Raw genomic sequence first — 55,282 nt, forward strand, 5'->3', positions numbered from 1 at the left:
CCAAGCTATTGCAGCAACAGCAAGCAACAAAAGTATGGAAATGGCCATGTGTCAAAATTTGATGCATTAAATTAATCAAATGGCTTAAAATCACTGAAAGGCAGGGTGACTTTCCCGCCTCAAAGTCACCCAATCCGCTCCCTGAAAACTTGTATTTGTATATATATATTTGAATTTGAATATCGTAAGCACATGCATGCAACTTCCTTGTTGTAATCCACCCATTATTAGTCTACAATCTTGTATGGTGGTGTAAGCATCAAAAGACCATTGCGAGCGCCCCTTGAACCTGATGGCAATCTGTTAAGGATGGACTTTGCAGGGGAGGTGAATGCATTGCTGCAAGAGATTCATTCAGAACAGAGCGGACTACAGAATGATCTAGGGATGAGAATTACTAACAATGAAATTAATATATATTAACACAAATAATTCAAAAATAAATACTCCTTATTTATTCAATAATTAAGACACTCCTTATCACTGAGCATAAGAAATCACTACAATGAAACTATGTACACAGGATTCCAGCAGACACTGCCTGGTATGCGTTCTCACCAATTTACTATTATATCGTAGTAATTAATCTACAAAACCCGTAACAGGCCAATTACTTGCAATGACAAAATTTACAGAGGTTGAGGAAAGTCGTGGACAGGGGAAAGTATTTCTTTTAAATGGTCCTGTTATTTGCCTCAAACAAAGTGCAGCTGTAAGACTTCACTTGATAAGTAAACAAACCTTCTGTCTGCTCAGGGACAACTTCACCACTGGTCGAGAAAAAGCCGGGAAATGGAAGAGCCGTGTCAACTAAACGGTACCATGACATTCCTTCTGGAGGCAAGGGTAAAACTGCAGTTTCTGGATGATCAGTTGCATTGAAAGCAATAAATAGATCCCCGGATATATCAGAAGATACAGAGCTCTCTAAGAACTCCGTTACTTCAGCCTTCAAAATCATTGCCAGGAACTTGCAGGATGGGTCTTCCCATCTTGGTGGATCCCCATCACTTCCATACCATTCAATGTTTTCTTCTTTTAAGAAGCTCCTCCTCTGAAGAAGATAGCTCCTCCTCTTTCTCAATGAACTTAAAAAGAAAATGAATTCTGAGGTTTGTTTACCAAAGCCTGTTTTCAAAGCACTCCAACTGAAAGGCTTTATACCATCATATGCAGTAAAACCACCAGAAGACTGGCCACATTCATCTCCCATGTTCAGAACAGGTACTCCTAATGACACAAACAAGATGAAGAGGAAATTACGGATTTGCTTGAGTCGTCTTTCAAGAACAGCAGTGTTGTTAGTAGGTCCTTCTGCTCCACAATTCCAACTTAATTCATCCACACTGCTGAAGCTAACTAAGTCCACAAGAGAAACTCCAAAGTTCCTGGCAATGTAATTAAAAGAGAATCCAGGGCCTCGTCCACCAGAAAAAATGTCCCCACTCCCACAGAGTCTTGTTGCCAGGTCGCTAAGAAGATTTTGACCCCTTAAAAAGTTCCTCACATCATTACAAAAATGTGTATTCATTTCAGCCCATCTCATCCAATGAGGAAAGCGAATTTCCTTTGCTACCATGCCATGGGGATCCCAACAATCTGCAATGATTTTAGTCTTGGAGAGTACTGGGTCAAAAGCAATTGCTTCAACTAATGGAGGTCTAGACAAGTACTCCCCATGAAATCCCCTCAGCAGGTGTGAAGCATTTATGAAAGAGAAGCCATCAATGTGAAACTCAGTCACCCAATGCCGAAGACTATCCAGAATCAAATTTTGCACTATAGGATAGTTACAGTTCAAAGCACTCTGCACCTTCAAACCACCAACTCCATTTGCATAATAGTAGGACGAGTCATCAATTCCCTGTATAGCACCAATCTCTGCGGTATTGGAGAAAACAACTTCCACAAGAACTTCTATCCCATTGGCATGCATAGTTTTAACCATCTCTTTCATAGCGGCAATAGCAGATACAGGACCACCAGATGGTCCATAAATGTGCATCAGAGAGAAAAAGTGGCAAGGAAAATATGGTCCCTTTTTCTCATCAAACGTGAAAACCGGCTCCAGCAGAACGGCGTTCACTCCTAGATCTTTAAAATGCTGCACCTTCTTAGCCAAACCAGTAAAGGTCCCAGCTAAGCCACTTGGAAGTTGGCTGGACTCGTGTTGCGTAAAGCGCTTCACATTCAACCTATAAACCACTAGTTTCTCCATGGACAAATCCGGATGACGATCACCACCCCAATCAAAAAAAGGTTCCTTCCTCAAACATCCAAGATTCTTCACTAATCCAACACCATCAGGATAAGAGTTCCCAACAATCTTAGCATACGGATCCAAAACAACATGCTCAGCAAAACCATCATCCTTGTTCTTCTTAAGAACACCCCGTCTGCAGCGATAACCATAGCTCACAAAACCCTTAGCACTCTCAAACGAGACATGCCAGATATCACCTGTCCTATTCACATAAGGATCCAAATCAAGCTCCAAAGCAGGCTTCTCCACGCCATTCTCATCATACAAGCACAAAACCACACTCTCAGCATGTCTAGAGAAAATAGAAAAATTCACAGACCCATCAGGAGAATAAGAGACCCCCAAAGGACAAGGGTACCCAGGAAGCGACCCAACCGGCATGCAAAAATTCGTTCTCCTATGGCTTCTGATCTCCAACCCTGAATCCAAAGACGACATCAAGAAAAACGACAAGTACAAAGGAACATGCTTGGCATCAAATTCCAACTCAATTGCAAACTTTCCATCAGAATTTTGCACCAAGGGACTAACATTCATCCCCATTGCCGCATTTTCACTCAAACCTATCGTATCCAGATCCACAAAACACGATGAATCACTTCTATACACACCCCAACACAACAAAAGCGCTTCACCAACACCGCCACTTATATCCAACGAAGAAATCTCAATGTAAACAGAATACCTATCATTTCTCCTTGTGACATGAACTTTCACCAAACCGCCACCAGTTTCAGTCCTAAACAGATACGCCAATGACCCTTTTAGGTCTTCGGGTCGGGTCAAGGTTCCGATTTGCTGCTCCGTTTCCTCAATGGACAACCGTGACGTGGCACACAATTTTGAAGAAGTGGGGTTAAGGGAAAAGGGGGAAACGAGGCTTTGCAATCCAAGTTGGTGCCAAAGCTGCTTCCTTTGGATAAAGGGTTTGTGAGAAAAAGAGCGTTTGAGTTTGTGGTGATTCCGAGGAATCACTGAGAATGAAAAGCGTGGCGCGAGAATTGCCATTGATAAGATGAAGCTGAATCCGAGGAAGGAGATTCGGTGGTTAATGCTAATTAATGCTAATTAGTGCATTACATCTATTGGAGTAAGGTTCGAGTGATGGAAACTTATGATGTTCGATCTGAAGAGTAATTGAAAGAAGAAACAATATGGTAACGGTTGAGGTGAAGGCACACCAGTGATGATGCTTCTCTTGTTACCGTCAGATATGTGAATGTTATAATGAACGGTCGAGATGTTTGACGGGCAACTGATTATTCATGTTGGAATGGATTTGCAAATACTGGATTAAAGATTGCAATTTGATCCCTCAATTATCATCATTTCATACATTTTATCATTCAAGTTTTTATCACATATTTTTCAATTTTTATACATTTTACTAATTCGTGAAATAATTAACGACAGGCTGACGTATCCTTATAAAATAGAAAAAAAAAATATTTTGTTACTAACTTTTATAAAATGACGCATTTTAATCCTAAAAATTAGTGACAATAAATAAATAAAATCTCAAATTATAATTTACCACTTCTTTAGTCCAAAGTGCAAGGAAGAAAATCTCTTTAAGCTTTGGGACATGTCATTGCTTTCCATAACAAATCTTCTTTCTTTTCTTTGGACTATAAGCGATGAGAATGCTTCTATTATAGTGTGACAACAATAAACAAAATATATATCTTATTTATGAACAAAAGTGCAAGGAAGAAAAGTGAGTAGAATACAAGCAAGATCCTATAGCTTATAGTTATACTTGTTGGTAATTACACTCAAAACAAAATAGTTGTGTTGAAGAAGGAAGAGAGAATGATAAAAACTTGTAGAATGTTTGTTGATTCATTTTATTTATTTTACATAAGCACTCTATCTTATATAGAGTTGTACATCACAAAGTTATTTAATAACTAACTAATTGTATGTAACTAACAAAACTAACCTATTTGAATTAACTAACTAAAAATACTTACCAGATTTGAGTCCCAAGCCGTTGAACGTCACAGTAAACTGTTCGAGGACTTTATTTGCTATGTGCTGTGATAAAAATTTCATACCCTTAACAAGTCAACTATTCTCAGAAACAAACATATCTTGATAATTTTATCTGGACTTCACCTAGCCTAACCCAGCCAAAAATAATTGGAGAAGATGAAGGGAAATAAGATAAGAGATGGTGTGCTGTGTGACTTGTGCTAACTCACTTAATCATTCAAGGGACCGCATATGGCGCATTCTGTTTGCGCTTTTGAAGAAAGAAAGGACACGTCTTTGCTGTCTTCACTCAAATCTCACTCCTCACCGTTGGGTTCCCTGTCAAAAATAATTTTTTGCTTGAAACTATTCTCAGAAACAAACATATCTTGGATAATTTTTCAATGCTTGATTCATTCTATCTATTAAAGAGTTTTGTCATGTGGGAAGTGTACAAGAGTAAAAGCACAACCAAATCAGCTAGTCACTCTTGAGCAATAAATTGATATAAAAATTGACAGGAAATGTAGTGTAAGCAACTCTATAAAGATAAATTTATTTCTGAAGCGTATATAATTCTCAAATCTCCCTTTAAAAAAAAAAACACTAAAAAGTTATTTTCATCCAGGAGGGTTGTTTCTGTTCAGTTGGCTCAAACGTATACATATTTTTCACTAACTGCATATATCTAACAGTTTTTTCTACATTAATTACAAGAAAACAAAACGTACATGTTTATATACAACAAATAACATTTTTCGAAGGAAATTGAGAGCAACAGAATGTCCCTTAAGCCTTTCTGAAAGGTAAGAACGTTGCAATTGGCTTTGAGAATTCTGCTTGCTGGCATCTCACAATTTCAACTAAAAATAGCTGACTCATTCAAATGATAATCACTCCAATCCATGGTCTTTCCTTGGAATCTCAAATGGCAACTGTACCTTAGCAACTGCCGGTTTCACTATCAGATTCTGGCCTGCTATCCTGACGAGAGGCTCTCGTTGTCTGAATAAGCGGATTGCCCTCTTCATCATCAATGATTGCTGGTTTTTCAAAATCATCGCCCTTAAAAACTGGGTGCACGTAAGCATCCTGAAGATAAATTCTCAGGTTTAAGTTTGGCTCCACAGCCCGCTCAAGTGTATCCTTCACCATGGCTTCCTGTCAAATCTCATATATGTCAGCTAATACAGGACCACCATTAATATTTGCCTCCCAAAACTCAATCTAGTTAGACCGATATACATAAACACTTGTAAGAAAAGAAAATAAGAAGATTAAATGCATTGAAACTTTCCACAAACTAAAAACAACTTATATACCTTAACTTTCAGAAAAGTTAAATAAGAAGAGTTTCTATAAATGTTAGGTGCATAAGTTGATTTTAGTTTATCAGAAAAGTTCGATTTATTTTACCTTTTCATTTTCTTTTTTTATTTTCTTATAAGTATTTTTGAAGAAGTTTATCCAAACAAATTAATAGTTTAGTTACTCTAACAACAGATATCTCCCGACCCACATATGTATGCATACTTCTAATTGCTTAACCAACCTCTAGTGGAAATTTTACAAATGCAGATTCGAAGCGACCTTTGCAATATCTGTGGAACCAGAATGTCAAGATGGGTTGTGCAATAAGCACTAGAGTCGACTTATCTGTACCTCTTGTAGTTAACAATCCCATAAGAAGAATTTGAGATATAATCAAGCCCATAACTACTCGACCGTGGACATCTGGCCAAAACGCTCCTCCACTCTCGTATTGCTGGGCATACACATTGATTATCTTGGGACAACAAAAAGAATCCGTTATTAAGCATTACAAGAAACATGATATTTACTTCAATCTTTGCATAACTACCTAGGGAGGTGTAATGCAATGTTAGCAGGTGAAGTAACCAAACATCAATTCAATTGTCTTTTTCATCTTATTATTTCTTTGGCTTGTTTAGATACGCAATTATGCATAAATAAAAATATTAGTAATACACTTTTTAACCATACTCTTTCGATCTCGTTTTCTATTATTGACTGGAATTTCATGAAAACCTTGTGAATCTCATTTCTTATTAATGATTTTGTAATTTTTAATAAAAATTAATGTGTTAGAACTTACAAGAAATGTGTCAAAGAATAAGTTACTGGCACTCATGCATAAATTACAAGAGACAAAATATTGCAGCAAACTCTATGCATAGCTCACCTGGTGCCTAAAGATCATGTAGGCAAAAGCAAAGAAGACTACAATGAAGGGGAGAAGAAAAGGTGTGACTGGAGCATACACATGCCCCAACATGAAATATAACTGGATGCGAGGTTCAGATGTGGCAAATTCCAAGCTACCAGGATCCATAGCATTCTGTCTGTCTTGTTCTGTCTTCACCAAGAATGTGTTTTTCATGTGGAACGTAATCAACGGAGATAACCTAAGGATCTCTGCAGCTATTCCAGCCCAACCGTCGATCATTATGTATGTGATGAAGAATGTGGCTTTCATGGGGATTGTACTGCCAACAGTTTTTGTGAACCTGCAAATTAATACTCCATGTCAGTTGCTGCCAATCTGGGTGCCCAAATAAAAGCTATCTAAACTCAACAAGCTCAGAGCCTACTCTGTTGAGGGCTGACTAATAAACTGCTGAAGTTGCTGAAATGCTGTTCCTGTTATAACACTCCCAAGGAACACATTGACGAGAACAAACAAGTAATATTTGGAAGCTGACCTCCGATCCAAACCTGAAAGCGAAGTAAAACCTTCCATTTTGGACATCGTCATAAGAATCTTTGGAAGCATTATAAGAAATATCTTTAATGCTAGCCCTGGCAGAAAGCCTTGAATAACAGACTTGATAGATGACCTGCAACGAGTAACTCAGTGTATGAAACCAAACCCATTACAGAAAGGAATGACGGTTTTGAAGACATACAACATTGCATAGTAAAGAGGAAAAAACTCCGATGCAGTTTTCCAAGTGCTTTTAGTGTTGTTCTTCGGTAAGAATTGGAGTTTTATACTTTTATCGGTAAACATCCGCAAGGATTACCGAGGTGAAAATTCAATTTTGATGGAAAAACAACACCAAAAATACTTATAAAACTGAATCTAAAATTTGACCAAGTAGGAAAAAATCTTAAAATGCAGTTCATGAGTTGCTTTTTGTGTTATCCAATTAGAATTAGAGTTTTACCTCGGACTAATCCATGGAATAAAGGTTTCATTAGCTGTCAACAAGGATTACTGAGGTGAAACTTGGATTCTGGGTAAAGACAACACCAAAAGTACTTATGAATTTGCATCTAAGTTTTGTCTTATTAAAGATTGAAAAAAGAAATTAGTAAATATATTTAGGGTCTTACTAATTAGTGTCACTGATTAAGAGATTAAAAGGATAAAAGTTTTAATACAAATCATATGAAAATGAATGTAAAAATTATAAGAGACACATTTCAATAAAAAAATTCTCTTTTTACTTCATTATATATACCTTAATTATATATCCCAATAAAAAATTAAAATTATTTTACATTGGTGTGTAACTTGTTTTCTCAACATTTAATTATCAGAATTTATATATATAATATATTTATATATTCCCCTTATTAATTAAAAAGGTTATATAAATAATCCGAAAATACAACATTGTTATATTTCTACTAATGAAAGCTCTATAATTAAACAGCCTGCCGTATAAATTGCGATGTCCTTCAATATGAAATTGCTGCATTTCTCTCTCTGCATTCAATTTTACTGATAGTTCAGGCACATTTCTACATCTTGATAGATTAAAAAAGATTGATTTCACGACTTTTTCACGTTAAATTTCAAAGGGAAAGGAAAAACGTTTGATAAAAGAAGAGGAGGGGATCATTGAGGAATTGATGAAAATTAGTTTACTAATTAGCTGGTATGAGATTGAGGCCACTTACTTTTCAATTATTGGCTTCAAGAAAGGAAGGACTTTCTCAATTGCCTCAATGTTGGCCAGAGATTGGACCAATGCTATTGGTATCATAAAGCAGAAGGTTAGGAAAAATAAAGAAACTGTCATGAGCAATCTTCGCATGTTGAGGTCAAAATATGGAATGGCAAGATTTTCCCAAAAGACATCCCGAGGCTCAGGAGCCCATTCTGTGAGCCAAATAGTAGGATTACTAGTTTGTTGAGTTTGAGCACACACAGCTGCCGCCCATCGTGTTTTGAATGAAACAAAAGCTGCAGGAATAACAGCAGTCGGATTGTTTATAATATTTTCTCTTTCTTGGGCTTCCTGTTTGAAATGAACACTAAGAAATTAATCCCCGTATGAACAGATTTTAAGCAGACGGACATAAATAAAAGCAAATAGAATATTTAGCCAAAGTGGTAACAGTTGCCTCTAATCCGTTTTGACAGACTACTGATATCATGACTAACTATCCTTTTATTCTTCTCCTTTTTTCCTCTAGCAGCCTTACATACCCTGCCCTATTGGCATAAGATGAATCTTTGCAATCAATATTGATATCATGGAAACTAGTTCAAGTAGCCGTCATTACTCATTCCTGAGATTATAATAAACTAATCATATGTTCAGTTTGTGAGTAACTGCAAGAAAAAAATGAAACCATGTCATTTACGACTTGTACATGTAGCACTAGGAGTTGGCCAACCTAATTAGCGACATAAACCTAAGGATAATAATCAATAATGAGAACATCTAATTAGCATGTGAAACAAGCGCAGAGAATGAAGAGAAAAGTCCAAAATGTTCTGAAGTCCCCTCACTGAACTATTAAAAGCATAGCCCATTATCTCCTCTGAATATAACAATGATATCCGATTACCATAATTTGATTACTTCAAAATATTATAAAAGTGATAAGAGTTGGCAAAATGACTGGATGACAAAATTTGTAAAAAAATAGTTACTATTACAAAAAAGGATAAGGGTGACATTGACATATCCATTGTATGATTTGATCAGTACTTACTTGTTTGCTCAAATTATCAATTATTGCAGTATAATGATCAATAGCATCAACTTTATTCCCCAAGAAACCCAGGAAACCTGTCTATAGATAATAAATCAAATCGTGAAACATAAAAGGTTATTAGCTGATATCCCCAATTATGGCTATTCTTGTGAAAAAGAAAATGCTAAAAGGGGGCCTCTTCTAAAATTAGAAAAAGTAATTTGATAGTATATCATGAAAAGAAAGCTACCCGAATAGTTGGCCTCTTGGAAGGATTTCTTTCGTATTTGTTTTGGTAGTAAACATGCCAGTTTATTAATTTCTTCTTCTTTGCAGCTATGGATGCAAGCTTGTTCGCATTATAAACAACCTACCAATAATTCATAACAAATTATTCTTGCTACACTAGAGAAAATGACAATAGTAATACAAATTCAAGATTCATAATAGAAGGTACTCAATCAGTTGAAGTGAACCTCAGTAAATCACAAATCCTAAAACAAAGGCCAATGTGTTAAAATGTTGGGTTTGACCAAAATTCTTATCTGAATGATTATTGAAGGTTTCTAACTTTTAGGTTGTAACTTGTAACGGAGTTATAAAGTTGGTCTGGTGGTTGAAGGGAAAAAAGAGAGAGGGAGAGATCTGGGTTCAAATTTCTTCAACTAACAAAAACTAACAAGTTAATAACTAACATTTACCAATAAAAAAAAAAAAGTTGTAACTTGTAACCATATATCAAGATAAGTGACGTATATGTTTTCTTAATAGAAAACTGGTGGTACGATAGTTCTTATCCTTATACGGCAAATGTGGGATTTGCTGCTTATCTATCAAAGTATTGTAGCTGAATGAGAATGAAGGACAACATATTCTGAGTAATGTTGGAGGAGGGTTGGCAACCTCGTCCATAAAAGTTGCATGGACATAAGGTTTGTAGCTTTGTCTATAAAGTTGTAATATCAGTGTGGAAGAGGATTTGTAAATTTATCCAGGTAAGTTATAATAGTAATTTCTCTTATTCAAGGATATCGACATGTTGGATAAAATCAGGTTAAATTTTGAGTATTTATGATGTGTTATTGCATAAACTTATCTTCCTCAGACCCGGGTAGCCCTTTATGAAGAAGGCGAAGTGGTAATTCCCAACACAACTAAAAACAGTATACAATTATACATGCTTGAAAGATTATTCGTAATTGCTATTAAGCAACATACCTGATGCATCAGATAGTGATCAGGATGGTTGACGCAAAAAAAATGTTCGATGTGCTCACTGACTGATTCATCGGGATCTGTGGGAACATTCCTTACCAGGACCTGTGAGAAAATCCAAGTGGTTATTACGAAACAATATTCAGCTTGCTTCAGGACAGGTGGAAATTGGCTGCAACTATTAGCTCAATTCTTCCAATATCTGGAAAAAAAAATGCAAATATACAAAAGATAAACAAAAGCCGCAACTTAAAACTCTCTTGGAAAGTGACCAAAAACTAAGCATAAATAATATACAACATAGAAGACAACTAGACAAGCATCTGAAAAGGATAATTTTGCTAGCAAGTCTCCTAAAAATACTAAAATACAGATACTTTCTGACTATCAATATCCTATCAAACAAATACAAGCTGAAAGACTATGCATCGGATTTAATTGTAGAATGCAATCATGCATGGCAGACTAGAAATCCCAACTAGTTACGCATCCCATGCATGCATATGGGCCGCTGATATATGCAGCCACGCGCACACACCTTGTCATAGTCATAGATATTCCGAATTTTTTCTCATAATTTTACATGGATGCAATCATGCAACATAACCCAAATTTTAACTAAATTCCCTCATTTGAATTACAAGATAAAACATATTCAGTCAAATGTTTGATTCACCGATTCAGGGGTATTTGAGGGAAATCATAACAGGCCAAAAAAATACCATGGTAAGTCAGCCACAAAATAACATATAGAATCACATCTTCAGATAAGGTCAACTTCCATAAATATGAGTGATAACTCTCTTCATATGGGCAACAAAATGTATTTGTAGGAGCTAGAGCACCAAAAATGCAGAAATTTTGGTGCTGAATCTTAAGTTTTTTCCTTTCTTATGAAGAGCACTGAAACAGCAAAAAGAACTCAGTCAAAATGAGACCAACTTACAGTGAACTGGTCCGGACGACGACGTTCAGCTGCCAAAAATCGCAATCTCATTTCTGCTATAATCCCGTATTCCTTATAAAGACTGTAGCATGTCCAAGATGAGAAGACATATGACATTACAATATGCGCCCAAAACCTGGAAGAAAGTGACATGAAATTTCGTAATATAACATGATTCATGACACAAAATAAGAGTCTGAAACCCTATTATAATAAAAGAAAATGAACAAGTTAATTCAATTAATATTGAAACTCTTAGTGGTACTCTGGTTTTCTTAATTAAAAGTCAAAGATCAAAGTTGCAATCGCATTTCCAACACAACCAGTCAAATTGTTAAGAGAGAGAAACTCAGAGCTAGGACAAGACTGTCATAAGGATCATCCCACCTATCTGATCCAAATGGAATGTTTGATATCGAAATCTTGTCAATACTGCTGAATGTCAAATCCTTAGCTCCCGGTGCTTCCAATGTTTTCCCGAACCAGTTAACAGGAACCAAAACCATAAAAGCAAGTAAGGTGATTGGAGCAAATATTTTGACCCTGTACACAAGTATTCCCATCAGAGAAAAGAATATATCAAAAAAGAAAAGGATCAAACATTTAAATTCAAAACAGTAGATCAGATACTGCTGTCTCTTTTAAACTATGCCCATGTGTACATGTAAAATTTCAATGAGATACTTAGTTACAACTCACCCAAGAAGATAAATCCGAATATAAACGGTTGAGTCAAGCCCTGCATGATCAATAAGCTCGGGTTCTTGAATATGCAATGCTGCAGGCATCCAATTCAGAAACCTGATGTAGGTTGCAAAGTCCAAATTAACAAATTTCTTTACTGCATTGGATCCTGTTGGACTGCCTCTTATCCCCTTCAGATACCATTTTGGGAAGTAGACCCTATCGTTAAAGGGCTGAAGTCGCAATATTCCAAATGCCAACAGGAATGCCAACGCAGACAACAGATTGATGGATGCCGAAACACAAATATCTCCAATAGTCGCCATTCTCTTCTTCCTTAGAAGCGCTTAATCTGTATCATACACAAACATCCCAAATTGGCTTTCCATTTTCCAACTAGCAACTAGCATCAATGTCGTAGTTATGCAATCATTATTCAAGCATTCAACTGTTCTATGATGAACCAGAGCTAGATTCAGCTAAAAGAACCATTGTCAACTGCGTTTAATTTATCCCAGAAGCCAAATTCAAATTATTTTATCCTGCACTTTAGAGGAGCTACATTCCAATTAAAAAATATTCTCCAACTAGTTTCCTTTTTCCACACCGCATTGATAAAAAAAGTTACACATATCAATGTCGAGTCGAGTTATGCTTATGTTTCTAGCATTCAACTATCCTCTGATGCACCAGAGCAAAATTCAGATAAAAAAAAAAAGAGCAACAAAGAAAACCTATCAATTTCATCAACTTCTATTATTGTCTTAGCTAGCATGCACGCAAGAGAAACGATTAGTGCCAAAGGAAATTCAAAATGTTCAAAATAAGCAAAGCGTCTAAACCTACAACACGAGATTGAGAATTGGAACGGGGAAATGTACATTTGTAGGACAATTTCACGGTAAAAGAGAGCAGAATTTGTTTTGGTTTACGGCGTTTTGGTGGTGTCCAAACAGCGGAGAGAGAAACGGGAACTGAATTTTGGTTTGCAGAGAATGAATTACCGTTCTTTGAGCGCAGAGAAAGAGAGGGATTGAGTTGGCGCCAAAAGGTTCGGAGGCATGTCAAATAGTTACCACCCTTTTTTTTTTTACTGTTTTTTCTCTACTTGGACTTACCGCTTACTAATGCCACTACTTACCTTCGATATAGGGAAATTGGGAAAAGACCGAAATAAATAATTATTTTTTTATCAGCCCGAAATAAATAAATATATGAAAAAAAAATGTCTGGTGGGCGTTATTTTTCGTAGTGTTTGAAATTTATTTATTTGTTTTCATTTTTACGAATTAGCATTTTAGTCTATAGAGTACATAGGATGAATATTTGTTTATATAATTAAAAATTATAATAAAATAATATTTTAATATATAAATTATATAATAAATACTTTAAATTGTGATTGTTCTATAGCTCTAAAACAAAACCAAGCAAATTGAAGATGAAGAATCTTTCTTTAAGATTTTTGGAAATTATTAACTTCGTTTATCCTCCCATCTAGGGATAATTATCCTTCTGAATGAGAGATAACTTTTATATCTTTCTACCAACAATCATCAAAACAATCTAAAAATGTTATATAATAGCAAAGAACAAGAATGACCTTAGTTGTTCTTCCACCTCTTGACTTTTTCCTTGCTAATTTGAGTGTCAAAATTCATGCAAATGACACCTCTGATGTCACGTAAGCTTGAAGGTTCATCCCTAAAGATTTATAAACCAAAGATTGAGAGAAGCGTGTGATCACTTTTTTCATGGACTAATGAGGAACATTTCTCACAAATAACTTGTTCTTATTCTCACAATGGTCAAGAACATCCTCATTCTTGTCCACCCCTAATGTATAATCATTTGGGCCCTTAAACAATAGAAAAATTTAAGAGAAACAACTATAATATCCAACAAAATGTTAAAGGATCCGTTGAGAATGGGTGGTCGAAAACATCATTGCCTCTCATGCATATTGACAACCTTGGCCCAACTTAGACGCCTGAGAACTAAAGCTAGACCAATTAACATAGACATTTTCCTTGAGTTCCAATGATCATGTTCACCTCTTAATTCTTTCCTAAGTGCACAGAATTATGAAAAACAATGATCATGTGTCTCACATAGATAAGATTAATAAGAAAAAAATCAAAAGGAGAACACAGTGAGCCACAGAGATAATTCAATTTAAACAATCATTAGTCAACCAAAGGCTTAACCCCAATCCTATAAACAAAAGAACTACACAAACATAATTATGGAGTAAACAAAAGAAAAATATTCAAACCCAAAGGAAGGGGGAGAAGAAGATGATTGCTACACTCCTTCGCTATCAGCCTCAAAAGGTCTAATATCTAGAAAATAACCTAAAGATTATATTTAAACTACTAGGAAAATATGGATTTATGCCCAATTACATAAAAATGCAAAAAGAAAAAAAAAAGGCATTGACGATCGTGACCAGTGCTGCTTATAATTAGATAGAGCATAACAAAGCTGGTCACAGGTGTCCTCAGGTCCAAAATACCCACTCCTAAGACACAAACATGTTGGATTACAAGTGTGAGGTGAAGTCTCACATCGGGTTAAATTAATTTATTAGTCCTCTAATTTATTTTTTAGATTCAATTCGGTCTTCTAACTTTTTTAGATTTAATTTGATGGTCTAAATTTTAAAATTGATCTAATTTGATCTTATTATCTAAATTGGATTAATGGTGTTAAAAAATCACATTTTGTGATGACTTTAAATTAATTTAGGATAGTTTTAAATCATCACAAAATATACATTTAAATAACATGATCACTTAAATTATTTTAGATGGTGAAATCAAATTAAACAAATTTTAAAATTTAGACAACCAAAGAAAATTAAAAAACTAAATCATGAACTTTAAAAATTAAAAGATGAAATTAAATATAAAAAATACCAAATGAAACATAAAAAAGTTGTGTGACTTCCAGATTCAATTCTAATAATCTATCTCCTAAACAAACATTCATGAATAAGTGTATGGTGTAGAGTTGCTCCTCTCACAAGTCTCACCCTCTCATACAAATATTTCTCTCACTTAATAGATACTTTTAATGTATATAACAATTTAAGCGGCCAAACTTATTATAAAAAGCAAATTAAATTGACACGTCATGTAGTTTCTTAAACTTACACACCAGCGGCGGATCTTTATATTTATATTTTATATATTGTAATTAATATTTATAAAATATTTTTCACTTTATATTCTGTAATTAATACTTTAATTTATTTAATTAGTTTATACATAGTAAAATACTTGCAAATTATCTTTAAAAATATTTTATTAATGAAAATATTTGTTGAGAATTTTTAAATTTTAAATATAATATTAATACTTATTTATTTACTTTATCATTAAAAATGATTAATGTCGATTAAATTAATTTTACATAATGTTTTTTATTTGTATTAGTATATTGATCCTTCACTGTGTGAGGTAACTATTTTAAATATATTTATCTTTTTACTAAATAACGTTTAATTTAAAAGGAGATTGGACAATAATAAAAAGTCACCAAATCATTTTTCTTTATTTTTAAACTCTTATTTTGCAATTTAAATTTAAATGAACTTTTAAGCAAAATAAAAAAGGCCAAACATTAGAATATACTTGATGTGTGGCTTATTATGTAATAATATACTATTACATATATTCGCAAATTATTTACTAAGATAATTTGTGAATTTATAGATAAATTGTTTCACTTCAATTGTCTTAATGTATTCATTGCCTTAAATAAAATTATTTTTTTTTCCCGCCCAAAAGAAGAGCAAACTAGTAAATTACTCAATATCAATTTTGAGAGATATTAAGGATCCAGTAATATTTACTTAATCAAGTGCGAATTAATGTTGTCTTTAATTAGTTTATAAATTATCATGTAAATTTTAAGTTGCATCATACGTATTAATGATTTACTACATTCTTATGCACAATGTTTCCTTTTTTTCTTGTAAACATATTTGGAAATAAGCTTTTTTAAGAAGGAAATACGTTTAAAAATTGTTATAAACATTCTAATATTAAAAAGCAGTCATTATGATAATAAAAAATTTAGTTTAAATATTTTCATAAACTCACAGTTAGTTAAAAAAAATCAATTTTGATGCAGTTCAAAAATTATAATATTTTGAGCATTTAAATAAGATTGCATTAAAAAAAATAAGTGGTTACATCATATTCAATTTTTTTTTCATATTCAAACGATTATAATGGTAAATTTTATTTAATTTAATAAAATATTTTTCCCTAAATCATATAACCACGTTAGTTATTGTAATTAATTTTATTTTTCCGTGATTAAAAATTATTTCTAGGTATTTCAATTTAAACGAACGTCATTTTAGGAATATGATAAGTTATTTATTTTTTGCTTATAAAGATTAATATAAAAAAATATTTTCAGATAAAAAGACACTCATTGAATATGAGTTAATCATATATCAAATATATTAATGATTATTTCTTTCTTATGTTCAACTTTTTCTTTATTTCATATAAACAAATTTGGAAAATTGAACAGATGTATTTAATCACTTGCTATCATTAATATTGAATTTATTTTAGAGAATTTTATTATTTTATTTAAACAAATGAAAACCTTCAATGCATTGTCTTAACTGCTATCTTTTTAGTAGACGCTTCAGGTATAGTGCACCACCCTTCGTATATCAAGACATCTATATTTAATGTTGCGTTTCTTCCCATGTTGGCAACCATACGTAGCCCTTCGCTATATATATTCCAATATCTTTATCATGTTGATCACCTACTCAAAGATTCTACTATTTTTTATCATGTTCATTTTCTACCATTCTTCCATTTTTTGAAAGATGGTCATTCTTACGTGATATTCTCTCATTTTTTCACAGATGCAAAACGTAACAGAGTTGGATAATGATGCATATATTACTGCAATAAAGCATTGAATCGAACTTGTAATTGTGAGTGCAATTTTCATCACTCTTCCATTTTTTTTTATAGAAAGTCATTCATTAGTTGATATATATTCTCTTTCTTTTTACACAAATGGAAAATGTATCAGAGTTGGATATATATATATATATATATATATATAATGATACATATATTACTGCAATGAAGCATCGAGCTTATAATTGTGAGTACAATTGACATCCATCTTCTTAACACTTTCATTGATTCATTGTAGACACTACTTTTTCCCCCTTCTTTAACATATTTCTATAAGGTTGCCACTACTTTTCTCCTTTGATTGCTATCATGAAGTACGAAATAAATTTTGCTTGGTTGATAAGGATGCTCCAATTTGCATACTAGATGATGACCTAGCTCCCTTAAACCCAATTTATCACCATGATGGTTATTTTTTTCATTCTCTATTTAAGACATTGACTTCCAAATTGGAAGGGCAATGTATTTAAAAAAATATAATAAAAAATTACCATATATATATATATATATATATATATATATATAAAAGAACATAAAGACAAATGTTAAAATCATAAATTTTAAGAAAGAATTGTTATCAATTAATTAAGATGTGTCTATGCAAGAAATGAATTATAGCAACAAATCATGAATCTAGCTACTTAGTTACACAATACAAAATATGATCAAAGTGTCCAACAAGAAAATGAGAGTCACAGAGGAAACAAAATGTGTGAGAAGAAAATAGAGGAAGTGAGAGATGAAAGGTAGAATGAAACTTATGAGATAAGTAAAAAAAAATTACTGACTTTATTGGAAAAAAAATAAAAATTAGACTTTCAAATCAATATAAAAATAAAATAATAATAAACTTATACACGTGAAAAAAAGAAATAATAAATTTAAACATATAAAAATAAAAAATATAAATAATAAAATAAGTGGGTGTATTTATTTATTTTCACATAAAAATAAAAATAAGTGAGGTAGGACAGACAAATAAAAATTCAGACACAAAGGTGACTTTATTAGAATAAGAGGATATACATTTGCCCCCCTCGAATATACATGGGTTCGCCCTGCTTCCAATGTTATCACTTCATGTAAATTGGTAAATCAAAATTTACATCATTTAATATGTGGTAACTTTAAGCTGGCAATGCAGCTTTCAGTGGGACTCTGAAACTCCTTTCTGCAAATTAATGCTGCTCAGAACAGGAACCGCTATAAGCTTAGGCCTACTGAAGAATGAAAATTGAAACATTTACTTCAAATTAGTTTAATTATGTTGTTTTGCGTTTTTGTGCTATCGAACAATGATCAACGAATTTTGTGAACCAATATTAGGGTATCTAGAAATTTCCTTTTTTTGTCGTAGAAGGATGCATTAAATTAATGAAGTGATTTTGTTCTCGCCGTATGATTTTGTTCTTGCCACATACTGCTTCAAGGATGGAAATTCTGGCTAAAGCATTATTGCTTCTCGATTTGCATTTACATTAAACAGTGATGCTTATGACGCGTTTCCTTATTCCTCTATCTCTCCTGCAACCTTTGGTTTCCACATTCTTTAGGGCCTCCTTTTGCATTTATGAATGCAATTCAATCTATTACTGTTATTTTATTATTAATATAAATTATGTCTAAATTTCATTTTTAGATTTTTTTTCTTAGAAGGTGTAATTCTCCTCCCATCAGATAGACTCATTTTTGGAGGAAAATGATATTCTAGTTGTCATTTCATACCCAAACTAGGAATCAAAATTTTCATTTTTAGATAAATACATTTGTTTTAATTTAATAATTATTTCTACTATTGATTTGATACAAACAACACTTTTTAAAATTTACTTGATTTACAAAATATAAGCATCACAGATCATTTATGAGTGTGATTGAATGAGAATTTGATTGTGATTGTTTAAAAATAATAATTAATTTTGTTTTAGTTTAAAAAAATAAAATTAGGTTTTATAAAATGATTAATTTCAAAATAAATTTATTTTGAAAGAGTATTTTTATGTGAAGATGACGACAATAATGATGATGATGATAGTGTCGATAGCGATAACGATAGAGATATCAATAGTGATAATGTTGATGATTGTGTTATCCAATGTTGGTGATTACATAGATGATATTGATGGTGACAATGACATTGGTGGTGATGGTAATAATAATGACAATGACAATGATAATGGTGATGAGAGTGGCATGTAGTATTGGTGGTGGTGGTATCAATGACATTATTAATGATGGGGATAAAGGTGATATTGGTGGTGACAATAATAGTCATAATGGTGTCAATGATGATGACAATGACAATGGTGTTGGTGGTAATAGTTGTGGTGATGGTAATGGAGGTGATATTGGTATTAGTGGTGGCGACAATGATGGACTAGTGGTGGAGGTAAAGGTGGTGACAAGTACGATGGTCAAATTTAAAAAATATGTATTTTTTAAAAGCTAAGTCAAATTAATAAAAAAAAATCTTGATTTTGAAAATAAGTGTAAAAATGTTTCAAAAATATTTTAAAAATAATTTTTGCTTCATCTTTATCAAATGTGTTTTATTTTAAAAAATATATTTAAAAATTAAAAATGAAAAACTCGGCAATCATCCCCAAATAAACCCTTAATTATTTGATTTATATTTAATTATATTAATTAATCATTAAAAATAGTGAAGGTCACAACACGGGCAATAATATAAATAGGGAGTAGATAATAATGTAAAATTATAGATATATAAGAAATTAATATTTAGAAAGGATCCATAATATGCACTAATGCATGATTTTTTTAAGAGATTTCTTTTTTTTATTTCATGCATTAAGAAATCTCTTTAAAAAAAGAAACAGCTCTAGAAAGATTGAGTGATACTTGCACAATTGCTTCTATAATCATAAAAAAATACATAAAGGTGGGTAAAAATTAACTTTAGAAACTGAGATACACTACTAATGAAACAATTCAACAATGCCAAACTTTATGAAAAAACAAAAAGAAACAACTTCCCTGAGTTAATGAAGTCACAATTTGAAGAAATTAAAGAAGAATAAAATGAGAGAATTAATTAACTACATTTGGAAAGCGTAGCAACAGACTTGGTATAAAAACCAATAATGAGAGTAAGGACGGGAATGAAAATGCCTACCTAGACAACCATCCCAAATAAAATTTCCTGAAACTTAATCACATGGTCAACGCAACTCTCCAATTTAGCTTCAATTGTTGCATTCCAATAAATCAAGCGTTAGTTTTTTTTTCACCGCATCCACAATAACGTGATAAAGAGGGAGGAGTATTATACTGGGGAAGCTAATCCATTAGGAGATATTGACACATAATATTTGTAATAAGAAACAATGTAGAGATAAGCATAATGTAGCGTTAAACCAGAGGAGAAAATCAGAGCACTAATGATTGTGACAAGAAGGGAAAAGGGTGTTCATTTAAATTTACTTAAATGTCTTGATTTGAATTAATTTTAAAAGATTAAATAATCACTTTTATCCATCAACGTATAATTCACTGACAAATGTGTTTTTGAAAGATAAAAATATAAAATTTAATTTCTAAAAAATATAAAAAGTGCAACAAATATATCTGAGCGTTAACTTTCGCTCATCACCATTAATAAATTAGCTTAGCTTACGTGACAAATTTGTCATTAAAATGATGACCAACGTGGTCATCTCTAATTGTCAGTATAGGGACATAGGGACATATTTGTTATGTAATACAAATTTGTCACTTAAATAATGGTTAACATGGTCATTTCTAATTGTCAGTATAAGGGCACAGGGACATATTTGTCATATAATATTTTTTTATGGTTCGTCTTCTCACTTTATTCACAAATGTGTCTCTAAAAGATGAAAATGTAAAATTTAGTCCCCAAAAGTGTAAAAAGTGTAACAAATATATCCGCACATTAATAATAGATTATGACTAATTATTATAATTTTAAAAAATTTATAATGATTGCAACAAAATTTTGGGAGAGTCATATCACAAAAGTAAGTGTATGTTTCCGTTATATAATTATTAGGCTTAATCAACACTTGAGACATGCATAAAATATTACCAACGGAAGTGAATTTTTATTGCTTTGGCAAATTTTTCTTACTTTTCTTCAACTAAAAAAAATGAATCATTTGATTGTTAACTCTTGAATAAATGTTATCAACACAGAAAAAAATTACTGTAAAACAATAAAAAAAATCATTGTTTCTATTTAATCAAACACTATTTATTTAATTTTTTAATAAATTTTTCATAATAAAATATGAATGTCTATTAATATATGCAATGATATTAAATTACAATTTATATTAAAATTTTGTTGATTTTTAATTTTTTAAAAATTATACATAATTATTTTTTATTGACTGATCATTTAAAAAAATCATAATCTTAAAAAAAATCATTCCAAAGAAGGTGAGTGGTTTTTCCAAATTAAAAGTGTCATTGCAATTGTAATTTTTCCTAAACATTATTAATGGATCTAATTTAACTATAATGTTTTACAATAAACATTTTTTTTACTTAAACCTTTCTTCAAGCATGTGAGTGTAAAAAAATTATTTTGTTGTTTATAAAATGAGTATTCTTTTTTTCTTTTAGATTCAATTTAATTTACGAGTTTGTTAAAAAAAATTGTAGCAATCATTATAATTTTTTTTCAAATTATAATAATTAGTCACAAACTACTATTAACATTTTGATATATTTGTCGCACTTTTATACTTTCGGGGATTAAATTTTGTATTTTTATGAACGCATTTGTCAGCAAAGTGGGAAGAGGAAAACTAAAAAAAATTATATAACAAATATACCCCTATGCTGACAATTAGAGATGATCACGCTGATAATCATTTTAATGACAAATTTGTCCCTTTGTGCTATATAGGTTATTTTATTAACGGTAACGGATGAAAGTTAACTACTGGATATATTTGTCACACTTTTTACACTTTCAGGAACTAAATTTTGTATTTTCATCAGTGACGCATTTGTCAGCAAATTACACATTCAAAGACAAAAATAACTATTTATCCATTTTAAAACAACAATTAATGGTTATTTTTGTAAAAAGATGCTGGTTCCTATAAGTAATGAAATTGTTTTACATTTTATAATATAAAAAATGTTTGTTCTTTAATTTTAAATGATTTATTTTAAAATTTTGATTTATAATTTTAATAAAAATAACAATATGTGTTATCCAATCTAATATATAAAGAATATTTCTGAATATTCATGTTTATAAATGATTGTTAGTGTTTTCTCATGAATTAAAATACTGCAATTTTTTTTAAAATGGTGTGAAAATTCATGTGACTATTCATGTCTCTCATTAAAAAAAAAAAATTATGTATGCAGTAACTATAAGAATAAGAGTTCATTAAAGAGTGATTATTACTGTTACAAAAAGTTGACTGTCGAGTTCTTGAAGGAAAACATATATTAATATTTTGGATATCTTATTTATTAATAATATAATATTTATAATTAAACTTATTATTAATATCAGTATTTAATGATCGTTGAGTTTTTACCGGTTGGTGCATGAAAAATGAACAAAAGTGACATTGTTATGGTTGATTTTGCTATAAAATATATAATATCATGATAAAATAAATTTAAAGTATTTAAATTTTTATAAATTATAATTATTTTTTACATATTTTTATACTTTGAAAATATTTTATGATTTTTTTATTATCAATACTATCAAAATTATCTCTTTCTATGTAATTGAACAATCATACAATCATTCATCTCCTATGTAATTTTCTATTCTATGCTTTACAAAATTCATGGTAGAGAACCATTTTTCAACTATCGCAATTAATATAGGCAAAATCAAAATTAACTTCACTAACTAGTTTATCATTGGATTTAGAATATGTTTTTTTTTTAGTTTTCACCAACATTTGAGAGAGAACAACAATCTCTTCTAACTTTAAAAACTGATCATCAAATCAAACAATTTTAATAAAAATTTCAAGTTAACTTTCAAGTTCTATAAGTTCCACATAAGAAAATCCTAATTTTCCCCAATGTATCTTATTGTTACAAGACGTTTCTTTCATATGTGTTTCCATTTTTAACTGTTTTATCTCACTTTCTTATTTGCTTCTAAATCTCTTTCTAGTTGATGTTGCTTGATTCTTCTCATTTCTATTTATACTAATTTCAAACAATTTTAATTATTTACTATTGGTTGCATCTTATCTTATATATAGATATAAAATAAATCTAATATCTTATCTTATTTATCTTAAATTAGTGCGGAGAGACACTTTGTGCCTCCTTACCTATTTTAACTAAAAAATAAATAAACTAGAAGTAAAAAAAAAAAACCTAACACAAGAGTAATGGATAGTTATTAAGAGAGAGTAATAAAATTTTAAAAACTAATAAAAGATAAAATATGATCTATTAAAATGTGTACATCAATCAAATGAGAATATTTATATTATTATTAGTATAGATATAAATACCAAATGAATATAATATCTTATTTTATTTATCTTATATATAAATATAAGATAAACTAATATATTTTAAAAAAATAAAAGATAAAGCAAATATTTTATTTTGTCTTATCTAAACTATGCATATGTATTTTCTATGTTGTTAGTTTTTTAATAATAAATATTATTATCACTATTGGGAGTTTGGTGTGTTTTTTTTTGTGTTACAAAAATTTAACTAAATGATTTAGACTTAAACATGTAATGTTTGTATTAAATATGTTGTGTCTGTTTGAGCTTTGGGTAAAAAAATCCAATAGAACAATATATAATTTTTTATGGGGCAATTTTTTTTATATACATTAACAAATAAAAATAATCTCGTGGAGACAACAAGCCCATGACTCTAAAGCATAAGGTATCGCACATATAAATATATTGTGAATATTAGGATTAATTAATATTTATATTAAAAGCAATAGCCTAATCTTTTTTTTGGTATAGAAACAATAGCTAATTAATTGTAAGTAAATTTTAAGGGGTCTAAAAAATGGAATATATATATATATATATATATATATATATATATAAACTGAAATATTTATATAGAAAATAAGTAAAACTAATGTTTATACGTATTATTGTAGTTAAATAAAAAATAAAATCCAAATTAAAACACTCAAATTTTCTGTTATCTAGCAAAAAAAGAAAAACTCAGATTTTCTGTTTAGCTCGGGCACCGGGTCAAAAATCTAGTTAATAATTAAAAGTTGAAGTGTTATGATTAAAAAACTATTAATAATATTATTTTATATATTAACATTAAATTAATTTCTTTAATCGTTTTGATTTTAATCTATAGAAAAAATTCGTTAATAAATTGGTTGTCTTGATTATGTAAAAATGCAAATAGAAATAAATAGAAAAAGACTACTCTAATTTAATTAAGAAATTTTTTAAAAGATGAAATATATTTTTAGAAAAGTGTCATACATTTTCAGAAAAAATTATATCATGCACAATTTTTTTAAGATTTATTGTTGTATGATGCTTCTCAATGTTTGTTTTTGAGAAAGAAAAAAACTTCTTTCCACTATAGTTAAATTATTATTGTTTTTGTTAAAACTAACCTAGACTTAATTAGGCCACGCATTCCTAACAATATTGACAGCCTTAGCCACTAAATAGAATAATTATTTTCGAATAGAGCCACGTGTAAATTCATTATTTTTTTTATTGAAGTTATTAAGAGAAATGATAAAAATAAAAGTAGAAGCATTACAAAAAAAGGAAAGAAAAAACAAAAAACAAAAAAAAAGGCTGAAAAGGAACATGCCCTATTTTGTTTATATAAGAGTATTTGCTCAAAAAATAAAAAATAAAAGAAGAAACACTGAAAATTATGATTTTATAATTATTTATAATATTTTTTTTATCAAAAGAATCTAATTACATTATATCCTTATTCACAAGAATCAAATCAAATATAATAAATAATGGATATTTATAAAATGATTATTTATAACAAAATTAAATAATATTACAAATATGTATTTTGGCTTTTTGAGAGGAAGAAATAAGATAATATTATTTATATCAAAGTTGAATAATACCACAAATATATATTTTGACATTTTAAATAAAAGTATTTATCAGTTGAAAATATTTTTAATTTACAAGAAAATTATAATTATAATAGAAAAATTTGAGACCTACAAAGATCATACAATAGCTTAGACATTCACGGTGTAAATATTTTTGTAGGCCTCAAATTTATCTATTATTTCAATCATAAAGTTAATAAATTTAGAAAATTATCATAATTTAATCTGGGAAAAATAAAGAGGATGCAATATAGTTTTAGAAAAAAAAACATTTTTTAAAGATTGATTGCTGTGTGATGCTTTTCAATGCTTGTTTGAGAAATAAAAAATTTCTTTCCCCCAAAATATAGATTTATTATTATTTTTGTTAAAACTAATTAGGCTTAAAAGTTAATTAGGTCGCAAATTCCAAACATTATTTACAGCCTTAGTCACTAAACTAAATAGTTTTTTAATAGAGCCAAGTGTGAATTCATTATTTTTTTTAAAGTTATTAAAAGATGATATAAATAAAAATAAAAGATATATAAAGAGAGGAAAAAAAAGAAAGAAAAGAAAAGTAAAAAATAAGGCTGAAAAGAAACATGTCCTATTTAATTTATATAAGAGTATTTTTGTACAAATAAATAAGAAAATAAGAAAATAAGAACAAACATTGAAAAATTATGACTTTATAATTATTTATAATATTCTTTAAATAACATATCATTATTAAAAGCAACTGATTTATATCCTTATCTAGAAGAATCAAATCAAATATAATAATAAATGACGGATACATATAAAACAATAATAACTAATTATTAATTATTTATAACAAAAACAATTATGTTTTTTGACTTTTTGAGCAGGAAAAACTATAAAAAGTATTTGTCAGTTTGAAATACTTATAATTTACCCGAAAGTAATAGAGAAAAATATTTAGTATCAACCAATTATAAATTTCTTAAAAAAAACAATTAGAAATCATTTGACATATAACTTTTAAAATAATTATTCAAATGTCAACAACTTTATTATATTTAAAATTTGTATATTTTTACATCATCATTAAATTTAACACAAATTCAAAAAACAACAATTGGTTTTATCAATAATAACAAAACCACAAAATTAAGAAAATGAATTTTAGTTCAAATTACCATAAAACCTATTAGCATTGTGTATTTAGAGAGTGTTTGTGAAAGAATTTGACCCAAGTGAAAGCTTTTCCATGTTATTTTGGTATTTTTGCTTTTAAAAGTAAAATTTTTCTGTTGAAACCCGTGGGTTGAAAGTGTTTCCCAGTACATTCATTATTTTTAATCACTTTTATCATAGTTTTTTTCCCCCTATTATTGTGCTCAATAATGAAATCAATGTAAACAAACAAATTTTTGACAGAAAATGTAAACAATTGATAGTTACCATAGTAGTATACTATATAGTGCTAGACTGAGCATAAATGCCTCACAATTAATTAAACTGACGCAGATTTCTACCGTATTGGTAGAATTTTTTACAGTACCGAAAATTGAATTTTAGGTTTACGTCAGGGGTGATGGTGGTGGTCACGTGGCAGAGCGAAGGGAACTGTTGAAAAGGGGAGTATATATTTACAGTGTGCGCACAGGGTGCACGTTAGCGCACTTCACGGAGTGTGAATGCATATACTCACCGCACCCTAAGCCACCACACCACCACTATCACCAGCATCAACTTCTTCTTCTTCTTCCGCCTCACCTAACCAAACACTTCTTCTCTTATGTCATGTTTTCTTTCACTCTCTCTCCAATTAGGGTTTTCCCCATTCCCAATGCCTTCTAATTCTCTCTGCCTATTCGCAACCGTTCCTACTCCTTCGATCACTCTTCGAATTTGGTTTCTCGTTCACTCTCGCTCTTCGATTCGGAGAAAATCGGGCGCTATTGCTTGACACTGGTTTCGTGCCATGCCGCCTAGTCGTAGAAAGGGCGGAAAGAAAAGCGCCGGCGGTGCCGCCGCCTGCCGGCAGTTTAAGCTCGGCGATCTCGTGCTCGCTAAGGTTAAGGGGTTCCCTGCTTGGCCTGCGACGGTGAGTGCTGCTCGTTAATTTTTAAGTGAATGCTTGAATTTTTTGGATTGATTGTGTTTTGCTGTCTAGAATAACAGAACACTCTCTTGGATTGCATGTTGTACTGATTTTCCTCTGCTGTAGTATGGTTTGGTGCTAAGTGTTTGCCCGGTGATAATCGATTAATTTTAGTGGTTGTTTTATTTTTGTTTTGTTTTTTTGGTGTGTATATTGGATTTTATTGAAAGATTTTGGGTCTGACCTTGATTATCTGATTTGCCTTAGCTTAAGCTGTAGTTGTACTGTCGAATTTAGATATTACACGGAGATTGGGTTAATCAAATGATTATATTTGGAGATTTTTTATGAATGACTTGATCGGGGCCTAGAGGCTCCCGGAGGAGCTGTGGAGAAGGTCAGAGACTAGGGACCGTAAGTTAAACAATACAAAGCCATGCTTTGCATTTTCTATGGTCCTGTATAGCTTATATGTTTGTTTTGGACAGTTGGACACTTTTTTCCCCTGCTTTTTGATTGTATGTTATGAAGATTTTCTTTGCTGATTAAGTTGCTTTGTTTTATCTTGGGGCAGGTGAGTGAGCCGCAGAAGTGGGGTTACTCTGCTGATCGGAAGAAAGTATTTGTTTGCTTCTTTGGAGCCGCCCCACAAATGTATGTATTCAAGTCCATGTCTCATTTGATTGAGTTGCTATTGACATGCATATTGTGTTCTTGTTTGATAAGGAATTGAATGGACATGAAGTTGCTATTGGTATGCATATGGTGTTCTTGTTTGATAAGGAATTGAATGGACATGACAAAATTTCAAAACCTGGTTGCTTGAAATGATTTAGTAGAAATCTGATATCGTTAATACTTAATACTACGTTGTTTGACCTAGGGATATTGTAAGGTGTAATTGTAGTATTCTTGTTCATATGTCATTGATTTGGTGTTTGCTGGAATGTTATTAGAGATTGTGGTGTTAGTAAGTGATTTTCCTTCTATATTCTTTCTATTACACTTTGATGAGGCCTGTATAGATATTAAAATATCCATACATCAGGATGTCTATTTTTTAAGCAAGCTAAAACTGAATGGTTTCAATAATTGTAGTCCACTTGTGATGATAATGCTTATTGATGACATGCTTGCATTTTTCAGTTAGCTTGTCCTTTATGGCATGTATATATTATGGTTGTAAGTTGTAACCATATTTAAAAGATTTTGTTGTGTGATAAATTTTCTCTGAAGTTTGAGTAGGTAATAGTAGGTATGAGGTTTGTGCATATGTGAGGTTTCACCTTTAGGGTATGATTCTTCTAGTGAGAAATTGAGAATCAGACCATACATTTGTGACAATTGTAGTAGTGTCTATTTTACCCTTTTAGTTCTTATGAGCAGAGAACGGATAAAAAAAATGAATGCTAATGGCTTTTATCTTAGTTACTCTTAGTTTTCGGGTATTTGATTGTGGTTTGTGGCATATTGCAGCAAAGTGAATTATGTTGCCAACACACTTGTGTTTGGCCCATATTCTGCATACTTGATTTTGGATAGTGTTGATAAAAAATACTTCTTCAAGTGTGTGGTTACCATAATTGGTTTGTTTGGTTTATATTATAAAAAATTTAAAGGCCTTTCTATAAAATATACACCCAAAGTGATTTTCTACCAGAGAAGCAACAAGATGGTGCTTGTCAATAGCCAAAATCATGCTGGCATGACCTGATATGATTCATGTGCCAAATTTGCTAAATATGTTGGCATTGATTTCAAGGCACATTTTTGATGCGTCAAATCTTTCTAATTCAAATATGGAATTAAACATGCTCCAATATGAGCATGCACTCTTCACTTCATGTGCTCTCTGCATTCCACATATAAGTACAAATGTACAATTCTATGTCGCTGATCTTTCAATTGGCTCAGTTTGATCCATGCTCTCTCTCATGAAGCATGACTTTATATTGTAAAAAAATTAAGTGAAAATATTCACTCCCCTGTAATTTCTATCTGGGATATCAGCTATAAGATTCCACCTTGTCACTAGAGGTTCATGTAATAACTTTGTCTTTTATCTCATTTTTGTCATCTCTCTCTATATAAAAACCATCCAGCCTCCGCCACGTGTTGCTTGCATATGCAATCTGAGCCCACTGTTTTTTTTCTTCTCATTTTCTCTCATGGTGGTGCATAGCATGGGCCTCTGCTCTAGTTATCATTATTTTCCTAGACGTCAAGACTCTTCTTGGTGTCGGAGCATCAAAAGTAACAAAATAACCTGGAAGCTTACTTTATTTTCATTCTGTGGGACATTGTATAGAAAAAATTATATATGTGGATTATAGTCCAGGCAAATATTATCCTTGTGGAATTTTAGTTGCATGAAGCCTAGAACACTACCCAATTAAATATAATTTCACTCGGACAGAATTTTGCAAATAGGATTTTAAAACATAACAGTGATTTTCTCTGAATCAATTCTTGCAAAAGTGACTCTTTAAAGTCTGAAATCTCAAAATATAGCCAAACAAATGCTGTCAATATCCTGCAAAAATTCTATATAAAAATGTGATATATGATGTTAGTTGGTATGACTTATAATTAGAGAGTACTGCTTTTGGCGATTTTATTGGATAGAAATGTTTTATATACTGGATCCCAAGTTAGGCTTTGTGATTGTGAATGCTTGTATCCCAAATGTTTTGGTTTCTGCTTGGTCCTCTGTTTTCTTTTTGTCTGTAATAATTTTCCTTCTTCTGTTCCACATGCTGGATGATTCTTGATTTAGTTAATCTTTTGCTCTTTATCCTATTCCAAGGGACAGAATGTAGTTCAATGAATTTTATGTTTGATTGTTTATTTTTATTAACTTTTCATCCTCAAATATTTTTTCTTGCTATGTTCTCCCTATCATCCTTCCTTTAGCTTTGTCAATATCTATTCTCATGCATATTAAAACTACGTAAGAATTTTTTTGTGGTTCTTTATTAAGTTAATATCCCAGGAAGTTATAAACTGGTTAAACATGCAGTGAGAACATAACGATGAAGCAATCTTAGTGTATGTGCACCTCTGATATGAAAATTATAGAAAAGAAGGATATCTGAATGTTGTCTCCCAGGTCCACACATGTATTTTTTATAATTACACATTACACAATAGAGTACAAAAGGAATTTGTCATAAATACAAATCAAATCCCTAATTACTTATCTTACAAATATTAACATGTAAAATGATATTTAACAAAATATTGTGATTTCATGTTGATATATCTCCATAACTTAGATAAGAATTTCACATCTCATTTCAATCAGTGGTCTTCAAATCTTAAAGATGGTTTTCTTCGGACATGAACATAAGGAAATAGGATACAGTTCTGTTTTATTACCTGACTGTAGTATTTATCAGTTTGTGTAATCACTAGGTCTGCTAGTGAGCCAGCTACGAATTGCATTTCTAAAGTTTGTACTGTTATAGTACCTCTGGTACTCATTAATGAATATATTATATTTTTGGCTGATAAAAAAAAAATGTTGATATATCTCCATTATTGTGTTACAGTGCTAGTTCATAAAGTAGGCTTTAAGTTTTATCTTGTGTTGAGATCCTCGTGACCTATTGTGTTGTGTATTTTAAAGATGAGAATTATTAATGTTATTTGGGATTGGTATTTCTCTTTTAATTGTTTTAACTTTTAAATATTAAATAAGATTTAAATGTTAAAGGCTCTGGAATAATTGTTCTGTTTTTTATTAGGGGAAAACTGCCTGTATATATACAAGATGTACAATTTTATCCTATAATTAAGGAAAATTGGTAACTACAAATATGGTGTCAGATTTCTACTCAATGATATTGACAAATATGAATAAGGAAAGAATATACAAACAATAACTAAGGAAACAAATGAAGACAATATCTCTTCAAATCAGAGAAGATATTGTAACACTCCCCTTCAAGCTGGTGAGTGAATGTTCTTCAATCCCAGGTTTCTAATTATCTCCTTAAACATCTAAGTTGAGAGGCCTTTTAGTAATTTCATCTGCTATTTGATCTTCTGATCGAATACTTCGGAGATCAAGTATGCCATCTACTAACTTCTCTTTTGTAAAATGTATATCAAATATTAACCTCTGCATGCTTTGTGTAATCATGCTGAACCAAATTATGTGCAATGCTGATTGCTGACTTGTTGTCGCAATCTTCATTTACTTCTCTCAATTCGCAAATCATCCACAATTATCTGTAACCGCAATAACCCGCAAATATCTAGACCCATAGTTCTGAACTCTGCTTTTGCACTTGATCTTGCTATCACGTCTTGTTTCTTCTCCATGTTGCCAAATTATCCCACTGAAGGTACAGTACCCTGTGTAGAATGTTGATTAACTAGAGATCCTCCATAGTCTCCATAGTCAGCAGTGTACAGATACTGCATAATTCTTTGGACTGCTTTTTTAAGTCATGTTCCTTCTGGCTCCCTTGCTTTTGAGTGTATCCTTTTGCCACTAACCTTGCCTTATATCATTGCTATACCCATCTGACCTGCCTTCGTATATGCTTCAAGGCTTCTTGTACTATCCCTAAACTATAATGTGTGCTTAAGGTTAGCAAGAAGGAATTGCATCTGTCTATAATATTGTGGTAAGATACATAATGGGATATGGAGTGTTTGGTGCAACTTCTTTTTCCTTTTGTTACAGAGTTACGGCAATGGGTAGATCAAGTTTAGAGTTTTGCTCAACAGGTAAAGAGAATTCCTCCTTACCTGGAGTAGAGGTTTCAACAAAAAAAGAGGACTAAATTTGGGTTCCATAACTGACGATTCTCTATGAGCTTCAGTAGGAGTTGGATCCAATGATTGAGCATGCTGTTGAATAGAGCTGAACTTTTCTCTCCTCAAGTTCACCATGAATGAATAGTGATTCTTTGGGCTTTTGGACATGCTCTGTTTTCTGAGTATGTAGGATAGTACTCCGTTAGTTTGGGTGAATAGGAGTTGTTTGAGAAGCAGATGGAACATTGGAGAGAGGAAGGTTAAGAATAAAGTGTAGATAACTAAGTTGTTTAACATCATGGAAATTCTCCCCTTGGCGATGTGAAGAATATTGTTGGAGAGATTACAAAATGTAATATCCTTAGAAACAGAATTTTCTGGTTGGAGGACGGATACACTTACGGCTGATGGACATTGAAATATCCTAAAAGTGCACACTTGAGAGCATAATGATCAAGTTTGCTGCCACAATGCTGTTTAATAGAAAAACCACTTGTTGAGGGACTGAACCTTCAACTTTATGCAAAGTTGAAGGTTCCATTTCCTTTTTCTGGGCTGTAGGGTTAGCTTCATTCTTCCTCTGTTTTATCTGGTTTAATTTCCCTGGTGTCCCTTGGTTTGTTGCAATAAGTACACCATAAATTGTCTTGGTTCAGGGTTTTACTTGGTTTTGGTCTGGACCATGTTCATTTATTCTCCTCTATGCAGTAGTGAGAGCTAAATCAGTGTTGGATTGAGAGGCATAGGTATTTTTCCAGCATCACAGTATGGTGTCTTTCTTTTCCATGGACAAGTGGAAAGGTCTCATTCAGGTTTGGTGAAGACTCTTGCAAGAATCTGGACATGAACTTGATCGAACTCCATGCTTAGACCAGCCAAGAATTCAAAAGCTCAAGCTCTTCCTCTCATTTAAAGAAGAGTTTGATTGACTTCTTTTTGTTTCATTCCAGATTCTGGTATAGCTTCGTCTCCTGCCCCAAACCATTCTTGCATGAAATACTCTGTAACAGAAAGGTTGCCTTGTTTGGTATGAACAATCCTCGTCTTAACTCAGATAATAGCAACTCTTGAGCTTGCCTATCTGTTTTGATGTCTCAAGTAACTTAAAATTCTGAGATACCTCAATCTGCATTGAGTTCAGCAACTGGGTTGTGATGAGAGTAACTTTATGCCCTATGTTTTTGAATTTCTCACCTTTACTCTAAGGAGGTGGATTGTCACAGAGACGAAGAAGCCTCCACTTCCCATTTAGAGTCAGCACCAATATTGTCCAATGTTATAAATAATTTTTGCCTTCCAGTTGTGCAGCAATCTCCAATTTTTCCAACTCTGAAATTGGGCTATCTGTTTTGGAGGGGTTCTAACTTCTTAGAGAATGGACTGTGGCAGCGATGGAGGCCTTGGGTTTAAGAAAAAGGAAGGACAGTTGCACCAGAGCTTATGTAAAGGCTCTGATAAGTTGCACGATAAAGGTTATTTTCCCATATTTGATTAGAGGCATTCTCCTATAATTAAAAAGAGAATTGATATGTAGAATTAAGGTGGCAAATTTCTACCTACTTGATGATAGATGACAAAAATCAAATAGGGAAAGAATATACAGAATTGCAGATAATATTAGGGTAATAAATGCAGACAATATCTCATGATACCAGAGAAGATTGTTAGGAAGTCCCACATTGCTTGCCTCAATTCTTGGGATGTAGCTTATATATCTGTTGGACAACTTCAGTTAATGCCAATTGGTTTTAAGCTGAAATTTAACAAAGATGAATCAACTAGAATGGTTATGATAAAATCAGGGTTTTAAATAGCATGCTACAGTGGTGTAGCAGTGCTGACTGGCCCCTATCTGCCATAGGGGCTGCCATAGCGGAGCAATTGTAGCAGCAGCCATGATGGACAAAATAGCATCCATAACAGCACTATTTGTTGATTCCAGTAAAGCCCTTTGAACAGAGATATCATGGTTCTTTTGGGATTCTAATTTTCAAAAATGAAATCTATAGTTGTAAACTTGTAATAGTATTTAAAATTATAAAGAAGACTTGGATTTAGAAGATGATGATTATTCCTATCTAGGAAGCTTGAATTTGACTTTTGTTGGTATTTACTTGTATGTTTTGTTTAAGACACCTATGACTATATTGTTAATTATGCATGTCATTTATTTTCAGAATTTTGTTTATCATTTTTGAGAATTTATATGTATATAGTATACATGATATAAACTATATAACAAAATTCAAAATATTGGCTATCCTACCATCTGTTATCTCACTATAGCATTTGGATAAAACAAGGTGTGGTGTGACTTAATATTGATTAAATCCTACATTCATACTTAATTAGGGGAGGAAGTGATTAACACCAACTTAAAGGGGGAAGGATAATAAATGAGGTGTTGAAATTTTAATTTCTATTTCATTGATTGAATGTGAATGGTTTGCATGAATTATATTTTTAAGCTAACTGTAAGACTTTTCATAACTGTTTAGCAATGTGGAGTCTCTCTCTTAACATTTAGTTATTCCCCCATGTGCAAGCCTTAATTTTATTTACCTTGCAAATTGTCTTGGTTTGAAATGCCATTTGGTTTTGCAGAGCTTTCTGCAATCCTGCCGATGTTGAAGTATTTACTGAAGAGAAGAAACAATCTCTTGCCAAACGTCCAGGAAGAGGTGGTGAATTTGCTCGTGCAGTAAAGGAGATTATTGAATGTTATGAAAAATTGAGGACTGAGAATCAGGATGGTGACACAGGGTCAAAGGAGCAGATGGATGAGTCATATTCACCTGATCCATCTGCCAACACAGGGGCAAAGGAGCAGATGGATGCTCCTTTCACAATTAATTCACAAATGAAATCTTCAAATTGTGTGATTGACAGACCTGAGGATGCTGTTGCATTGAAGGATGAATCTTATAATATAGAAGCATCATTGGAGGAAGCTACTGATAATGCTATTATGACTGCAACTGTAAAATCACTTTTTTCAACAACCCAGAGAAATGCACCAGTTCAAAGGTCTAGAAGCACATTACAGGTCCAAAACTTTGTTTTACCTTATAGTGATGGTGGAAATAATGGCAGCAATAGTAATGACAACATATCAGCTGATGCAATTGAGGATACATCTATAAGAAGGAGAAAACATATCAGGAAATCACCTGACCTTTTAGGTTGTGATGATACTGATTCACCTGCATTTGCTCCAAATGTTAGCATGGAGGACAATGGTTCTGAAATTATTACAATCATTTCTGATGCCTTCACTTTAAATGAGGGAAGTACGATAGATTCTAATTTAAAACTTGAACAGTCTGAGCCTATTGAGTGCCCTGAAGGTGAAGATGATTTGAACAAAGGTCTTGATCTAGAAATAAAGGCTGTAATCAACAAGAAGAAAAGAAAACCAAACCGGAAAAAGGAAACTAATGATTCTGGTGCTCAGAATGCCAGCCAAAGTTTGCAGAATATGGGTGGAAATTCTAAAGAAAGATGCCCTGATCAAGATGGAGATGAACACTTGCCCCTGGTGAAACGAGCTAGAGTTAGAATGGGTAAATCATCCGCAGAGGCAGAACTCAATAGCATTGCACAAGTTCAGGTTAAATGTGGCGAGGAAGATATTACTGACTCACCACATCAGATAATCACATCCTCAAATTGTGAAAATGGTAGCCTTGCTGAAGGAGGCACATCAGTGTTGAATAGTGCTTTGGTTAGTGTTTCTCCTTCTAACTTAATAGCTCTGTGTTCTGAAAATGGGTCTCAGATTTGTAAAATTAAAAAGGACCAAATGTTTGGCTGCTCTGTGGATGATGAAGCTGCTTTACCTCCATCTAAACGCATCCATCGTGCTTTAGAAGCAATGTCTGCCAATGCTGCTGAAGAAGGTGAAGCTTGCATGGAATCCTCCTCTATAATGACATCAAGTGGTAGATGCTGTATATCTACCATTAAGAGATGTCCTTGTATGACCGTTAACAATCAAGGAGGTAATGATTTAGAACTGCAAAGGTTGGATTCTTGTGGCATTGATTCATCTCATGTTAGTATGTATAGTTTCTCAACTCGTTCGAATACAATTATTTCCACAGAGAATGAGTCATCTACAGAAGTGGATAAGCATTTGGCCAAGTTCCAATGTGAAACTGGGAAGGATGTCATCCCAGGTGATAGACAGCAAGGTGGTGAAGATCTTAGTGATTCTGTTGTCTGTCATCCTGCCAAAATAGATTCACAAATACAATCACATGGAAAAATTTCTCCTGATCTTGATGTAAAATGTTGCCAAGTTGGAAACAGTAAGGATTCACCATGTCCATCATTGTTACCAAATGGTGATTACAATGTCAGACCTTCAAACCATTCAGATGCATCTGATACATTAGAGCATGGTGGAATAAGTCTTGATCCTGTGGCAGGTGACGGTGAAAGTGATAAATTGGTACCTCAAAATAGTATTAATGTGCCACAGAATGTGGTGGTTGCTTGTGAGGATATGGGGAAGCAAGCAGTTGGTGGCAGCAGCAAAATTAATGACACGTAAGCTTCTTTTATAGCTCCTACAATTACTAGATTCTGATCACTCATATCCTTGGGGAGAAAAAGAAAAGATTATGAAAAAATAAACATTTTTGCTGCCTATTTAATTATTTGTGAAATTTTATTTCTATTTATTTCTTTAAAGAAAACCATTTATGGAGAAGCTAGAAATTTTAGCTTATGAGTAAAGCTCTAAACAAGCTGTTTTCAGCCTATTCTAAAACATCGAGTTTCACCAAATTGCTCATCCAAATGTGCAAGAAGTTATAGCCTTCACAAAATTCATGCTTTCCATTCTCTGTCATGATTAATATGGTTCATTATAAAATTTGACTAGATGAACTTGAACATTCCTAATTTAGGTCATATTTGTGCAAGTAGTTGTGTTTTGCAACCTAAACAATTGCTGATTAAAAAAAAAGAGAAATAAGGTAAACTCCTCCTGACATCTCTGAAACTAAGAACAAGAATGGAGCTAGACCTCCTTACACAGGAAAAACAAATGAAACTGAAAGAAGATAGTTCTATCTCAGAAATTTCCCTCTCCCTTTCTATCCATTTCCACCAACTGCCCTCTTGGGTAAACTTGTCACCCCTTCTGCCATATACACGTTCTGTATTTTTGTTGGAATCTATCAAATTCAGTTACTTGGGGTCAGTTTGGTGTAGTTGTATATATTTTAATCAATCTGTTAAAGGTAATGAAAAATGAAAAGAGAACAATTGTGTAATGAAAGTAATGTATGCTGCATTTCTTTCAATTAACTAAAGCTCATGCTATTATTTCTTTTCAGGCATGAGGTTGTCAAAGAGGTAAAATTTAAAGGACAAGAGGAGGATATGAATTCTGTTTCAATATCAAATGATTATTCAGGTGAAAAGGGTAATTTGGTCATTCTGTCAAGTCCATCCTTGACTGATGGGAGAGTTTTCCTTCCACTAGGTTCACCTCCAAATACATCAGTTTGCAATATTTCTACATCAGACAGTAGTAATATCCTTCAAAATGGAAGTTGTAGCCCTGATGTACACCAGAAGAACACTTTATCTGGTCCTACTGATGGATGGAAAGATGGGATTGTGGAAAATGGACGATCAAGATCTGTGGGCAAGTCAACTGAAGCAGGAGATGCTGCATTGTTGTACTTTGAAGCAACGCTTAGGACATTGAAAAGGACAAAGGAAAGTATTGGTCGAGCAACACGCATAGCTATTGACTGTGCAAAGTTTGGCATTGCAACTAAGGTAATGCGATGGTATTGTTAAATTTTTATTTTCTTTGCTGTGTCAATAGGAAATGTAAAATCATGAATTGTGAATGCTTTTTGATTAGATTAGTTTTACTTATGACATGATGAATGCCTTTTTTTGTGTTTTTTTGAACCAGTATGATTTTTTGTGCAATAGGAAACTGCTCCCCTTGAAAAACCAGACCATTTCAATGTATCCAATTCTGAATATGGCTCAAAGTCATTTGATGGGTTGGACTTCGGTGATCGATAGCAGGTTGCTGAATGTTGTGCCTGCAGCCCAATTTTCTGTTGTTAATATTAAATGGTTAACCCCACCCCATTTTTGGATTAAATTCAATGTGGATGGGTCTGTTAAAGATCAGAGTGCTTGCTGTGCAGGGGTCTTTAGGGATCATTGGGATCAGTGGAAGTCTGGTTTTATCCACAATCTAGGCTCCTCGAATGTTCTGATTGCTGAATAACAGGTATTTTGGAGTTTGGAACAGGCTTGGGATCTTGAATTCAGGCACCTCATTGAGTCTGATTCTAAGCGGGCTATTGAGTTTAGTGCAAATGACTATCCTATACCGCACCCACGTACAAAAACCTTGTTAATATGATAGTTAGTTTAAAGAGTAGCTCATCAGTATTCTTTAGGGACACATGTATTTAAGGTCCCTCCTTTAGAATGTTCTCTCCTTGTCTTGAAGGATGCTATGGGGTCTGCTACCCTGAGATCCATTAGGATCTTGAAGTTTCTTGTCGGGCTTTAGCCCCTCCTCTGAATTAAAATAAAATAAGGGAATTATATTGTGTTAGCTTCTATAGTCAAGAGTAGGGTCAGCCTAGTGGTGGGGGTTTGGGTAGTTTACAATTTGCATGTGGTTCTAGGTTCAAATCTCATTGTGGTGGTTCTGCAATTGACCATTAAATAAAAAAAGCTTTCATAGTCAAAGGAGATATCCAATTTATGCTTTTTGAGACCTCATAGTTTTACCTTTCAAGCCTGTTAGCTTTCTATATTTTGACCAAATTTAAATTGATCCATGAATCTTGGTGCATTTGCACCTTATCTACTTGACTACATATGGTATTAACTGTACCGTGAGTCCGAGCAATCTAAATTTATCAGGTGCATTATAATTATGACCTTTTGGATACTTTTTTTTTGTGTCTTGGTAGAATTTGAATTTCTTTAGGAAGGAACATTTGGTTTTGTCATGACCAACAATTTGGAGTCAAGTTCATTAGGCCTGGTTGGATCTTGAAGCTTGTCTTGCACCTGTTGTGGAATCCTTTAACCAGAATACCTTTATCTTTTTCCCTAAATTATTAATGAATAAATTGCTTGTTGTTTTGAGATTAAATGATTGTTTCTTTTTGGCCAGTCTCTTAAATTATTTTCTTATTGAATTTTTTCTTTTGGGCATCATTCAGCTCACTTTTGGCATCCCAGGCTCATAGAGGAACTTAATTTAATTTGTTTGTCAGAGTATAGTTAAGTTTGCACCTACATGTTTTACTTTAAATCTTATGCACCTTGATGGGAATTATAACTATTTAATTTGCTTTATGGTTATTTCCTATTGAAAATTATTGTACATTCCCTTTAAAAGCTTATCATGTCTTTTCTTAACGGTATATTCATTTGTTGGGGGCCTGGGATGTGGGGGTGTATTCTAGGTGATGGAAATTCTTGTCCATGATCTGGAAATTGAGTCAAGCCTGCATCGGAGGGTGGATCTGTTTTTTCTTGTTGACTCTATTGCTCAATGTTCTCGAGGGTTGAAAGGTAATTGTTTATCATTTGGTGATTCTTGAATCTTGCAAGCAAAAACAAAAAGAATATGTGCATGTGTATCTGTTGATGTTGTAAACATAGCAAAATCTATGCATTCAGTATCTGTTGATGTTGAAAATAATCTGATTTTCCAGGAGACATTGGTGGAGTATATCCATCTGCTATGAAAGCAGTCCTGCCACGCCTCTTGTCTGCTGCTGCCCCTCTGGGAAATGCTGCAAAAGAAAATCGTAGGCAGTGTCTTAAGGCAAGTAAATGAAATTTCCTGTTTACTTAAATTAAAACATATATGCTCTCAAGTCTTCTCTTATAATTGTTAAGCTTTTCTCCCAATTATGTAGGTATTAAGACTGTGGTTGGAGAGAAAAATCCTTCCTGAACCCATTATTCGGCATCATATGCAGGAACTAGACTCGTATAGCAGTTCAGTTTCTGCAGGTGTCCACTCACACCGTTCTTTAAGAAGAGACAGGCCTTTTGATGACCCTGTTAGAGACATGGAGGGTATGCTTGATGAATATGGAAGGTATGAAATTGTTGGAAGAAAATATTGACTTTATGATTTTCTCGTACCTCTGCAAGTGTGTTTACTGTTTACTCAAGTTGCATTTGGTCTTGCAGCAACTCAAGTTTTCAGCTACCTGGATTTTGCATGCCCCGAATGCTTGGAGATGGAGGGAGTGATTCTGATGGAGGGGAGTTTGAGGCTGTCACACCTGAACATGATTCTGAAACATATGAAGTGCAAGAAACAACTCATGCAATTGAAAAACGCAGGCATGTGTTGGAAGATGTTGATGGTGAGCTTGAAATGGAAGATGTGGCTCCGTCTGTTGATGGTGAATTGAATTCGATTTGTAATATTGATAGAGGAAATGCCAGAGAGTTTGAGAAGAATCTTCCTGTGTCCTTTGGCCCCCCTTTACCCCAGGATTTGCCACCGTCCTCCCCACCTCCACCATCATCCCCTCCACCACCACCACCACCACCTCCTCCTCCTCCTCCATCTCTACCTCTACCTCCACCCCCACCTCCTACATTGCACTTCAAGTCAGCTACCTCTGATCAATATCATGTTGCAGTTGATTCAAAAGGTTTTGAAGATTCATTGGTATGTTTCACAACTTTTGCTTGGGATTTTTACACAATGGAACAAGTTGCAGCATGTTAAAACTAATTTTGTAAACCTTTTCATTTCTACTTGGGATTTGGTTCATTTTTGCAGACTGTGAAAGCCAATGTACTCCATCCAATGGCCGAGCCCTTAGCTGCACCAAGAAATAGTCAACCTATCAGTGACGCAGTGCAGTATACAGTCCCTGAATGTAGAGACATGCCAATGCAGATGCCAGAGTCTACTTGCTCTTTCAACACTTTCCCTGTACAACCAACAGACAATTCCAGGAATACTGATGGTGCTACTATGCATAATAAAGGTTACTTGATACCACCACCTCACCATGTGCCATCCAATCAGTTTTCTTTTGTTCATGGGGAACATCGTATGAAGCCACAAAGGGAGGTTCCGCCACCCCCTTCATATTCCAATGGGCACCACTTTATGCCAAGCATGACGAGAGAGTATGGTTATGACAATCATGAGAGATTAAGACCACCATATGATTACCAAGAGAGATGGAATGTTCCTCCTTGTTCTGGTAAGACTGATAACTGATGACGCTTTTGAATTTTGATATTTGAGGTGAAGGGTGGGCGGCCATGCTGTGGTTTGCTTTGGTTGTGTGTATTAATAATTATCTTTCTTGGGATTTCTGCTTTCAGGTCCTCGGTATCATGACAGAGGTGTGCCTGCTCCTTATGGTTGTCATCCTAGTGAATCAGTTAGTTTTCCAGGTCATGGATGGAGATTTCCTCCCCCGTCAATGAATTACAGGGACTCCTTGCATTTTAGACCACACTTTGAAGATGCAATTCCAGTAGCAAACCGAGGTATATGCCCCTCCTGTTTGACAGATTTTCATCAATCATGAAAAAATCTTTATTTTTTGATTTACTTCTTTTCTTTGAATTCTGGAATATCACTTTAGAATATTAAATTGATGTTTAAGATAATTATGTTTCAGGCCCAAACTTTTGGCAGCCAAGATGACAGAAATTACTATTAAATGAAGGTTGGCATACTTCTGAGTTCTGTCTATCCGCAAGCCTCTTTGGTTATCCTTCACCAATTAGTATCATTGTTACTTATAATTCACTCATTGAATGTTAGATACAACCCACTTTTTGTCGTGGGCCCTGCCTTTGTTTAGAAGAGGTGGTTTTTATTTCATCTTTCTGTACATGCAAGAAAGAATCTTGAGTTCCGCAGAATCTGCACAGGATATGGTCATAATCTGCTAGAATTTGTATATATACATATATATTGCAGCCTCTTCTGCAGAATGCAGAGCAGGAAGAGTCATTGTAGAGTGGTCGGAGAGCTTTAACTTATCATTAGGCTGTCAACGTATCAAATTCTTTTTGTTGCAGATTATATAATTTATTTCATGGAAGCTCTTACAGATGTTCGATCAAACCAAAAAATTTTTAGGGGCCGTTTGTTGAATTTGTTTTCTTAATATAGAAAAAATACCCCTCGGGTAACGAAGCTGGGTTAGCTGTATTTTCTCTCCCCCCACCCAAAGTGCTTGCCTTTATTTATTTGTCATAAATGCCTTTCCTTTTTTTCATGTGCATTGTGAGTACTTGCATTGATTGCAGCCTGTAATTTGATGGCTGAGGATAAAACCTTGCCCTACACAAAAACGCGTGGGGGCATTTGTAGCCACTCCATGGTTTATTAAAATTCATTTATTAAGGTAGTTGGTACGTCCAACTACGCAAGTGTTCCGTCTCATGAAGGGCATGACTTTCTCACTTTTTAGCATTATAATTTTTGGAAAAGCTTTCTTATAAATTTTTTTTTTTTGAAGTGAAGAAACAAATATTTATTTTTAAAATTTAATAAATTAAGTACTTCATTTTTTTAAATTGAACATTAAAGTATATGCGCAAGGATAATCTTCTGTCACTTGAGTAGGGCTGCTCAAGAAAACTAGTTTTAAATAGCTGGTTTATAAAAGTAGGTATAAACTATAGTTATAGTTATAGTTATAAAATTATAGTTAGTTTTATAGAAATGATTATTTCAAATAATTTATTTTTATTCATTCATAATTGATTTTTTAATTTTAAATATAATTTTTTTTATATAATTGATAATATGATTAGTTTATTCATAATTGGTTGTATATTCATATTTTAAAAATAATAACTGATTATATCACATTATAATTAGTTATATAAAATTAGTTATGATTAAATTATAATATTCACTTATAATTTAATTATTTATTAGTTATGATTATAATTATGTAAATATCCAAATCGAACACCTTAGACTTGAAAGCACATAATTTCTTTTTGGGATAATTATCTTATTTCTTCTCCACAATCTACAGACAAAAGAGGTGACTGCTTGTCATTTATGGTAGCTGTACAGTGAGTTGATGGTGGCGTAAATAAAAAGTTACATTACATATCGTATATAATAATTATACGCTATGTAATGTAAAATTAAGTTATAAGACAAAGGAGAAACATGACTTAACAGTATAAAACCACGATTCTGCTGTTTCGAGATAGTGATCAATTCGCTTTTTTAACGATATAAACAGTAAGATATTTATTTTAATGATTAGATTCTTAAAAATATCTTTCGAAAATCAATTTAACTGTAGTATAATAGTTTTGGATGTAACTTCTTCTGTAGAATCTGTCTGCATGTTTTTTTGTATTCTTGATTTTTAGAAGTTGTTTTTACGTTCTAAAAATTTTATTTGAGTGAATTTGAGCAAAATTATTACTTGTTTTCTTCATTTTTTTTTAATTTAACTCAAGATAAAGGAATTGAATTTTTCTTATCACTAAAAAAACTGCAATTATCACTGATCATTACTAAAATAAAAGTGAGGATGAAAATTAATTATTCTCACTCTTATTTATCTAATCATTATCAAAAACATCATATTCTATAATCAAATAATATAATACACACGGATGTAACTTATTTTCACTACAATTAGAGGGGATGCTGTAATTTCCAGATGTAAAAGAGCATATATAGGGGAGGGGGGGAGTATGACAAAAAATCGTGACGTGGAAATTCGGTTGCTTTGATAGTAACAGTTAATAAAAACCGCGAGTTCTGTTATTTTTTTATTATTTCGTGTACATTATTTTTTTACTGAGCAAATGTAGAATCTGAGATGGCAGCAGAGATGACCTAAGAAAACCTGTTAATATTTAGAAGAATAGAACAACGTTGTATTAGTTTCATTGATCGGAACCACCTTTAAAAAAACGAAAAAAGAAAACTAAAATATTGATTACGTGGTTTTAAATTCTTGATTTTTGGCTAATCAAGTACTTGATGTTGGGGAAACTGTCAACTTTAATCATGAAAAAAACATGAAAGTTGTCCATCTGCCATTGCTGGACCACGCACTTAAATCTTAATGGATGAAATTTGAGAGAGAGAATGCTATAAAACTGTTGAAGAAATTGGTAAACCCAAAATATTAGCATAGACATAAATTAAGAAATCAAAGAGACAGAAAGTTGAGAGAGAAGTGTTCACGTCTTTGAGAAATGGGTGCTTCGGCATCGGTCACAGAAAAATCCATCCATGAATTCATGGTCAAGGTATATACTTTTGAATCTCAACAACAGGAAACCCCAATTTTTTTTATTATTTGATTTTGGAGAATGATTATAGAAATCTCTTCTCATGGTTGGCACAGGATGCTAAGGGCAGAGACGTGAACCTCAGCACCTACAAAGGGAAGGTTCTTCTTGTAGTTAACGTCGCTTCAAAATGGTATTTTTACACACCCTTTTTTTCTAACCCAACTTTCTGCATGTGTTTGCTATAAAAATTCAATCTTACTTTCTTTTTATCCTTTTATTGCTTTTGGGTTAGCTGATTAACTTTTTGGATGTAAACTGCAGTGGATTTACAAATTCCAATTACACCCAGTTAACTGAGCTTTACAGCAAATATAAAGACAGAGGTATGGTTTTTTTAGGTTTACAGAGCAGTTGGTGCACTTGCATGTTATTGGATTCCAAATTTGTGCCTTTTCAGTGACCAAATACTTTTAGTTAAACTGAAGGATTAAAAGAAATTATTAAATTGATCTCACTTGAGAATGTTTTGTTGGTTGATCTCAGGTCTTGAGATACTGGCATTTCCATGCAACCAGTTTCTGAAACAAGAGCCCGGGAGTAGCCAGGAGGCAGAGGAATTTGCCTGTACAAGGTACAAGGCTGAGTATCCCATTTTTGGAAAGGTAAGGTATTGGTTGTTTGTACTTTGTATAGGCATCTGGATCCTCTACTGATTGTTTTTCCGTTCTAGATATTTTAGGGTACAAAGATAATAGTAAACTGATTTACTGGTGTGGTTGTTCTAATTATATTTTGTCATTGAATGCTGATTGATCCAGTAGTTTTAAGTTAGTAATGATTGGTGATTTTAACAATGGGAAGAACTAAGAAGGAACATGACATACTGCTTGAGTCTAAGCCATTCTGTTAGTTTTGTTTGAACTCGTTGCATCTACAGAATACCATTTAGCATCCTTTGAAAGTCAAGACTATGATCAAGTTTTGTGTTTGTCTCAGTTTTTATTATTATTTATTAGGCCTAGTGAGCATGACCATAACATTGGCCAATGGATTAAAAAGTGTATGATAGAGAGATGGCTAATATTAAAAAAGTGTATGATAGTTTTTATTATACCCTTTTTAATGGTGTTAACTTAGTAACAAAATATTGAGATACATAATGTGATGCCATGAGTAGTGCTAATTGAAGTGATGACAGTACTCTGAAGCTATAGATATCACACTTCTCACTTGCAACCCTAGTATAAGTAAGCTCTGCATTGATCAAATTGGAATGAGCAGTGTAAGGATTAAAAAGAAAATAACTAAAAGCTAACTGGATTAAACAAAATCTACAATTTGTATAAACTCAACATTATAATTAGACATGCTAGGATGTAGAGAAAAGGGAAAGGAACCAAAAATGTAAAAAAAAAAAAAATTGGAATAATTTTACTTGGAGTTATATATCATATTATATATCCAATGGTTCAGGCAACTTTAGTTTGATTGGAAGAAATGTGAATCATGTTTGTGGAGCCAGGTTGTGTCATAGTCTGAAACATTGGGCTTCTAATATGAATAAAGTTACTGCTGGTGGCTATGTCATTATTCACTGTTGGAGAGGTGCATTCATGGTCAAGATATGACAGAGCATGGGCTTACCTTACCAAGAGGAACAAGGTTGGGATGGAATAAAGAGCTTTACCTGCTGCAGATGCATTGCAGAGATGTGATAGAACATAATTTAATAAAAACAAAAAAAAGTATCCTGATTCTGTCCTGTATCCCCCAAATTGAGAGGGAATACAAATTGAAGGTTTGGATGCAATGGATTGGAATCCATTTCATTTTGATCTATTCCATTCTAATTTAAGCAACCCAAACTATTAGATACAGATAAACTAAGAGAAGTAGAGAGAGAGAGAGGAATTAATGATATTTTCACTAAATCTGTTTTGTACACCCAGGGGTTTATATACAATGGTTTCCGGCTGTTAATCAGTTACAACAGTAACAAAAACCCAACTAATTGAGTGATAACTGGTTTTTCTTAACTACTAATTGAATAACTACTTGACAGTTGGGGCTACTGATCATAGACTATGCTAACACAAACCTATACTCTGATATCTCCCCCTCAAACTCATGGTGTCAACCACCTTAAGTTTGTCCCTTAAGAGGAGATAGTGCCTTAGTCAGAATATCAGCGTTCTGTTTTTTAACAGGAATATGAGTGACGGAGGACCTTCTCATGAAAAAAAAAAAATGTTAAGCTCCATATGTTTAGTTCTCACATGTAGCTCTAGGTTTAAGAGAGAGACACGGTGCTAAGGTTGTCACAGAGGATCACAGGAACATGCATTGGAATCCAATGTTTTGACAAAAAGGATTGCAGCCAGATGAACTCAGCAGCAGAGTTGGTAAGGTTGTCATATTCAGCTTCAGTGCTGGAGCGAACCACTTAGTTTTGCTTCTTTGATCACTGGCAAATCAGATTAGGGACAAATTACATGCAGCATCCAGAGGTGGATTTTCTATCATCTGGATCAGAAGTCCAGTCAGCATCACTGTATGCAACAAGATGGGCAGATTGGCTGAGATCAGCCTTTTGCAGCCGCAAGCCATGTACAAGGGTTCCTTTGAGATATCTTAAAACGAACTTGACTGCCTTCCAGACTTCCAGTGTTCCTCCAAAGACTGAGACATAAACTGAGAGGTCTTGTTTCCAGCATAGCTGATTTCAGGCCTTGTAAATTGTAATAATAACATAGTACAGGGCACCAACGGTAGATCTGTAAAGAGTAGAATTAATCATACAGTCAACCCTGTGTTTGGATAATTTAAGGTTGGTGACCATGGGAGTGGAAATCCCTTTAGCAGTGGTCATGTGAGAGGTGAAACCATCAGGGAGAGGCTGGACTTGAATACCAAGAAAGTAATTAATGGAGCCAAATTGTTGAGCAAATTCAGAATGCAGCTTGTCAATGAAATCCTGAATGAGGCATAGAGAATCACCAGTGACAATGGTATCATCAACATAAACAAGGATAAAAATGCAATGAGGTCCTTGATGTAATATAAACAATGAAGGATCATGCTTGCCTTGAAGCTGAAGGCAAGAAATGTTGTGGTCAGGCCTTTCAAACCAACACCTTGGGGCCTCTTTAAGGCCAGGGCTTTATGGAGTCTTCATACCAAAGATTTATCAGCAGCTTTGTAGTGGTATCCAATCCTGTGGAACAGGTCTAGAGTTATCATTCTTTTTTAATTAAAAAAAGGCAACACTACACAAAAAAGCTTTGGCATTGTGCTCAGTTTGCAGCCCTTTGGTGTATATGGTTGGAAAGAAATGCTAGAATTTTCACTGGTTGATGGTCTTCTTTTGAGCTCATTTGGGATTGAGTATATATTTTCGCTTTCTTGTGGTGTTCTGCTAATGGTCTTTTCAGAGGAGTGTCTTTGTTTGATCGTTAGAGAGATCGACATGTTTTGTTACATGTCTTTGCTTTTTCTTTTTTTCTTTTCTTTTTCCTTTTACCTTCTCTTTTATCTACTTTCCCCTTGAGGGTTTCTTATCCTTCAATTTTGTGTCCTGCTCTTAATAAATTCTGTTTATAAAAAAAAAAAGTCAATACTATGTCCTGTCAAATGAGCCAACATAAAATAAATTGGTGAATAAAATAAAGATAGGAATTTGTTCTTGTGTTGGCATCTAGTCTTTGAAAGTTATTAAGAGATGCCAAATGGAAAGCATGTTGGCATTGTGGTTATGTTTACAAATGATGATTCAATAATAATCTTGTAGATTTAACTGTTTATTCTTGACTGATTTTTAAGTGAGTTATGCATCTCTATATTATTACATATGCCTGTATTGTCCATTATTTAGCATTGGGTTGTTAATTGTATATATTAAATTCCTTTTTATTTACAGGTACGTGTCAATGGACCTGATACAGCACCTGTCTACAAATTCCTTAAAGCAAATAAAACAGGATTTCTGGGTAGTAGGATAAAGTGGAATTTCACTAAGTTTTTGGTTGACAAGGAAGGGCATGTCCTCGCTCGTTATGGTCCAACCACCTCACCGTTGTCCATTGAAGTACAATCTCTCTCTATTTCTCTCCATGGAGTGCATATGTGAGATTATGTTCGTTCCATTTGGATTTTGACGTCTCAGCCTTGAACAATGACGAATCCTGCCACTTAAGGCTAATATGTCAAGATACCAATGGAGTGAGGCAACCTCACATGGCGCTCTGAGGATATGCAATAATTTCTTGTGTGAATGAGTGTGGCTATTGCTATGTAACTAGAGGCTTGGCATGCAAGTGTGAAGAACGCTGATACATGCTGCTATTGAAACTTGAAATTATTCTCATATGTTGTTTCCCTGTTGCCTTTACAGAATGACATCAAGACAGCATTGGGGGAGGCTTGAAAGACTCTACAATCACTTCAAATTGGTGCTCTTGTTGAAGATGATTGAAACATAAGGAATGTATATTTGTAGATGTTTCTTCTAGTGATTATTTCTTACATATTTCATGCCTAGGTTTTTTTGTGTTTGTTGTATTAGAATTCTGTTTTGTTTGTGATTTTAGTCGTTATTTAAAAATTAATTAATGGGCATTAGTTTGAGTTGTGTGTTAGAAGTGTGTTTTCATGTATCACTTACTAAATGCATGCAATCTTCATGGCCTCATGTGTATTAATGTCTAGGAAGTTGCATCACTTGTTATAATGCTAGGGAACAGTCCCTACCAAGTCTATCAAGAGTCTATATATATGGATGATATGAAGAACCTATGTACTGTATTTTACAAGAACAAAAAGCTTTTCATTCTCTAAATTCTCTCAGAAGATTTTGTTTTCTCTCTCACCTTATATCTCCCCCTCTAAATTCACTAACTTGTGGTTCATTTGTTTTGGTGGAATGGGGAGGAAAGAAAAATCACAAAGAATTAACCCTTCCTTCATTTGGTGACGGCATACAAAGGAAGTTTTTATGTACACGAGTCAGGATACCTTTTTAGCTTGTCCATTGATGGAAAGAGGAGGAAAGAGATGGAAAGCGGAGGAAAGGATTTGTTATTTTTATTTTTACAATTATAAATATACCCTTATTTATATCATATTTTTGTTTTTTTTATTGAAGACATTTATGTCATTTTACACAATTTTTTCATTTAATTTTTAAAACTCAATTAAATTAGTGAAAAGAAAAAAAAAATTCTTTTATTTCAATTCTCTTATCAAATAATCTAAAAAATCATCTCACATTTTTTTTCTTCCTTCTCTTCTCTTTCTTTCCTTATTCTTCCCTAAACCAAAGAATACCATTGATGTAAACATAAACGGAAATGTGAATTGCCTTTGGCTGGTAAATGCAGTAGTCATGTCTTCTCTTTTTCTGTTTTACTACATTTTAAAACATTATTGATTAATTAGAGAAATCAATTAACTAGCATGGCAGTATGTACAAAACCATAGCCAGCTGGTTTTAAGGGCTGTGGCCTACAAAATGAAGTAAGAAAGCACCATGCTAATTAGATGGAACAACTCTTTTCATTTTGGTTGCAATGAAATGAAGCTCTGCAGACCTGGCAAGGAGTGTTGATGTAGGTTAAAGTGCAGGCTAAATAGTCTTCATAGAATTCAATCACGGGATCAAATAATTCTTGACTTGGACTTTCGGTGTTGCTTGAGCTACAATTGATGAAAATCGTGAATGAAACATGTTGAAAGCAAATTTCCATGTATTTCTTCACCACTACTCGGATTGAAGAAGCTACTCCACTATAATAATGTTCACATGAGAAGATAAATATTGAAAGAGAAATGTTAATAATGCATTCTTTGACATTTTCCTTTTCAATTTACTCTTTTATCATTTGGTGCATTTCATGTGAGCCATATATTGAATACTAATAATGAATGAAAGTATGAAACTTTCATAAATTTTATTGGCTAATAAAAAGTATATTGGGAAGGATATGCTGTGATGTGTAAATTCTAACAAGTAAAAAATTAAGGCATCAATCACATGGCAGAGAAGAGATGAAACTTACCAAGACCTGCAGCACTAAGTTCTACTCTCCAAATGGGAGTGTCACTGTCGCGTACCATAGGGGGTAGACAAAATCATACTATTGCACCACTAACATCTTATCTTTTATGATTTTTTGTAATCCCTTGTCCTGTTGAGATAAGGTCTTGGGTGCTTCGATTAGACAAACCTTCCAAAATTATTTCTAAAAGGTTTAGCTAAGTTAAGAAGAAAGCAATAATGACAGCGAGTGAACCATCTCACTGATGAAGATAGCAATAATGACTGGAACGGAACCATGTGAGCGATTAGGATAGCAATACCAATATAATATGACAATGATTCAATCATGTCACGTAGGTTGTTTAAGAGAACTCACAGAGAATTTATTTGATTTTATTCTTATATTTATTTTATTTGATTATTTTAATATTTTTTCTGTAAAATTTATCAAAACCAGTATTTTTTTAACTTATTCTAAACGGTTTTTATGGTCAAATTTATAATATAAGCTCTAATATGATAAAAAAATATTGAATAAGTAATTAAGTGTTTAATTAAATTGTTTACCTAAACACACACACAGTTAGTGAATAGTTAATTAATGATACGATCTGAATTTATAAAAGGTTGAATTAATTATCGGTAGGTCCTTGAAATTCAGCAAAGACAATAACATGGTAGGTCCTCGAACCATTTATTAGAAATTTTTAGTTAGGTTTCTAAAAGGAAAATTTGTAATTGAATCCTTGATTATGTAAAATTTTTGTAATCGACTCTCTAGAATTAGTATATAGTGGCTTGAAACCACAAAAAAAAAAAAAAAAAACAATTTGTGATGGTTTTAAATTTTTTTGAAACTCAATTATAAAAACATTACAAAATTAAGGACTCATTATATTTTTTTTCCAGTTTGAGAATCTAATTAAAAGTTCTCAAATAGTTCATAGACTTACTCATTAATTTAACGTTAATAAAAAGTAAAAAGAAAAGTAAAAAGAAAGAGAAGAGTTTGAAGTTTTTGTTTGCATCAAACTTGATTTTTTCTTCATTATTTTTATAGACGTTCATTAATGAAAATTAAAATTTTATTTTGATAATCCATATAATAAAGATTTAAATTTACATTCTAGGATGGTCACCATAGGCTATGGAGGTGAAATTTCCATTGTGAGAATACTAGAAAAAGGGATTCCTACATTAAAAAAAAAAAAAAAAAAAAAAAAAAAAGAGATTATGATGAATCCTTCACATTCCATTTGGCGCCGTTCACTTAAAAAACACGACAGAGTCGAGCGCAAGTGTCAGGGCCCAAACGGAGAGATATGGCCCTGGAACGAAGCCCATACACGTGTATAGGCTCAACCCATTAAGTCATAGAGCCTGGCCCAGTGCTACCCATGTGTGTCTACACCACTTTTGGACAAACCGATGTGGGGCCTGCAATTAAATGCGAGAAATGAAACGCACTTTGTATTTTTAGTTTGAAGTTTGAATTAATTCCTGAGAAGAAATGAAGAAGTTTGTGATTGTGAAGATGAAGGATGTTGAAACCTTCGACGTGTTGTTATGGCTGCCGGCAAGCTGTGTTGAAAATCACAAGGTTTTGGTTCTGATTTGCAGCGACACAGTACACGTGACTGTGGACCTCTACTGTGTAGGCATGCATAATATAATAGTATAAAGTCTCTTCATGACTTAGAAAGAAATCATGCATGATTATATATATTCTGGCCTCGTGTGGAAATGCACGTCTTCTCATATTCAACAACCACATGAGGATCATACAAATTGGATAGATACATTTGTTGTGTTACCATTGGTCTATGAGTGTCCAAGATTCCCTCCTTCCGATATTCACGTCAAATCTTCAAGCTAGTACCCAAGATTTTATTTTCTCAGTTATGGTACATGTTAATTATACCAAGACCATGAAGTGTAAAAGTATCGTGCTTTCAACTTGAAATATCTGAGTTGATGTGATGTTGATTACTGCGATAAGTGTTGGATGTACATGCACTGTATTTAGTTTACTATCTGCTTGATATATGATTTAAGCACATTTTATCTCTAATTTGGGATGGAAATTAAAAAAGGATATATCTTTTGGACACTAGTGTTAAGTGGGAGGGATATTTGAATAGAATCTATTTTAACTTCTATAAGCTGAATTATGACAATATATTTAGCCTTGTGGATGATGGACATTTCTTTTTGTCCCCTTAGATATTGTTCTAGAACTCCTTGAGAAGGTTCAGCCTTACATCAAAGAGATAAGTTAATAAACTGATATAACACTAATAAGCTTAATATTTAGTCTGTAAGATCTACAATACTTATTGGAAACTTTATTAGTCTATACTACTAATTCCAATTTTGATACCATATAATGATCAAATACTTTAATTTATTATCATATTCATTTGCCACAAATATTAACGTCACTAAAATTATAGTGACAAAATTTTTAAAAGTTACATATAAATTGATTTCTCACAAAACTTTAATCTGAATTCGTGTACAGTATATATATTAATCTTGATATTTATATATAGTCGAATAATAGAACTAAAAAACTATAATTAAAATATACTACACAAAACATTAATTATTTATTAAGTTAAGAAGTTGTATTATTAATATATAGTTATTTATAAATTTATATTTTTTAAGAGAATATATATAGATCAAGATGAGATCAGTTGAAAGTTGAAACATGAACTTGCCTTAAAAAAAACCAATAGATCTAGTTTCTTAAATCTAAATTTATAAAAATCTGGAAAGGGTTGGTGGGAGAAGACGAGTCATAAACACTCTTACTCATAACGGAAAACTTTGTTAACTCAAAGGAGTTAAATTTCACGTAGAATCGTACAATCTCTATTACAGTTTTATAAAATTGGATCTCAATTTTAATTTATGGACATTTTTAATTTTGCTAAATTCAAATATACTATCAAATATTATTTCATATATTATTATTAGACATTGCTCATTTTTCTTAAGTGGATAATATATTGAATCTTATGTATGGTAAACATTTAGTTTATATTTCTCTGTTACGTTGTAATTGTCATTTTACATTTGACACGGAACAAGAACATTAATAAATAGATGAGAAAAAATAATTTTATAAAAAAATTTATAATCATTAATAACCCAATTAAAATTGACATTGAGCAATTTGTGTGGAATCAATAGGGGAAGTAATTTCTGTTTAAAAAAAATAAAAATAGGAGAAGTAATCTTTACCTACCAAAATCATGCAGATTTTGTTGTTGTTGCGGTGGACGTATGCCAACAGGCAACAGTTGTCGTGTCAACTTTTGTTTTTTGAGGTGATTATCAGGTCATGGTAAATGTAATGTACTTTTAAGCAAAAATTATTTTTAATACATACTAGATTAAAATGCACTCGAAATTTTATATTTGGTTGAATTATATTAAACCTAAAATTTCAACAAGAGAACAATGCAAGACTGAGATATGGTTAAAGAAAAAAGTTTGTGAAAAAAAAGTTTTTTTTAAACTAATCAATATAACTTCTTACAATATAATTATTTTATAAAATTAATTGTTCTCAACTATTATATATGTTCTAACCTGGTAGGATCATTATGGGTGTGGGTGCGAGCAGAGCATGCTTGATAATGTCTATACTGTAATCTAAGTATGCTTTAATCTTTAATAATTTTTAGCTGAATGCAGGACAACTAGAAGTTCCCGAAAGTATTGCATAATACAATATTCATTGTATACCTTTTAAAAATATAAGGTGTAGTCGTGTCAAATAAAATAAAATAAATTAAAAATATAAGGTGTGGTTGGCAATCATCAATATATACTTCGAGTGGGGTGATCATGTATGTTTGGCTGGTAATCATAAATATATATTGTCAGTTGTTTCAAGATTTTTATATGTGATGGCATATCTATCTTGAAAATTTTGAAGTATTTTATACTTATAATTGAAGTAGCAAAATTGCACGTCTGTGGTTGCTTCCCATAATATAACTTAATTTAGTAAAGATATTTTCATATTAGCCAAGTGAAGATATATAAATGTGCCTTGTACGTTGATTTTCGTACGTACTGGTGGAGCGTATTAGCAATACATTTTTTGATATTTTATTAATATATTCTTTATTGTTAATTAAAATTTATTGGAAACTACACAAAATTGTTATGAGTAAACTCGTTAAATAGGAAATCTGATTCACAACTTTTATAATTTCTAAATAAACTTTATTTAATAATTAATACTGAAATAGTACATGATATCTTTAACAATAAGTCCTAATGGAGTCAAAGGATCTATAATACCAATGAGAAAAACGCACTTATTCTTACAATAAATCAGTACTAGAGTGAATATTGTTTAAGTCCAAAATGGAAATCATAACAGAATCGCATGTTAAAAATCATATTATTTAATTTGCATAAGCCAAGACGTCCACAAGACTGAGTGTCATAGCATCCAGTCATCTGCCAAATATTTTTTCCTTTTCTTTCCTCTTACTAGTCCTTGATGATAAAGAAATGATCGATCACCTAAAAGTGTATAAGAATAATTATTATTGTTTAATTTACTACTTCTTAACGTATATTCTTCAAAAGTGTTACTTCAAAGTTTTTGTATGGAAATTTTTATTCCTAACTTTCACTTTCGAATGCTTATCCTTCTCTTTAAAGCAATAAAAATACAAGTTTAAATATATATATATATATATATATATATATATATATATATATATATATATATATATATATATATATTAAATAACATGATTATATATTTAACCAAAAATAATTAATTAGTAGAAGAACATATGCTGAGATAGACTAACCTCTTAAATAAATTTTCTTTCCGTAAGAGATTAGTTCCTAACTCTTTAACTCGTGTCTAACACTTTTAAATATGATGTATGTTTCTAGATGCCCACAAGATAACACAACTTGTGTTTCATCTCAGGACTTTTATTATATTAATAACATATACTTTTGCTTGTCAAAAAAACTAAAAGAGTTAGACGTAAGAGTAAAATTTAAGAACGCATAAAATAAAGCTGCTTTATCTAACATAAGATTTTTTTAAAAATG

General features: G+C 32.5%; 3 protein-coding genes across 5 annotated transcripts; 1 reads left to right on the forward strand and 2 right to left on the reverse strand.

Moving 5' to 3' along the window:
• Nucleotides 1-432: 432 nt before the first annotated feature.
• LOC114400126 (isoamylase 2, chloroplastic-like) lies at nucleotides 433-3,428 on the reverse strand. The gene has a single exon (XM_028362413.1). It carries the CDS (start codon nucleotides 3,269-3,271, stop codon nucleotides 674-676), a length of 2,598 nt encoding a protein of 865 aa, XP_028218214.1. The 5' UTR covers nucleotides 3,272-3,428; the 3' UTR covers nucleotides 433-673.
• A 1,341-nt stretch (nucleotides 3,429-4,769) lies between these two features.
• On the reverse strand, nucleotides 4,770-12,361 carry LOC114399708 (CSC1-like protein At4g02900). 3 transcript variants are annotated; one of them, XM_028361924.1, is made up of 11 exons: nucleotides 12,051-12,361; nucleotides 11,739-11,894; nucleotides 11,352-11,487; nucleotides 10,409-10,510; nucleotides 9,441-9,560; nucleotides 9,205-9,289; nucleotides 8,165-8,501; nucleotides 6,850-7,095; nucleotides 6,441-6,765; nucleotides 5,790-6,002; nucleotides 4,770-5,398 (listed from the first exon to the last, which is right to left on the reverse strand). In XM_028361924.1, exons 1-11 carry the CDS (start codon nucleotides 12,359-12,361, stop codon nucleotides 5,180-5,182), a joined length of 2,250 nt encoding a protein of 749 aa, XP_028217725.1. In that variant the 3' UTR covers nucleotides 4,770-5,179. The 3 variants fall into 3 exon arrangements, with proteins under 3 accessions (XP_028217725.1, XP_028217723.1, XP_028217724.1); XM_028361922.1 differs by having other exon boundaries at nucleotides 4,828-5,398; nucleotides 5,790-6,023; nucleotides 8,165-8,505; nucleotides 9,209-9,289; XM_028361923.1 differs by having other exon boundaries at nucleotides 4,828-5,398; nucleotides 5,790-6,023.
• A 14,311-nt stretch (nucleotides 12,362-26,672) lies between these two features.
• Nucleotides 26,673-48,996, forward strand: LOC114398839 (protein HUA2-LIKE 2-like). Its single transcript, XM_028360960.1, has 16 exons — nucleotides 26,673-27,114; nucleotides 27,686-27,765; nucleotides 34,483-36,429; nucleotides 37,224-37,674; nucleotides 39,345-39,453; nucleotides 39,597-39,709; nucleotides 39,804-39,988; nucleotides 40,084-40,573; nucleotides 40,688-41,120; nucleotides 41,245-41,412; nucleotides 44,111-44,166; nucleotides 44,265-44,341; nucleotides 44,473-44,534; nucleotides 44,695-44,813; nucleotides 48,068-48,235; nucleotides 48,542-48,996. Exons 1-16 carry the CDS (start codon nucleotides 26,992-26,994, stop codon nucleotides 48,572-48,574), a joined length of 4,614 nt encoding a protein of 1,537 aa, XP_028216761.1. The 5' UTR covers nucleotides 26,673-26,991; the 3' UTR covers nucleotides 48,575-48,996.
• Nucleotides 48,997-55,282: the final 6,286 nt, after the last annotated feature.

This window comes from Glycine soja, chromosome 19 (assembly GCF_004193775.1).
Source record: "Glycine soja cultivar W05 chromosome 19, ASM419377v2, whole genome shotgun sequence".
NCBI classification, from domain to species: domain Eukaryota; kingdom Viridiplantae; phylum Streptophyta; class Magnoliopsida; order Fabales; family Fabaceae; genus Glycine; species Glycine soja.

Bases quoted from the DNA above. Each gene is read 5' to 3' on its own strand.
- LOC114398839 (XM_028360960.1), top strand. From the start codon at position 26,992: ATGCCGCCTAGTCGTAGAAAGGGCGGAAAGAAAAGCGCCGGCGGTGCC. The intron at 36,430-37,223 runs GTAAGCTTCTTT...ATTTCTTTTCAG, and splicing joins AGCAGCAAAATTAATGACAC to GCATGAGGTTGTCAAAGAGG. The intron at 44,342-44,472 runs GTATTTTTACAC...TGTAAACTGCAG, and splicing joins GTTAACGTCGCTTCAAAATG to TGGATTTACAAATTCCAATT.
- LOC114399708 (XM_028361922.1), bottom strand. From the start codon at position 12,361: ATGGCGACTATTGGAGATATTTGTGTTTCGGCATCCATCAATCTGTTG. The intron at 11,895-12,050 runs GTGAGTTGTAAC...ACTTGTGTACAG, and splicing joins ATTCGGATTTATCTTCTTGG to GGTCAAAATATTTGCTCCAA. The intron at 10,511-11,351 runs GTAAGTTGGTCT...ATTTTCTCACAG, and splicing joins GTCGTCCGGACCAGTTCACT to GTCCTGGTAAGGAATGTTCC.
- LOC114400126 (XM_028362413.1), bottom strand. From the start codon at position 3,271: ATGGCAATTCTCGCGCCACGCTTTTCATTCTCAGTGATTCCTCGGAAT.